The sequence below is a fragment of the Cebus imitator genome, unplaced genomic scaffold, assembly GCF_001604975.1.
Source record: "Cebus imitator isolate Cc_AM_T3 unplaced genomic scaffold, Cebus_imitator-1.0 Scaffold1053, whole genome shotgun sequence".
NCBI lineage: Eukaryota > Metazoa > Chordata > Mammalia > Primates > Cebidae > Cebus > Cebus imitator.
Genome location: NW_016108368.1, coordinates 25845 through 87451, shown reverse-complemented (window position 1 = coordinate 87451; position 61607 = coordinate 25845). Strand labels below are relative to the sequence as shown.

Genomic DNA, 61607 nt, shown 5'->3' with positions numbered 1-61607 from the left:
GAAAGAAAGGAAGAAAGAAAGAAGGAAAGAAAGAAAGCAGTTTCTCCCACAATGGGATATGGATCTGAATTTCAAATTAGTAACATGGTGCTCTTGTTAACAATGTAATTTCTGGTGGTAGTATTATGGAGATTCTAAATTGTTACACATTTTCCTCTTATCTGTATCTTTATTTTCATTTTCAGATGATAAGCATGGATTTCTTACACAGTAGAAATGCCCTTCAGGGAAGGATCTTCAAGGAGAACCCTCGATGACAGTTATCTCACTTATACACACCATTATCTCACTGGGACCAGAGTAAAACAACAGTTAAAGAACGCTTATTGAAAGACAAGCACCAGCATATCTCATTTAGTCCTTATAGCTTCCCTGTATATTAAGATAGTATCCCTACTTTATAAATAGAGACACTGGATCAGATGCTGTAATTCCAGCACTTTGGAAGGCTGAGGCGGGTGGATCACCTGAAGTCAAGAATTCAAGATCAGCCTGGCCAACACGATGAAACCCTGCCTGTGCTAAAAACACAAAAATTAGCAGGGCATGGTGGCGTGCCTGTAATTTCAGCTACTCAGGAGGCTGAGGCAGGAGAATCACTTGAACCCAGCAGGCAGAGGCTGCAGCGAGCCAACGTTATGCCACTGCACTCCAGTCTGGGCAACAGAGGGAGACTTTGTCTCAGTTAACCAAATGGAGATATTAGAAGCTTACAGAGGTTAAGTAACCTCCCCAAGGGCACTTAACTAGCATACAGTAGAACTAAGATTCTGATTATAGGTCCTGTAACTACAGAAACTGGGCTGTTAACTATTATGCTATACTGCTTCCAAAGCAAGAAATATCTGTTATCTTTTCTTTACAAAAACAACTTGGTTCTTCACCTTTCCTTTTTAATATCTGTGGGCCAATAACTACTCAGAAACAGATTTTATAAAATGACAGTTAAATCCACCATTCTTCACCCACTTGCTTTCACTAAACAAGGAAAAATACACTTGGTATACACAATCTGTTTTACTCCAAAAGTACTAAAATTTCAAACTGACCCAAGAAACAAAGGGTAAAATGTTAGGAAAAAACAACAAACAAAAACTAGAGTTCAAATTCTAAGCGCACTCTGCAAGTACAAAAGGTAGTAATACGAAAAACAAAACCTATATAACTCAATGAAGACAGAAAAATAAAAAATAAAAATAAATTTAAAAAAGAAAAAAGAAAAACAAAACCTGAGGTGTTATTTTAGAATTTAAAGTACCCGGCCAGGCACGGTGGCTCACGCCTGTAATCCCAACACTTTGGGAGGCTGAGGCAGAAGGATTGCTTGAGTTCAGGAATTCAAGACCAGTCTGGGCAACAAATTGAGACCCCAGTCTCAAAAAATATAAAAATTAGCCAGGTGTGCTGGCACATGCCTAAAGTCTCAGCTACTTGGGAGGATGAGGTGGAAGGATGGGTTGAACCTGGGAGGCAAAGATTGCAGTGAGCCAAGATTGTACCATGGCATTCCAGCCTGAGCAACAGAGCCAGATTAAAAAAAAAAAAAAAAACCACAAAAAAAAAAAAAAAAAAAAAAAAAAAAAAGAGAAGGTTTTATTTAGGTTATCGAAATAGGAAGTATGAAAAGACGAAATTACAACAAATATAGTTTTGCAGATATTAATTCGCTTTAAAACTGAGTCTTGAATCAGACCCCACTGAAAATGATTCAAAATGCTCCACCCTACCACACATGCTGGTCATATTTATACTCAGAGTAAATGAAGTGACATACAAAAATAACCTGATTGGCTGCACTTTGCAATTGCCTTATATGGTCATATTTTGGCAGCTCTCAGCCTCATTGGCTGGCCATTCAGCTTCTATGATTGACTGAGATTTGGCTACTTGTTCACTACTGTAATTTCAGTTTAGGTTACAGTTTGTTTACACATCAAGTTAGGGTTAGGTCTTTCTTCACTACATATGGTGAAACCTTTAGGTCAAACTTAAAATAGGTATGGAAGCAGCTTTAGGTGAAACTTAGTTCAAGATAACACGGCACTGGGCATTAACGAGGAAATTTTCAGAGCAAATAAAGGAGGACCCTTGTTTTATGGAGATAATAGACAAGGGAGTCATCTGTATCATTCAGGAATCCTGTAGGGGCAAGTGGAAATATAGAGATGGGTCATATCTTCCAATATGTAAACATGTTAGGGTGGTGTGGTCCTTTGTGGCTAGCCATTTCTGGAACGGAAAAGGGTGGTGATGGTGATGCAGGACAGGCAATCCCCAAAATTTGAGATTAGCCCAGGAGTTTCTTGATTTCACCCAGGGAGGAATTCAAAGGTAAACTGGTGGGGTTAAACAGCAACTTTTTTTGAAGTGTACAGCATCAACAGACCTAAGTGGGCCTTGCTCTGGCCCGCTCCCACCCTGTGGAGTGTACGTTTGCTTTCAATAAATCTACTTCTCCTTGCGCAGCAGGGCTAGGGTCCCCAGAATAGCAGCTCAGAGGCAGTTCTGCAGTCATGTTTATGCCCAGTACTAAGTATATGCAAAGTAAGGGGAAATTTATGCAGAGATTTCTTGAATGAGGATGATAACTTTCAGGTCATCAGGTTGTTGCCGTGGAAAGTGGCATCAGGGAGAATCAAGTCTCCTGGCCAGAAATACAAGCCATTATGGCCAGAGAAGCACTAAGCACACACAAATACACATATATGTGCACCCACAATCACAAAGACTTACATGCACAATACACACATATGTACAGGCACGCTAACTCATTACACATATGAACATGTATGCACACAACACACCTGTCCACATACACTTATGTACAGATACCCAAATGCACAGGTATTCAATCTGATCTCCCTGAAAAGGTTAAATCTCTCTTCTTACAGGGTTTTTAGTGTTGGGAACTTTTACTTGGTAGCACTTAGTGGTTGCTATTTGTGTAATTAGTTGTTGAATGCCTCTTCTACTACAACAGGGGTCAGCAAACCATAGCCAGCTTTGGCCTGAAGCCTGATTTTGTAAATAAAAGATTATTGGAGGAGATCAGGTGCCTACAGGGTCATATTGCTGGAGATGTGAGTAACCGATCAAGAACAACATGTTTTGGTTCATTTGGATGATGAACTTAACAGGGAGCTTCCCTATGCTCTCAAGACCTGCATTTTTAGCTATTTAAGACTTTTGGGGCGCCAGGAAGTGACATTTTCTTTGTTATAGGGAAATTTTTTTTTAAATGCATAAGGAGTTAATGTGAAATACGGTGTTCTCACCAAGTGACGGCCAAAGGATGTAGAAAGAGCCTCTGTGTAACTTTAGTGGTCAGTGGTTGAAGCATCCAGTTACCGCAATGCGTGCCGCCGCGGATCTCAGGATAATCTGCACGTGGGCAGGGAGCGCCACCTTCTCATGGTGGAGGGGACTGACTGTTCTGCCTTTCTTTTAATACATTAAAATTGTCATTTGAATTTTATGAGGTTTCTACATTTGTTGATCTGCAAGTTTCTTCACGTTTTATCGTTGCAAGATATCTGCATGCATACATTCTTTATATCTATATGGAGTTTCGTTCTTGTTGCCCAGGCTGGTGTGCAAAGTGCGATCTCAGCTCACCGCAAGCTGTGCCTCCTGGGTTCTGGTGATCCTCCTGCCTCAGCCTCCGAGTAGCTGGGATTACAGGCGTGTGCCACCATGCCTGGCTCATTTTGTATTTTTAGTACAGATGTGGTTTCTTCATGTTGGTCAGCTGGTCTTGAACTCCCAACCTCAGGTGATCCACTTGCCTTGGCCTCCCAAAGTGCTGGGATTACAGGCGTGAGCCGCTGTGCCCGGCCATAGATATCAATTTTTAGTCAATTCTTGGTGTGGTCAAAAGTGAAGGGATGGGCAAGATGAGGGGCCCAGCAGCCACGTGGGCCAAGTCAGAGGTAGGAGGAGGAGCTGGGATCTGTGACATGTAGGTGGCCTGGGGCAGGGAGTCTCAGCACAGCTACACATTTAAAACATACAAAAAACTGTTCTGAGGCCAAAGAACAGCATGTGTAGTTTGGTTTGCTGCCACCAAGGGACGAGAGAGCTTATGCATGGCCGCGCACGGTGAACGGCAGGCCCACACACAAGCTGAGCTCGCTGGAGTTGGGTGTATTCGTGTATTTTCCCTCATCCTTCCCAACATCCCAAAGATCAGTTATATAAAGAAAAAACCACTAATTTAAAATATTTCACTACAAAATATTACACTGAATCTATGACGTTATACTCTTCAATCACTGCAATTCCTCAAACAGCCAGCAGAGACACAAAGGTAAAGCTGGAAGGACCTTAGAGGGTGTCCAGGCTAGGTGCCTCCTTTTCCAGAGAAAGAAACTGCGTCGGGGAGAGGTAAAATAGCCTGCCCAAGCTGAAGACAGATACCATCTCTTGACTCCCAGGCTCGCTCCATTCTAGCCCCTTTGGGGCAGCGGTTGTGTCTGAGGGACCCCTTGGCATTGGGAAACTCCACAGAACAGCCACCTCAGACTTCAGTGACTGCCAGTGAAGTCTAGAACAAAAACATGGAATGAGCATTTTTCCCAGCACCCTTGTGATTAAGGAGAGACACAGGGGTTCTTCAGAGCTGTAGGGCAGCTTTAATGCCCCAGGGTCCATTCCAAGTGGCCCAGCAGGGATGCTGGACAGAGTCACCAGGGCAGGTGTGGCCTGGGCTCCGGAGCAGCTCATGGGCAGTGGAAGCACTAGCAGGATGCTACAGGGAACAACAGAGGGATCTGAGGAAGGTGTTTCCTCTTTCCCCAGATCACCAGTCTCTTGGTTCTCCATGAGTTAGTTCTACATTTCTTTGAGGGGGGTAAGAATACAGACACCTGGACTTTCCTCCCAGAAATTAAAAACTAGAAGGTCTGGGTGGGGCCCAGAAAGTTGTATTTTTACCACGTGTCCCTGGAGATGCTGAGGCAGCCATCTCGCTACTATCTGAGGACAAGTGATCAGGAAGCTCTGCACCGGATGACTCACAGAAAGCCCTACCACCATCCCAGTGCTGATCTCGTCTGGGAAGACTACTCGGTGAAGAGCTGTGATCCAACCTCCCTTGCTATAATTAACGGACCCTGTGATTAGAAGTTCTTCCTCAGCTTCAGGCTCCCCTACCTCCCACTTTCAGTGTCTTTTTTTCCCTGGTAATGGGAAGCCAGTCTCCCTGTGCAAACCCTCCAGAAACTGGAAGCCTATTACTAGGTCACCTGTCAGCCTCTCTGTCCCAGTTAAATAATCCCCATTCCTCTCACCACTTATCCATGCTCCTATTTTCCAACCCAACGGTCATTTCCCTGCTTTTCTCTAAATGCTCTCCAAGTTCTCTCCAGTCCCCCTGCGTTGTCTTTGTTCCTAATTCTTCCCTTGAACAGTTTGTGTCTTGTGAGATTAAAAAGAAATTCCTGCTCCAAAAGGATTCAAAGGCTATTTTGACAAGATTAATTTAAGAAACCTCCCTGCAGCATCACAGCAATCCGGGGAGGAGGGCAGGTTGCATCAGAAAGTCTAAGGAAGGTAGTAAATAAATACTTCATTGTCTACGTGGCAACACACCCCAAAAGTTTTCTGGATGCCCACACAGTGAGGAAGGTCTGAAGATCCGCCTGCTGGCTCACTGGAAAGCCAGGAAGGACGGCTTAGCTTTCCCTCCATTCACGTGGTAGAGATCAGGGCAGGCCGGGACTACCCGACAGACTGGGAAGTGGGAGAAAACAGAATCAAATGTGGGAACCAGAGAGCAAAGGGAAGTAGTGTAGGAGACGGGTGGGTCATCACTCACCCCTGCTGACAATGGCATCCATTTAAACCATAGGCAGAAATTCACTTTTGAGAAGGTTTTTAAGGACGTGAAAAAGCCTTCTCAAGGGGATGATATGAAAAATCAGCCAGGCAAGGTGGAAGGAGAAAGGAAGGAAGCGAGATCCAGAGTAGAACACAAAGCAAGACAAAGTTCAGCGGCTGCTGTGGACCTATGTTCTCCAAAGAACAGAAGGAAAGGGAGAAGACGGCAGAGGGAAGAGAAGGCAGTGGAAAAGGTGGAAATTGACTGAGAATCTGCCTTCCCAGCCTTGCGGGTCCAGAAAATACAGCACATACACACCATGAAATACTATGCAGCCGTAAAAAAGAATGAGTTCATGTCTTTTGCAGGGACATGGATGAAGCTGGAAACCATTATTCTCAGCAAACTAACACAGGAACAGAAAACCAAACACTGCATGTTCTCATTTGTAAGTGGGAGTTGCACAATGAGAACACATGGCCACAGGGAGGGGAACATCTCACACCGAGGCCTGTCCGGGGTAGGGGGAAAGGGGAGGGAGAGCATTAGGATAAATACCTAAAGATGTGGGGCTTAAAACCTAGATGACAGGTGGACACCTGCAGCAAACCACCATGGCACATGTATACTTGTGTAAAAATCCTGCATGTTCTGCACATGTACCCCAGAACTTAAAGTAAAATTTAAAAAAATATTTAAAAAAAGATCAGACTTGGCAACATGGCAAAACCCCGTCTCTAGGATATATACAAAATAATAATAATAATAATGAACTGGGAGTGGTAGCACACACCTGTACTTCTACCTACGTGGGAGGATCATGTGAGCCCAGGTGGTCAAGGCTGCAGTGAGCCATGACCATGCCACTGCGCCCCAGCCTGGAGAAAAGAGTAAGACCCTGTCTTCAGGGAAAAAGAAAAGACTGAACAGGAAGGTAGGAAAGGCAGGAGAGAGATTTGAAGATGCTCCACTGTTGCCTTTGAAGATGGAAGAGTGGCTATGAGCTAAGGAATGCAGGCAGCCTCTATAGAAGTTGGACAAAGCAAGGAAACAGATTCTCCCCCAGCATCTCCAAAGGAATGTAGCCCTGACAATATCCTGATTTTATCCTAGTAAGATGCATTTCAAACTCTGACCTCCAGAACTTAAAGATAATAAACTTGTGTTATATTAAGTGGCTAAGTGGGTGGTAATCGGCTACAGCAACCACAGAAAACTAAGAGGCACAGTCGTTTCCCATTACCCACAGTGTAGCTTTCTGCAGTTTCCGCTCCCTGAGTACATCCCTAAAATATCAGATGGAAAATTCCAGAAATAAAACATTCAGTTTTCATTTGCATGCCATTCCAAGGAGCGTGATGAAACCTTTCACCATCCCAACTGCCCCGCCTGGGGCCAGGAATCTCCCCGTGTGTAGCCTATCCACATTGTCTACGCTACCATTTCTGTCAGGCACTCAGTAGCTGGCTCAGCTATCAGACTATTGCAGTACATGCATGGGGGAGCAGCGGCAGCATCCCTGGACACTGGCCCCAATAGCATGGAACCCAGGACCAGATGCTGCCACAGTCAGCAAGCAGGTGTGGGAGGGCAGGAGGCGCTCAGTCACACTCTGTGGCTGCGCATGCCCAGCGCCTGCAAACCTGTGCTCTGGGCCAGGGCCAAGGAAAAGTGGACCCTAGGGTGGGATGGTGGGATGGTGGTACACTCCGAGATCCTCATGCCCTTGGGGAGCAGCCCCGCCAGAATCTGCCGTGGGCTCAGCCACAGCTGCCACCTGGAAATGGCGCAAGTCAGCATCAGTGGCTACCCCTGGCCCTGTCCTCCCCTACCAGCAGCAGGAAACCCAGGGCCAGATGTCACCATTGTGCCTAATTTAGGTGGTCGGCAGAACAGCTGCAAGGGGTTGGAAACAGGCGCTCAGCCTCATCCCTGGGGCTGCAGTGGGCCCAGAGTCAGCGACCCCATGCTCTGGGCTTGGGCAAAGGAAGCAGAGATCTTAGGATGGGGGGAGGTGCCTTGGGCGATGCCCAGGCTGTCTGAGACCAGCCCTGAAGCCTCCCGTGCATTCTGTTGCACCTGCCACTTATAGATGGCATGTGGCAACAGCGGTGGCAATCCCTGATCCTGCCCGCCTCCACCAGCAACACAGACCCAACGGCCAGCCCATGAGGCAGTGCCTAAATCAGGCCCTGCAGCAGGAGGAGGACTAGAACTGGTGCCAGCCCCATCCCAGTGGCTGCAGGGTACCTATCGCCCACAACCAGCGCCCTGGACCAGGGCCAAAAAGGAAGAGAAGGGCAGGAACTGGTGCTCAGCCCCACCCCCGAGGCTGCACAGCACTCAGTGCTCAGACCCCACACTCTGGGCGGGGGCAAGGAAGATGGACCCTAGGCGGTGCATTGGGCAATTCTTGGGCCGTCTAGGGCCAGCCTCTGCCTTGGGCTCAGCTGCAGCTGCCACCTGCACATGGCCATGCAGCAGCCACAGTGACAACCACTGATGCTGCCTGCCGGCTCCACCGCAGTGAGGATCCCAGGGCCAGAAGCCTCCACAGCTCCTCACAAAGGCAGTCCGCCCTGCTGCTGCAGGAAAGCAGGAACCGGCCAGTCGGCCTCTAGGATCCAGCAGCTGCACAGCACCTAGCGACTGCCACCCATCACTCTGTCCATAGGCCAAGAAAGAGGGGCCCTAGGCTGGGAGGGCAGTCTGCTCGACAGCCCTCGGGTCTTCTGGGACTAGCTCTGCCAGCCGACACCATGGGCTTAGCTGCAGCTGCGCCTTGCAGATGGTGCACATCAGCAGCGGTGGCAATCCTGGACATGCATGCAGCGGCCAGCAGCACAGAAGCAGGGCCAGACCACACTGTGGACCTAACAGAGACAGTGAAGCCCCAGCTGCAGGAGGGCGGGAAGTGGCACTCAGCCCCATTCCAGTGGCCACACAGTGTAGAGACCCACAGCCCAGCACTCAGGGAGCCACCAAAGAGGAGTGGATCCTAGGTTGGAAGGGGAGTATTCTACGACCCTCAGGCCTCAGTCAGGTCTGGGACCTGCACTGCCACCTTCTGCCATGGGCTCAACTGCAGCTGCCACCTGCACATGGTGCGGCAGAAGCAGTGGCAACCCCAGCTCTGCCTGCCATAACAAGCAGTAGGGGACCGAGGGCCCGAGGCTGCCTCAGAGGCTGCCATCTGGCCACCTCTGCACCCCTGTCCCTGCCCTGGTGGCAGCCAGCCACGCTCCTACCTCTCTGGCACTCTGCAGTCTCTGTCCCTGCCACCCACCGCAGTGATGCGAGGCGTGGTGCCACAGGCTCCAGCCTCCAGCATGTGGCAGATGGCTCTTCCTTCTCCTGGCGTGGAGCAGATGGGTAGGCAAAGCCAGAAAAGCCTAGAACAGGACACAGACAGTGGTAGTGTTAGACCCCCACCTTGTCATGCTGGCCACTGGGTGGCATGGGCCAGTTTCAGTGAAGGCACTCACACCCACCCTCCAAAGTCCACAGCATCTCTTTTTGGCCCAAACTGGCTAGGGAGTGGAGACTGGAGACACCATGGTGCCTGGGCTTTCCGCTCCATAGAAACCACTGGGACTACCCAGGCTGTGCTCGGGAAGCAGGAGCAGCAGAAACTCATACCCAGCCAGCCCTCCCCACCAATGTGCTGGTTCCCGTTCCTGAGACCTCCACCCACAGGGCCCTGTCACCTCATGGTGTCTGCTACTACATGCCTGGGCATCCTTGGCAGTCTCTGCAACACAGAATGTGAGGGCTCAGGCCTAGGAACCACGATGGGTCTGGGTGTTCCCTGCTGTGATCAGGATTTTCACAGAAACGTGTGCCCGCCATGCAGGAGGTGGCCCTTTAGAGTTTAGAGTCCGGGGAGAAGAGGACCGACCACTCCTCTCTCAGAGACCACCACTGTCACTGAAACCTCCATCACCTGCCACTGGCAGTGCAGCTTCTGACAGAGCCCCTAGCCCGCTGTCACCAGCAGTGTAGCCCCAGGATAGTGCCAACACCCCATTCCCCACCACCGGCAGTGTAGCCCCAGGATTGTGCCAACACCCCATCCCTCACCACCGGCAGGAGAGCCCCAGGATAGTGCCAACACATCATCCCCCACCACCAGCAGTGTAGCACGTGATGGCAGCCCCTAACCTGCTCCTGCCTTAGACGCTGCAGCACTCGATGGTACCCGCAAACCACCCCCCTGCCATGGGCAGCACAGCCCAGGATAGCGCCCCAACAGGCTCCCTGGGGTGGGCAGTGTAGCCACAGAGAGCGTCCCCAAGCAGACCCCCACCACAGGCAGTGATGCCCCCATAGGGCACCCAAACCACACCCCACTGCGGGCACTGCAATCCTGAATAGTAAGTGCCCTAACTCACTCCCCGTCGGGAACAGTGCGGCCCTGGATAGCGCCCCCAACCAACTCCCTACCTTGGGCAGTGCAGCCATGGAGAGCACTCCAAACTCCCTCTCCATCTTGGGAAATACTACCGTGGATAGCTCAGGTAGCCCGATAGCGCACCCAACCTGCCCCTGCCACAACCCACAGAGCCCGGAATAGCACACTCACCCGCTCTTTGCCAGGCAGCAGATCCCTGAGAGCACCTGACCCGCCGCCTCCCCACCACTCAGGCTGTGTGTATCCGGCCCCAAGAGTGCCCCCAACAACCCTCTACCCCTCTCCACAAGCAATCCAACCCTGTGTAGCTCTCCCAACAAGCCCCCCAACCTCTGTCTCAGTGCAGTCCCCATGGCGCCTTTAACACAACCCCTCCTCGCCACCAGCAGTGTAGCACCCTATAGTAACTCTAACCCATCCTCCACCACCAGCACTGCAGCCCCAGATAGTGCCCCTAACCAGCTCCCAGACACAGGCAATGATGTCCTGGATATCACACCCCCCGCCCACTGGGGGCAATGTAACACCTGATAGCACCCCCCAACCCATCCCTCACCGCTGGCAGTGTTGCACCCCACAGTGCCACCAACCCATCCCAGACAAGGGCATCGCAGCACCTGATAGGTCCTCCAACTCACCCCCCACCTAGGGCAGTACATCCCTGGATACCGCCCACAAAATGCCCCACTGCTGCTGGCAGTACAGCTTGGAACAGGACCCATCCCAGCCCCCAGCAATGGGCAGCACACCCCAGGAAAGGGCCCCCAACCCTCACCCCTACGCAGCCAGTGGTTCCTCAAATAAGCCCCCCAAGCAGCCCCCGCAACACCAGCAGTTACACCCAGGATAGTGCCCACTGCCCATGTCAGGGCACTCCCAAACCGTCCCCCATGCCTTAGGCTGTGCGGGCCAAGATGGTGAACCTATCCCGCCATCTTTTTACCTTTCCAGCTGCACTGTAGTCTCCATCACCACCACCAACCGCAACAGCGAGGCGAGCCGATAAGGCAGACTCCAGCCTTCAGCATGGGCGGCGGGCGGCTACTCCCCCTTCGCCTCTAAGCCAGCTCGGAGAGGGTGGGCCCACGTACTCAGAATGCCGAGTCTGAAATGGCAAGACTCCCGCTTGCCATCCTTTATATATGGCGTTCCTAGACTACGTGTTCTGATTGGATGAGAGCAAACTTCAAGGTCTACTCTAATTGGGCTTTATTTGCATGTTCTGATTGGCTAATCTAAGACTTGTTCTCATCCAACCCGAAGAGATTCTGGCCAGGCCGAGCTGCGGCCCCTTTAAGGGCGTGTGACGCTACCAGTGTGCGTGCCCCTACGGAAGCCGAGCCTGCGCTTCCTGCGAGGATCCGGCAGGAGCGGCTGCGGGACTTGAGGGAGTCAGCGGAGGCCGCGGGCCGGCCCTGTCCGGCCGGAGGGAAGTCAGCGGAGGCGGTGGCGCGGTCAGTCAGTTTCTTCGGAGAAGCCGTGGTGGGTTCCACGTGATGGTAGAGGACGAGGCAGGTCGCAGTAAGTGGCGGGACTTGTACCCCACCGGGAATCCCCCAGACCTCCCTGCTCCTTCTCCGCGGCTCCCTGCTTTGTCTGGGATGGGTTGGTGGCACTGTGCGGTGCAACACTGCCAGCGGTGAGGGATGGGTTGGGGGTGCTATCAGGTGTTACATTGCCCCCAGTGGGGGGGGGTGTGATATCCAGGACGTCATTGCCTGTGTCTGGGAGCTGGTTGGGGGCACTATCCAAGACTGCATTGCCCACATGGGGAGAGCGGGTTGGGGGCACTACCTGGGGCTGCAGTGCTGGTGGTGGAGGATGGATTAGGGTGACCATAGGGTGCTACACTGCTGGTGGGGAGGAGGGGTGGTGTTAAAGGCGCCATGGGGACTGCACTGAGACAGAGGTTGGGGGGCTTGTTGGGAGAGCTACACAGGGTCGGATTGCCTGTGGAGGCGGGTACAGGGTTGGTGGGGGCACTCTTGGGGCTCGATACACAGCCTGAGTCGGGGGAAGGCGGCGGGTCAGGTGCTCTCAGGGATCTGCCCTGCCCGGCAAAGAGCGGGTGAGTGTGCTATTCCGGGCTCTGTGGGTTGTGGCAGGGGCAGGTTGGGTGCGCTATCAGAGGCTACCCGAGCTAGCCATGGTGGTGCTTCACAAGGTGGAGAGGGAGTTTGGAGTGCTCTCCATGACAGCACTGCCCAAGGCAGGGAGTTGGTTGGGGGCGCTATCCAGGGCCGCACTGTTCCCGACGGGGAGTGAGTTAGGGCACTCACTATTCAGGATTGCAGTGCCTGCAGTGGGGGGTGGTTTGGGTGCCCTATGGGGGCATCACTGCCTGTGGTGGGGGTCTGCTTGGGGACGCTCTCTGTGGCTACACTACCCACCCCAGGAAGTCTGTTGGGGCGCTATCCCGGGCTGTGCTGCCCAAAGCAGGAGGATTGGTTTGCGGGTGCCATCGAGTGCTGCAGCGTCTAAGGCAGGAGCAGGTTAGGGGCTGCCATCACATGCTACACTGTCGGTGGTGGGGGATGGGGTGTTGGCACTATCCTGGGGCTGCCCTGCCAGTGGTGGGGGTGGGTGTTGGCACTATCCTGGGGCTGCCCTGCTGGTGATGGGGGTGGGGTGTTGGCACAATCCTGGGGCTACACTGCCTGTGGTGGGGAATGGGGTGTTGGCACTATCCTGGGGCTACACCGCCAGTGGCAGCGGGTTAGGAGCTTTGTCGGAAGCTGCACTGCCAGTGGCAGGCAATGGAGGTTTCACTGACAGTGGTGGTCTCTGAGAGAGGAGTGGTCGGTCCTCTTCTCCCCGGACTCTAAACTCTAAAGGGCCACCTCCTCCTGCGTGGCAGGCACACGTTTCTGTGAAAATCCTGATCACAGCAGGGCACCAGACCCATCGTGGTTCCTAGGCCTGAGCCCTCACATTCTGTGTTGCAGAGACTGCCAAGGATGCCCAGGCATGTAGTAGCAGACACCATGAGGTGACAGGGCCCTGTGGGTGGAGGTCTCAGGAATGGGAACCAGCACATTGGTGGGGAGGGCTGGCTGGGTATGAGTTTCTGCTGCTCCTGCTTCCCGAGCACAGCCTGGGTAGTCCCAGTGGTTTCTATGGAGCGGGAAGCCCAGGCACCATGGTGTCTCCAGTCTCCACTCCCTAGCCAGTTTGGGCCAAAAAGAGATGCTGTGGACTTTGGAGGGTGGGTGTGAGTGCCTTCACTGAAACTGGCCCATGCCACCCAGTGGCCAGCATGACAAGGTGGGGGTCTAACACTACCACTGTCTGTGTCCTGTTCTAGGCTTTTCTGGCTTTGCCTACCCATCTGCTCCACGCCAGGAGAAGGAAGAGCCATCTGCTGCATGGTGGAGGCTGGAGCCTGTGGCACCACGGCTCGCCTTGCTGCGGTGGGTGGCAGGGACAGAGACTGCAGAGTGCCAGAGAGGTAGGAGCGTGGCTGGCTGCCACCAGGGCAGGGACAGGGGTGCAGAGGTGGCCAGATGGCAGCCTCTGAGGCGGCCTTGGGCCCTCGGTCCCCTACTGCTTGTTATGGCAGGCAGAGCTGGGGTTGCCACTGCTTCTGCCGCGCCATGTGCAGGTGGCAGCTGCAGTTGAGCCCATGGCAGAGGATGGCAGTGCAGGTCCCAGACCTGACTGAGGCCTGAGGGTCGTAGAATACTCCCCTTCCAACCTAGGATCCGCTCCTCTTTGGCGGCTCCCTGAGTGCTGGGCTGTGGGTCTCTACACTGTGTGGCCACTGGAATGGGACTGAGTGCCACTTCCCACCCTCCTGCAACTGGGGCTTCACTGCCTCCGTTAGGGCCACAGTGTGGTCTGGCCCCTGCTTCTGTGCTGCTGGCCGCTGCATGCGTGTCCAGGATTGCCACCGCTGCTTACGTGCACCATCTGCAAGGGGCGGCTGAGCCCATGGCGTTGGCTGGCAGGCCTAGTCCCAGAAGACCCGAGGGCCGTCCAGCAGACTGACTTGTGCCATTTCCAGGTGTCAGCTGTGGCTGAGCCCACAGCAGATTCTGGCGGGGCTGCTCCCCGAGGGCATGAGCATCTCGGAGTGTACTGCCATCCCGCCATCCCACCCTAGGATCCACTTTTCCTTGGCCCTGGCCCAGAGCACAGGTTTGCAGGCGCTGGGCACTGTGCAGCCGCAGAGTTGTGACTGAGCGCCTCCTGCCCTCCTGCACCTGTGGGCTGACTGTGGCTGTATCTGGTCCTGGGTTCCATGCTACTGTGGTCAGTGTTCAGGGTTGCCGCTGCTGCTCCCCCATGCATGTACTGCAATAGTCTGATAGCTGAGCCAGCTACTGAGTGCCTGACAGAAATGGTAGCGTAGACAATGTGGATAGGCTACACACGGGGAGATTCCTGGCCCCAGGCGGGGCAGTTGGGATGGTGAAAGGTTTCATCACGCTCCTTGGAATGGCATGCAAATGAAAACTGAATGTTTTATTTCTGGAATTTTCCATCTGATATTTTAGGGATGTACTCAGGGAGCGGAAACTGCAGAAAGCTACACTGTGGGTAATGGGAAACGACTGTGCCTCTTAGTTTTCTGTGGTTGCTGTAGCCGATTACCACCCACTTAGCCACTTAATATAACACAAGTTTATTATCTTTAAGTTCTGGAGGTCAGAGTTTGAAATGCATCTTACTAGGATAAAATCAGGATATTGTCAGGGCTACATTCCTTTGGAGATGCTGGGGGAGAATCTGTTTCCTTGCTTTGTCCAACTTCTATAGAGGCTGCCTGCATTCCTTAGCTCATAGCCACTCTTCCATCTTCAAAGGCAACAGTGGAGCATCTTCAAATCTCTCTCCTGCCTTTCCTACCTTCCTGTTCAGTCTTTTCTTTTTCCCTGAAGACAGGGTCTTACTCTTTTCTCCAGGCTGGGGCGCAGTGGCATGGTCATGGCTCACTGCAGCCTTGACCACCTGGGCTCACATGATCCTCCCACGTAGGTAGAAGTACAGGTGTGTGCTACCACTCCCAGTTCATTATTATTATTATTATTTTGTATATATCCTAGAGACGGGGTTTTGCCATGTTGCCAAGTCTGATCTTTTTTTAAATATTTTTTAAAATTTTACTTTAAGTTCTGGGGTACATGTGCAGAACATGCAGGTTTTTTACACAAGTATACATGTGCCATGATGGTTTGCTGCAGGTGTCCACCTGTCATCTAGGTTTTAAGCCCCACATCTTTAGGTATTTATCCTAATGCTCTCCCTCCCCTTTCCCCTACCTCAGACAGGCCCCGGTGTGAGATGTTCCCCTCCCTGTGGCCATGTGTTCTCATTGTGCAACTCCCACTTACAAATGAGAACATGCAGTGTTTGGTTTTCTGTTCCTGTGTTAGTTTGCTGAGAATAATGGTTTCCAGCTTCATCCATGTCCCTGCAAAAGACATGAACTCATTCTTTTTTACGGCTGCATAGTATTTCATGGTGTGTATGTGCTGTATTTTCTGGACCCGCAAGGCTGGGAAGGCAGATTCTCAGTCAATTTCCACCTTTTCCACTGCCTTCTCTTCCCTCTGCCGTCTTCTCCCTTTCCTTCTGTTCTTTGGAGAACATAGGTCCGCAGCAGCCGCTGAACTTTGTCTTGCTTTGTGTTCTACTCTGGATCTCGCTTCCTTCCTTTCTCCTTCCACCTTGCCTGGCTGATTTTTCATATCATCCCCTTGAGAAGGTTTTTTGATGTCCTTAAAAATCTTCTCAAAAGTGAATTTCTGCCTATGGTTTAAATGGATGCCATTGTCAGCAGGGGTGAGTGATGACCCACCCGTCTCCTACACTACTTCCCTTTGCTCTCTGGTTCCCACATTTGATTCTGTTTTCTCCCACTTCCCAGTCTGTCGGGTAGTCCCGGCCTGCCCTGATCTCTACCACGTGAATGGAGGGAAAGCTAAGCCGTCCTTCCTGGCTTTCCAGTGAGCCAGCAGGCGGATCTTCAGACCTTCCTCACTGTGTGGGCATCCAGAAAACTTTTGGGGTGTGTTGCCACGTAGACAATGAAGTATTTATTTACTACCTTCCTTAGACTTTCTGATGCAACCTGCCCTCCTCCCCGGATTGCTGTGATGCTGCAGGGAGGTTTCTTAAATTAATCTTGTCAAAATAGCCTTTGAATCCTTTTGGAGCAGGAATTTCTTTTTAATCTCACAAGACACAAACTGTTCAAGGGAAGAATTAGGAACAAAGACAACGCAGGGGGACTGGAGAGAACTTGGAGAGCATTTAGAGAAAAGCAGGGAAATGACCGTTGGGTTGGAAAATAGGAGCATGGATAAGTGGTGAGAGGAATGGGGATTATTTAACTGGGACAGAGAGGCTGACAGGTGACCTAGTTATAGGCTTCCAGTTTCTGGAGGGTTTGCACAGGGAGACTGGCTTCCCATTACCAGGGAAAAAAAGACACTGAAAGTGGGAGGTAGGGGAGCCTGAAGCTGAGGAAGAACTTCTAATCACAGGGTCCGTTAATTATAGCAAGGGAGGTTGGATCACAGCTCTTCACCGAGTAGTCTTCCCAGACGAGATCAGCACTGGGATGGTGGTAGGGCTTTCTGTGAGTCATCCGGTGCAGAGCTTCCTGATCACTTGTCCTCAGATAGTAGCGAGATGGCTGCCTCAGCATCTCCAGGGACACGTGGTAAAAATACAACTTTCTGGGCCCCACCCAGACCTTCTAGTTTTTAATTTCTGGGAGGAAAGTCCAGGTGTCTGTATTCTTACCCCCCTCAAAGAAATGTAGAACTAACTCATGGAGAACCAAGAGACTGGTGATGTGGAGATAGAGGAAACGCCTTCCTCAGATCCCTCTGTTGTTCCCTGTAGCATCCTGCTAGTGCTTCCACTGCCCATGAGCTGCTCCGGAGCCCAGGCCACACCTGCCCTGGTGACTCTGTCCAGCATCCCTGCTGGGCCACTTGGAATGGACCCTGGGGCATTAAAGTTGCCCTACAGCTCTGAAGAACCCCTGTGTCTCTCCTTAATCACAAGGGTGCTGGGAAAAATGCTCATTCCATGTTTTTGTTCTAGACTTCACTGGCAGTCACTGAAGTCTTAGGTGGCTGTTCTATGGACTTTTCCAATGCCAAGGGGGTCCCTCAGACACAACCGCTGCCCCAAAGGGGCTAGAATGGAGCGAGCCTGGGAGTCAAGAGATGGTATCTGTTTTGAGCTTGGGCAGGCTATTTTACCTCTCCCCGTCGCAGTTTCTTTCTCTGGAAAAGGAGACACCTAGCCTGGACACCCTCTAAGGTCCTTCCAGCTTTACCTTTGTGTCTCTACTGGCTGTTTGAGGAATTGCAGTGCTTGAAGAATATAACGTCGTAGATTCAGTGTAATACTTTGTAGTGAAATATTTTAAATTCAGTGGTTTTTTTCTTTATATAACTGATCTTTGGGATGTTGGGAAGGAAGAGGGAAAATACACGAATACACCCAACTCCAGCGAGCTCAGCTTGTGTGTGGGCCAGCTGTTCACCATGCGCGGCCATGCACAGCTTTCTCGTCCCTTGGTGGCAGCAAACCAAACTACACATGCTGTTCTTTGGCCTCAGAACAGTTTTTTGTATGTTTCAAATGTGTAGCTTGGAATTAATGAATATTGTTCATGGGAATACTAGGAAGGTTTGTGGGCTGGAATCATTATTTCACACATTTACTTGCTTGTTTCCTGCTGAATTCAAGATCGCAGTGATACTTCAAAAAAAAAATAAAGTTCCAATGTCAATTATTAATTTTGCTTGTAAGCTTTTTGGACCAGCCACACCCTGACACTTAAAAAATAATAATGAATTGTTAGTATAAGAAAAATTGCTAGCTGCCTATCCCAACCCTCTATCTTAATACCTGAACCTAATTCGAGGCACATTGCTACCTATAGTGTAATAGTAGATTTTCCAGTCTCCTGTATGGCCAGGTAAGTTGTGGACAATTATAGAGATAAATTACTATAAGCTATCATTTAAGAAAGTCTTTTTTTTAAAAAGTAAGAAAAGGATTCCTTTTTCCTTTCTCCCTTTCTCCCTTCATTTCTCATTCCTTCCCTTATTTCTCACTCCCTTCTTCCCAGAATGCAGTTGTAATGGCTGGAGTTCCAGCAGCCAGTTTAGACCATAACATGGAAATCAAGCATCGAGGATGGCAAAGCAAAAAGCTAAAAGCCTGAGACACAGTGACCATGGGGCTGCCATCCCACCTCAGGACTATCTCCCTTCAGACATCTTTTATGTGAGAAAAAAAATAAAGCCACTATTATCTTTTGTTTTACTTATGCAGCTGAACCAAATTCTAATGAAACCATATAGGTTCATTCTGAGCAGATGGTGCTCAGAGCAAGATGGAACTCGGAGCAGATGGAGCTGGGAGCAGATGGAGCTGGGAGCAGATGGAGCTCGGAGCAGATGGAGCACTGAGCAGATGGAGCTCGGAGCAGGATGGAGCTCGGAGCAGGATGGAGCTCGGAGCATGATGGAGCTCTGAGCAGATGGAGCAGATGGAGCTTGGAGCAGGTGGAGCTCGGAGCAGATGGAGCACTGAGCAGATGGAGCTCGCAGCAAGATGGAACTCGGAGCAGGATGGAGCTCGGAGCAGGATGGAGCTCGGAGCAGTTGGAGCAGATGGAGCTCGGAGCAAGATGGAGCTCGGAGCAAGATGGAGCTCGGAGCAGTTGGAGCAGATGGAGCTCGGAGCAGTTGGAGCAGATGGAGCTCGGAGCAGATGGAGCACTGAGCAAGATGGAGCACTGAGCAAGATGGAGCTCGGAGCAGATGGAGCTTGGAGCAGATGGAGCTCGGAGCATATAGTACTCACAGCAAGATGGATGGAGCTTAGAGTGATTAGAGCTCAGAACAGATGGAGCTCACAGAAATTGCTTCCAAGCAGATGGTAATCAGAGCAATCTGGAGCTCCAAGTAGATGGTGCTCAGAGCAAGATGAACCTCAGAATGATCAGAACTCTGAGAAAAAATAAGGTCTGTGTAGAGGGTGCTTAAAGCAAGATACAGATCAGAGTGATTGCAGCTCTGAGCAAGATGGAGCTAGGAGGAGATAGAGCTTTGAGCAAGAAGTACCTCCAAGTAAGATGGAGTTTTCAGAAGTTGTTTCCTGGTGTAAGATGGAGCTCAGAGCAAGATGGAGCTTGGAGTAATTGGAGTTTGAAACCAGATGGAGCTCAGATCAGATAGACCTCTGAGCAACAAGGAGCTCCAAGCAAGATGGAGCTTGGAGCAGATGTTGCTGGTGTAAGATGGACCTCAGACCAGATGTTGCTGGTGGGCTGTCATAGGGAGGTTTGACCCCAGCAAATCAGGCAGAGGCGCCCCTTGCTCCCTGCAACATTGCCCGGGTCCTGGAGCCACAGTGAACATGAGCAGAGGGCATGAGCAAGAGGCAGGGGACCTGGCCTGGAACCCCAGCCCAAAGCCAGGGAAGCCGCCTACCCCTGTGTGGGTGCGGACACTGGGGACTCTGGCTTCCAGCGGTTCAGCCACCTGATCAGGTTTATGCTCTGTGAGGGGTAGGGGGGTTGGAGTGTTGGGAGGACTAGCCCACCTGTAGGACTGGAGCTGCGGTAGATAGGTGCTCTCCTTCCCAGTTTCTCCTGGGAAGACATTCAAGAACTGTTTCATTTCAAGGGGAGTTTGGAAAACATAGCTCACCTTCTGCTGTGTATTAGCCAAGAACAAGGTGTGAAGTGACTTCCCGATTATTGGAGATCCCTTTGTCCCTTCTTGAGATTAGATGTCTTCAGTGAGGTTTTGCCTGGATGACCTCAGCACAGCTGGTACTACACCTGAGCCAACTGTTTCCTAGTTTCCTGGTTGCTGCCTTAAGCTTCTTGCCCATAGGGTACCTTCCTATCCTTTCCATAAGCTAAATTATCATCGCATGAAGTGTTTCAACTCCTACCGCTCGGGGCACGCTGCTTTTTATTTGGTGGGTCCATCCAATCCCTGTTTTTCTCCAACCAGATCCTTGGCTGTTTCCGTAGTCCTTGGGTAAATGCTTGGGAGAATCATTTAAAGATTTGTATTCTACCGTGGTGGCCCTAGTTCCTCAGGGGGCAGTAAGATGGCTTTTTAGGACTGGTCTAATCAGATCCTCATTTCTTGACCCTTCCTAGGTTTTGAAACATGAATCCTTCACTACTCCTGGCTGCCCTTTGCCTGGGAATTGCCTCAGCTGCTCTAACACGTGATCACATTTTAGCTGCACAATAGAACAGAAGGCAAAGCACAAGAGATTATATGGCATTGGTGGCACCTGAAACTGTCCAGGGGAACCCCAGAGCGATGGACCTTGCTATTGGGATCATATGGCCAGAGAGTAGCTTCTAGAGGCCAGCTCTTACCAATAACCTAATGGCATGATGTGGGCATACACGACTGTTGTGTCTCAGCTTGGAGAATAGCTCCCAGAGGTGTCAAGCCTTCCCTTGCCATGGTTTCTCTTTCATCTCTGTCTGAAGATTCACTTGGGGAGCACAGGTTGGCTTTTAGATAGAAATAAAGAGCATCAGTTACATGTTTGCCTCTAGAATGAAGAAAAATGGAGGACAGCAGTGAGGGAGAAGAACATGAAGATGACGGAGCAGCACAACCAGGAATACAGGCAGGGGGAACAGCTTCACAATGGCCATGAATGCCTTTGGAGACATGGTGAGTGTGTTGTGGATGGCTGAACTCTGTGCTTTCCCTCCTCAGTTCTTTACCAAATGAATCTCTTGCTTTTTAACATTTTATTTATTTTTCCTTGAAGGGCAATGAAGAATTCAGGCAGGTGATGAATGGGTTTCAATATCAGAAGCACAGGAAGAGGAATGTGTTCCAGGAAACTCTGCTTCTTGAGGTCCCCACATCTGTGGACTGGAGAGAAAGGCTACGTGACTCCTGTGAAGAATCAGGTGAGACAGTGTCAGGTTCAGACCTCATCACCTCACCCCAGGAAAGCCAAGAAGTGATTGACATTTGTGCTGTGGCAGAGTGTTAGCAACATGCAGTTCACATTTTTAAGGGGTATTCAGATATATGAGCTGTTGTTAAAAGTTGTGCTCTGCGTGTGTGTGCACGCACGCCTGTGAGCTTTTTAATTCTCTTTTCAGGGTCATTGTGGTTCTTGTTGGGCTTTTAGTACAAGGGCAGATCTTCCAGAAAACTGGCAAACTGATCTCACTGAGTGAGCAGAATCTGGTAGACTGCTCTGGGCCTCAAGTCAATCAGGGCTGCGATGCTAGCTTAATGGATCATTCCTTCCAGTATGTTCAGCACAACAGAGGCCTGGACTCTGAGGCATCCTATCCATATGAGAGCTCCTTTTCTTGTTGCCATTCCTGCTTTGTTTTACTGGGACACTTTCAGAGGTAACAGATGCTTTTCAGAATTCACATTTTAGATGGGGGAATCTATCTCTGCAAACTGTCAGTATTGTCGTTATAGCCTTTGCACAGTTCTGTGAGTACATGGTTAACACAGCTGTTTTTGCTTCTATGTAACATGGAGAATATACAAACCATTCTACATATACAAAACACATTTCTCCATTGTGAAAAATGTCTTATGAAAAGTAAACCTAGGGGTCTCATTGAAGCGACCGGAGCTAATTTTCATTTTCAAATTAACTATTAATAGTAACATTTCACTTCCTTGGATGATTTATAACAGTGTTGACTGAGAAATTCTGTGCTGCAAACTGCTGAGTGTTGTGGTTCTGACTCATGTTCCCCAGGAGAAGGATGGCGGTAATCATGTCTCTTCCGTGTTTACCTTTGTTAAAACCTGTAGGTACAATCTGAAGTATTCTGTTGCTAATGACACTGGCTTTGTGGACATCCCTTCATGGGAGGAGAACCTGACAAAGGCAGTGGCAACTGTGGGGCCCATCTCTGTTGCTGTTCATGCAAGCCATGTCTCCTTCCAGTTCTATAGAAAAGGTGAGCATCTTTCTTCATAGAAATTATTGCAGAAAAAGAGTAAGCCACCATGACGTCCCAGCATGATGGGCTCTATACTGGCAGTATTCATACCCGATGCTTCCACTTGATATTACACTGAGCATATCTCCATGAAAATAAGTACTACATAACTTTATACATAGCTATATTATTTATAGTATAGTTTAATTTACTTAAATATTATCTAATTGTTAGATTCATAGAATTCTTCCAAAGATCCTTAATTCTGTGATTAAATCTGAAAAAAGCCTTTTTATTCAAGGATTTTGGTGTTCTGTGCTTTTAAGACTGATATTCTAGAGTAGAATTACAAAAATAGTGGTCTTTTATGCCTGTAGGAAAGTTTTTTTATGAAAGATCATGCTAATTTCTATTTCTGCTAGTTGAGGATGAGAGCCTAAATCCCTAGCCTTGATAATAATAGATCTTGTTAAGCCCGATCTGGATTGCATGTCATTTTAATGATTTTAGAGATGCCTCCCTCCCTGTGGGTGACAGGGTGGGTTACTGTCAGGTGTCCTTGGGAGCTTCTCACCAAGTCTTCATTTTTTTCTCTCATGCATTTATTTTGAGTGACTCTGGATCATGCTATGCTGGTGGCTGGCTATGGCTATTAAGGGGCAGAGTCGGATAACAACGAACATTGGCTGGTGAGGAACAGGTATAAATTGCCAGAAAAATACTTGGAGCTGAAATTCAAAAAGGAATCCTTTTTTGCAATTAGTATTTAGATACCACAAGCCCTTATGCACATTTTGAAATCCCAGAAGTTTTTATCCCCCTTAGGTAGAACATAGGATATTAATGATTGATTATAACATCTAGATACTATCATGAGCATGCTGGGGATATTAATATGGTATTTGTCCTACTGCATGTCCAAATTTTGAACATTTTCTTAATTCTGAAGCATATCTAGCTGGAAAGACATCCTATCCTTTTTGTTTCTGATTTTACACTTCTGTGAAAGGTCACAGTTTCGGCTCTGGGGTGGAAGTGATATGCAGGTTTAGACTCAAGAATTTATAAGGGACGAACAGGAAAATCAACATCTCCTGATTCTTTATGTTAAGCCCGTGGCTCTGGCACAGCGTTTAAGTTAATAACCCAATGTGCTTTACCCTTCCTCTGAAATGGAAAACCTGCTCTCCTTTCAGCTGGGGTAAACGCTGGGGCATGGATGGCTGCATGAAGATGGCCAAAGACTGGAGGAACAACTGTGGAATCGCCACAGCAGCCAGCTACCCCACTGTGTGAGCTGATGGGTGGTGATGAGGGGACTTGACTGCGGATGGCACATCCGGAGGAGGAATTTATCTTCTGTCTACCAGCCCCTACTGTGTGGGATGCACACTTCAGTCATTGAAGATCTAAGTGTGATTTGACTTCTGTGATATTTTCACAGTGGTAAATGTTACCTCTATTTTAATTACTGTTATAAACATGTTTGTATTATTGATTCACTTACTTTGGATTTAATTTTAAAAGGACATATACATTTTTACCTGTTTAAATAAAATGTAACTTCAAATGTACTTTTTTTTTTTTTTTTTTTGGAGTGTGGGACCCCGGCCAGCCTTGGAGGGGACAAGGCACAACTTCTCTTTAAATTATTTTATTCAAGAAGTGGGGGAGGACAGACAAGGGGACTGAGCTGAGCCCTGAGTCCCTGAACCTCCCAGCTCAGCCCCCACAGCAGGACTGGACTCAGTCAGAGGGTAGAGGCTCCAGTCCCACCCAGACACGGCTGGGGACAGACAGGACCCAGGAACACCCACTCACTGTCCTCCGGGAGGCGGTGGCCGCAGCACACAGGGCCCAGCCCTGGGTGGGGCTATTTGGGGGTGCTGCCGCCCTTCTTGGGAGTGGTGGGTTTCTTGCCCTGCCAGAGGTGTCCCTGGATGGTGAAGGCATCAACGCTCATGGACATGATCTTGGCGGGGATCTGGATGAAGAGCTTGCGGTCCGAGTTATACTTGTAGATGCCTTCCACCATGGCGGGTGTGACGGTCCGGGGCCCGTAGCCCGCCAGCCGCGACAGCTCCTCCGTCTCCCCTGAGTGTGTGGAGCGCCCTGAACTGGCAGCTCAAGTCGCGAAAGAGGATCAGGAAGTGGTTGGCCTTGCTTTTCTCAATTTCCTCCAGAATGCGGTTCTTCTGCGGTTCGTTCACCTTGCCCGCCAGGCAGCAGTGTGACAGAGCGTTGTGGATGATGAATGTGTTGGACTTGGCACTAGGCTCCTTGTACAGCCGTGGACCTGTGTGCTCGGGCACCGACGCTGCTCGGAGGAGGCATTGCTGCCATTCTCCCAGTCCCGTTCACGGCTCCCAGGCAGGCAGCTTGGGGACATGAGGCCCGACGGGGAGGGAGCCCGAGACGTGGGCCTCTTCATCCCGAGGTTATTGGGGGCCTCATTGGCCACAGTGGACAGTGACAGGGTGGACTGGGAATAGATATTGCTCAGCCGAGAGCCCAGCAGGCTGCGTGCCGGGCTTCGCGCTAGGGCCGAGTCGTCACAGCAACCTGAGCTACGCCGCGGCGCCTTCAGCCCGCCCCGACCCGGGCCCCCGACCCCGCAGCCCCGGGGCAGCCACAGCACCTTATCAAGGTCGTCCATCAGCTTCAGCTGGGCTCAGCGCTCGTACTCCAGCCACGTGAAGTCCCCCCGCCGGAGGCCCACCTCCTCCTCGGCTGGGGCCCGGGCAGCAGGCGCCGGGGTGGCCGTGGGGGCTGCAGGGACTGTGGACAGGGCTGGGGCTGGGCCAGGGGCCTCCTCATGGGCCAGCCTCGCGGCCTCCTCCCTCCGCGGTTCCTTCTCCGCCTCCTGCCACTGCTTGCGCTGCCGCGCCTCCTCTGCTCGCCGCTGCTGCCGCTCCAGCAGGATGGCCCGCTTTTGGGCCCTCTCATCCTCAGGCTTGTCTTCATCCTTGTAGAAGAACCCCAGCCCCGCTCGGGGCTACCCCTCTGAAGACACTTTCTCTTCCAAGGAATCCTCAGCACCGGGGGACTCCCGTCTCCGTCTTCCTCGGCGGCGGGATCTGCCCAGCGGGATCTCGATGAGGCCGGGAGGGCGGCTGGCTCCTCGGGGGGTGTCCCCTCTGCCAGGAGGTTGGAGGAGCGCGTCTGCACAGGCACCTGGCTCGGGGAGAACTTGAGCAGGTGGGGGAGGCTGTCTATGTCGCGGGGTAGTGTAAGCACCCTGGTCAGGGGCGCCAGCCGCAGCTCCGCTGGCCGGGTGTGTTTCAGGCTTCAGGGTGACGGGCTGGGCCCGGGCCCAGGGCTGCACCGGGTGGCCGGGACCCACTGGGCGGGGCTGGGGGACAAGACTTTGGACCCCGTCGTCGTGGGGCCAGGGATGATCCTTGCAGCAGGGTGGGCGGCAGGTCCAGGGGCCTCTGGCAGGGCCAGCAGCCGCTGCTGCTGGTCCATGAGCCTCTGCATGTACCGCTGCAGAGAGCTCAAAGCGGCACTCAGCTTGCTGACCGCTTGATTGTATTCCCCCAACCCCTCGGGGGGCAGCGGACCCAGGTCTGGCGAGAAGGTCACTACCTTGGGCCGTAAAGTTGGCTCACCCTGGCCCTCACCCACTGGCCGCTCCCCACCAGGGACTGGGCCAGGGTCGGCCTCGGCCTCCGCCTCCCCAGAAGCCTCCCTTGGCTGCACCTGCAGGAAGGCGCTTTTGCCCAGCCGCTGGCAGTGCTTTGCAAAGATGGCCTCAATGCCTCTGCGTTTCTCCTCCAGCCGGGCGCCAAGCTCACTCATCTCTGAACTCAGGGCCTCTGGCGGGGCTGGAGTAGACGTGGGGGACCCTGCTCCAGCTTCAGCCTCTGCCTTCACCAGCTGTTTCTTGCGTTCCGCAAAGCTGGTCATTTTCACCTCGGAGTTGGTGGCCGCGGGGGAAGAAGCCGCTGCCTTTGGGGACCCCTCGGATGGGGCCGGCGGTTTCGATGCCTCCCCCCCCGCCAAGATGGTTTTGAGAGGGTCTCGGGGTGTAGCACGTACACCAGTGCTTTGGTGGGCTTGTCGGACAGTAGTTTGGAGGTCCCCTCAGGCAGGCACGGGGAGGCCAGAGATGGCTTGGAGGGCCCCTCAGGGGAGTGGAGGTAGAAGCTGCCATCAGCCGCCCCATCTGGGAGCAGCCGGGGCTTGGCACTGTGGATGATCTGCAGAGCCTCCTCGATGGTGGGCAGGTCGCCAGGCTCTGGGGGGTGCTGGGCAGGGGTCCTGGCCGGCGCAGGATGTGGGGGGTCCCAGGCTGTCCGAGCTCACAGAGCGGAGGAGCACAGGGTCTCCCATGACGACATCCACATCGCTGAGCTGCCGGTTCCAGGCCTTGCCCAGGGCCTCCATATGGGACATGGATGGGGAAGACTTCAGGGAGCCTGTGGATCCTCGGAGTGGGGACTGAGGCCGCCAGGTGACAGGAGTGGGAGGTGGATGTGGAAGACAGGAGAACTGCTGCCAATGCTGTTGGGGGCGGGGGCCTCCGTGCCCTGGGGGAGGCGGCGTGACTATCCAGCAAGTCCTTCACTTGCAGGAAGTCAGGCTTGAGCACCTCAAAACACATGAACAACTCAGCCAGCAGCACCACCAAGTTGACCTTGAGCAGCGGGAGGACGTAGAGCAAGTCCTCGAGGGACAGGAGGCAGCCACGGGGAAGGCGGGAGGCACAAAGTCCTGCACCAGCTGGAGGTTGTACAGGCTGTCCACCACAGATATGGGGTCCTTCAGGCACACCTCCTCAAGTCGAAGCAGCTGGGGACAATAGCAGTGGCTGGTGCTGGCCAGTGCAGCCCCACTGGCCAGGTCCTGGAGGCTGGTCACCGTTGGGAAGCAGGGGACACGCCGTGCCACCACCCGGTCCTTGCGGTATCGGATCTAGGGCTGCGCGGGGGCCGCCCAGTCTGCAGGGGCTGCTGGAGAGGCTCTCTGGGCCGCTTCCTGCTCTGTCTTCTCCTGCAGCTGCCAGACGGTCATGTCCACCCAGAAAAGCAGCTTGTGCTCCAAGCTGGTGAGGGCCAAGGGACCTGGCAGGGCCTTTGTCCACTCAAAGGCAAAGGCAGCCATGATGACATCAATGACAGCTAGATGGGCTCCCATGAGAATGGGCTGGTGCCTCAGGTCAGCCTTGCACACCTGCTGCTCCGGCAATGCAGGCACCATGACCCTCCGCGCCAGCAGGGCCAGCAGTGCAGAGGGGTTGGGGGGTGTTTCAAACTGTGGCAGTGCCTGGCGCCAGGCCCTGCAGCAGAGATGGGCTGAGAGCAACAGCCGTGTCACTGGGGGCTTCAAGTGCTCCTGCGCATACTGGTCAGTATAGAAGGGCTTCCACAGCTCCGGGGGTACGTGCTCTGCGCCCCCCGAACGCCGCCCGCAGCACCCACGCCTGGCTGGCCCCGGCCTTGGCCCGCGAGAACTCGCACTGGTCCAGCAACTCAATCTCAAGGCACCGAGAAGGTCCTCCGCAGCGGCCCGGGTGGGCACCGCCGCCTCCACCATGGCAGCGCCAAGGCTGCAGGCGCCGGGTCCGCTCGGGCTGGGCTGCGCCGTGCTCGCGCTCTGGGGTTTCTTTCTGTTTTTGATGCACTGACTTTTTGTGTTGCTGTATTTCTCTGTTTTCACACTGCTAATAAAGACATACCCAAGACTGGCCAATTTACAAAAGAAAGAGGTTTGACGGACTCACAGTTCCACGTGGCAGGGGAGGCCTCACAATCATGGTGGAAAGTGAAAGGCATGTCTCACATGGCAGCAGAAAGAAGAAAATGACAGCCAAGGGCAAGGGGTTTCCCCTTAAAAAACCATCAGATCTTGTGAGAGGTATTCACTGTCATGAGAACAGGAGAAAGACCTGCCCCCATGATTCAATTACCACCCATCAGGTGCCTTCCACAATATGTGGGAATTGTGGGAGCTAAAATTCAAGATGAGATTTGGGTGGGACACAGCCAAAATGTATCAGTAATCAAGCATGAAGCTGGGCTCTAAGCCATACCTGCTGTGCCACTGGTTCACTAACAGGAAAAGTGGGTGGCCTTCTGACTCTTCTAGTAACAAATGTGCAGATCTCATGTCAGCTCCCCAGTGGCTGTGTCTGACCCAACCCTTGATTGAAGCAAAATATGACAAACGATCTATAAGGACAAAAGAAAATTATTTTAATAAAGAAAAAAATTACATTTTTCTTTAAAGTGATCAGACATATGGGCAATTTCAATACTGAAAAAGAGCCTTAGAGATCATGTTTATCTCACCCAAGGTGGTTGCAGCCCAGTCAGGTTACAGGACAAAGGTATCAGGGCCAGTTTCTGGCGCATCTTCCCCCACTGCTGGTGAGGGCCCCATGGCTACTTTGCAGTTGAGGTGAGACAATGCATTGCCAAGGCTGTTTGTCTTTGGGTCCTCAAGGGATGTGGGATAAACTCCACGGTGTGAGGCTGGGCTTCAGGAATGGTGTGCTGGCCTTGGAAGGTGGAAGACAGAGGACCCAAAGTGAGAGTCTGTGGCTACATTTACACCAACCTACCTGTAAGCACCTGAATTGGTTTTAAAAGCTGAAAAACTTCCCACATGTATTGGCTAAAAGAACACAGTTTCATCACCTGTTTTTTCAAAAGTCTCATGTTCCCAGTGAAAAAAATATAAAGGATAGTTACAAGCGTTTAGTGAATAGACTCCATAATCTTCCAGGAAGAAAACTAGGTGGACAGTGGGGTCTCATCCCACAAAGCCTCCAGCAGGCTCCATTTAAGTTCATCTGAATTGAATCATGTGCTATCCTGGACTCTTACGTGCCCTTCTCTAGTGGTTGCTAAAAGTAATTTATTTACTTATTTATTTACACGTAGTCTCTCTGTTGCCCAGGCTGGAGTGCAATGGTGTGATCTCAGCTCACTGCAACCTCTGCCTCCTGGGTTCAAGCAATTCTCCTGTCTCAGTTCCCCAAGCAGCTGGGATTACAGGCACCCACCACCATGCGTGGCTAATTTCTGTATTTTTAGTAGAGACAGGGTTTTACCATGCTGGCCAGGCTCGTGTTGAACTCTCAACCTCAGGCGATCCGCCCACCTCAGCCTCCCAAAGTGCTGGAATTACAGGCATGAGCCACCACACCCAGCCAAACTTCATCTTTTTGACATAAAATCACAAAAGTGGCAACTGTTAAATTATTTGGATTTTATAATAAAAGTAGTCCATTGTAGCAAGAAGATTTGGAAGATTCCCAAGGTAAATCCCTTAACTGTACAGGTTGGGTCCTAGATTTGAAACAGAATTTATGAAGGACCCAACATATACAGGCCATCGCCACGGTGGAAGAGACAGGCCTGACCTCAAGGAGCTGGAGCTGTTAGGGGGAAGGAGGTGATGAGGGAGGACTTCCGGGAGGAAGGGAAAGCTGACATCAACCAGAGCAGCCAATCACTAAGGGAAGATAAAGAGGTGAGCATCTTAGCAGAGACTGGCACATCTGCAACCCTGAGAAAAGATTCTGTAGTGAAAGACCCTGCGGAGTGATTAGGTCCAGGTGTTGGGTGATGATGCTTGCTGAGTGAAGTGTTTGAACATAGGGGGGCCACTGGAGAGTGCAGACCACACCGTTCTGGTTCTTGGTTACTGCAAAACAAACCACCCAGAAACTCAGTGACTTGGTAGAAACATCTTTCACATTTTCCACCTGGACTTGGCTGTGTGGTTTCATGGGAAGACAGCTGTAGGGCTTGACGAGGCTAGACATGCGCAAAGGCTCACTCACATGGCTGGCTGCAGCTTCTGGTGTTGGCTGGGTGTTTAGCTTGGGCTGCTGACCAGGGCACCTGCCTGGGGCCTCTCCACAGCTTGGGCTTCTCACAGCATAATACTGAACCCTATATATACTACGTTTTCCTATATATACAAGCCTATGATAGTTTAATTTATAAATTAGGCACAGCAAGAGATTAACAACTAATAATAAAGTAGAATAATTATAATAACATGACAGTAGAACTGCTCTTGCAATTTGGGGTCATTATTTAGTAAAATAAGGGTTACTTGAATACAAGCACTGCCACAGCCTGACAGGTGATCTGATAACTAAAATGCCAAGTAAGTGACTCACTGGCAGACAGTGTATACACGGTGGATACACTAGACTCAGAGATGATTCAGCAAACCACATGGAGAGCAGGAGGGCATGCGACTTCATCACACTACGCAGAATTGTGTGCAATTTAAAATGTAGAAATTGCTTATTTCTGGATCCATTTAATAACTTTAAAGTGCAGTTGACCATGGCTAATAGAAATTGCATAAAGTGAAAATGCAGATAAGGGGGGACTACTGTACAAACTTAATTTTTACTTACATAATGTTCAACTGGGAAAGATGCGGAAAAGGAGAATTTTGCTGCATATATTCATTCAGGCACACTGACTTCTTTATCTCGTACTTTGCTTCAGTAAAGCACAGCACCAAGTTTGTCCTAGAAATCATATCCATTTTGTTGTTGTGATAGGACCCTGGTAGTTAAGTTAGGGAAGTCTCTTATTTTTCAGACTGGGATGTGATATACATCATGGACATCCACAACCTGGTAGCTAGTCACAAAGACCCACTTGGACGAAAAGGAGATTGGGAAATTTGGACTAGTTATGTGCCTGCAATAAAGTGAAATTGGTACTGGTGAACAGACTACCAGCCTGTGTGATGTGTGAGAACTATCTAATAGGGTATGACTTCATTCAGGCCTATCCATAGGACTCTGAAAAGAAACAAAAACGCCTCTGAAGGTTGCCTTTTGGACACAATTCTTCCTGCATTCATCTTCATATGGTTTCTCTCCTAAGTGAATTCTCTGATTCACTGTGAGGGTTTATTTCTGGGACTGCCTTCTTACATTCACTACCCTCAATTGGTTTCTTGTGTATCTCTGATGTCAAAAGGGGTAATCTTTTTGTCGAAAGGATTTCCCAGTTATTACATCAATAGGGATTCCCCTCTCCCTGAATTTTCTGGTATACGCTTAGGGTTGACTTCTTATGTAATTTCCCATATTCATTGCATTCATAAGATTTCTGCCTACTGTGAGTTCTTTGATGTATTCTGAGGTTTGATTTCTGGCCAAAAGTTTTTCCACATTTACTACACTGAAAGGGTTTCTCCCCTGTGTGAATTCTCTGATGATCACTAAGGATTGCTTTCCGGACAAACTTTTTCCCACATTCATTACATTTAAATGGTTTCTCCCCAGTGTGAATTCTTTGATGCACTCTGAGGGTTGATGTCCGGGCAAAAGTTTTCCCACATTCGTTACATTTGAATGGCTTCTCTCCTGTGTGAGTCTTCTGATGTTGAATGAGATGGTCTTTTCGCCAGAAGGATTTTTCACATTCGTTACATTGGTAAGTTTTCTCCCCAGTGTGAGTTCTCTGATGTATTCTGAGGTTTGACTTCTGGCCAAATGTTTTTCCACATTCATTGCACTGAAAGGATTTCTCCCCTGTGTGAGTTCTGTGATGATCTCTGAGAGTAGACTTCTGAACAAAAGTTTTCCCACATTCACTACATTTATAGGGTTTCTCTCCTGTGTGAATTCTTTGATGTCCCCTGAGGGTTGACTTCTGGACAAATGTTTTTCCACATTCATTACATTTATAGGGTTTTTCTGCTGTGTGAATTCTCTGATGAGTACTGAGGTGTGACTTCTGGGAGAAAGTTTTTCTGCATTCACTACATTCAAATGGTTTCTCTCCTGTGTGAGTTCTCTGATGTTGAATGAGATGTCCTTTCTGACAGAAGGATTTCCCACATTCATTACATTTATAGGGTTTTATCTTCAAGTGACTTCTCTGGTGAACTCTGTGAACTGATATCTGGTAGGATTTCTTATTTTCATGATATTCAGAGGATTTAACCCAACTCTCTGTTCTGTCACTACATACCACTGGATTCTCTTCTGTGACAGTTGTCTGAGGTTCAGTGAGGTGTGGCTTTGTGTTGAAATTATTTCCACTTGAATTTAATTCATAATATTTCACACCCATGTTACATTTATTATATTCCTCCACAGTTGACTTCTCAAAGGATTTCCCGTATTGATTAAGATGAGGATGTTTCTCCCCTGTGCCAGTTCTCCTGTGGTCAAAGAGAGTTGTCTTATCACATTTTTTCCTAAATTCATCATCTTTACAGGATTTTTCTCCTGTGTGAGGATTCTTATGTTTAACACAGCAAGCCTTATCATTAAAGGCTTTTCCAATTTTATTACATTCAAAAGCTTGCTCCAAAGTTTGAAACTTTGAATGCTTGGGAAGATTTTCATTATAACTGAGAGCTTTCATATTTTTATTATGTTCATAAAATTTCTCCCCAGTCTGAGTTTTCTCAAAGTTAATTTTGAAAGGTGAATTCTCACATAGATTACAGCAATCTACTTTCTTTGTTGAACAGTTTCTATTATTAATGATAAATTCAGAAATACTTTGCAAATTCACTCCCCATGAGTCACATTTGCAGGACATTTTTGTTGAAGCAACAGCAGCTACATGCAGAGTAAATGGTTTCCCTAAAACTTTCTCTTCCTCTCTAGTCAATGTTTTATTATTGATACATATTACTTGCTGCAAGTGTTTGTCTTTGATGTTCTTGTCCTGCTTGATCAGGTCATCACCTCTGTAATCTTCTAAAACAGAAATATTGAAAACATCTTATGACTCTTACATCTTTTATGGGTAGGGCTTATCAACATTCAGCCTATGTTGCACTTAATTATTTGATTTCTTAAGATTAAATAATTCATATATATGTGTGTATTAATATATATCTCAGAACACCCCCCTTTAAAAGTAATATTGGTATAGTGCAAATGGAAAAGGAAACTGGTAACAAATACACATTTTGCATGTGATTAATAAGATTTTCCTAACTGGGTTGATAGAAGAAAGAAAAGAAAAACTTAGAGTTTTATAGGGGTGGTTATTTTAGGGAGTAGGAAAAATAGATAATGGGATAAATACAACAAAAACCCTAAATGTAAGTAGTATAACAAGGAAAATCAGGAGATAACAGAATTTTTGGAATAGGCCCAACACGGAACGGGTTTAGAAGGAGAAAGTAAATTACACTCCAGGTCTTGACATTATCTAGATTATAATGGTTAGAATAGTTTATTGTCTACATTCTTACAATTTGATATCCCTCATCAGTTCTTCAACATCAAGTTAAATTTATAACATAACCAACTCCTTTATGACTACATAAAAAATGGTTACATCTCTAACCCCTCTTATGATTGTGATTCATAGAAATACAAGCAAATATAAAATTGTTGAAAATAAAATCCATTCTTGCAGCTAACTTCGATGCCCTGCTCCACTCTGGCTGTCATGCTGTTGATTTATTCCATCAGAACTAAGCAATAAGTGAACCTGATCATTCCATCCTAAGTTTCTACATATCAATCTGACATGAGGGGTACAATTTTAAATAGGGTATTACAGAATGTTTTACTGTGAAAATGATGGTTAAGAAAGGTCTGGATACTTTATGCATTCTAAATGCCTATCCTTGACAGGTCATACTGCAAATATCATCTGCCACTTCTTGCTTATCTCTTACACTTTATCAAGCATGAAACAATATCTACTTGCATAAAACTTTCACGAGCAACTTAATAGTAGTAAGTGAACACTCGTGGAATTAGAAACCATGTCATGAAACACAAATGGCTCTGAAAAAAATCCCTGATTATCTATGCTTGGTTACAAACTCTATATGTTTAGAATTCACCACTCTCCTAATACTTATGTTGTCATTTCCTTGATTTTCTTTATAGTTTTATAACCAATACATGAATTCCTAAAAATGTAGTTGAATTTTGCCTGCTTCTGACACCTTTACATAAATATAACCATATATACATATTTTTTGTTTTCTTTTGCTTAATATTGTTTATAATCAGTGTACAAGATTTTATGTGGCTGTATAATTTTTTCCTTAAGGAATACAACTATTTCTCCATTCTACTGTTGATGAGCACAATTTCTACCAAACATAAACAATACTACCATTAATATTCTTTTATGTATTCCAGAGAACACAATGATATCTTTTTGTCGGTCATATGATTAGAAAAGGTATTGCTTGGCTACAGCATATGCAAAAGTTTACCTTGATTAGAAAACATCTTCGTGGGATGCAAAGGCATAAGAATGATATAATGGACTTTGGGGACTCAGGGTGGTAAAAGGATGGGAAGAAGGAGAGGGATAAACGACCACAAACTGGGTTCAGTGTATACTGCTTGGGTGATGGGTGCACCAAAGTCTCACAAATCACCACTAAAGAACTTACTCATGTAACCAAATACCACCTGTTCATCAAAATCCTATGGGAATTAAAAACGAATCCTCCTGATATCACAATGGTTTTACCAGTTTATATTTCCAGTCAGTGGTTAAGGGTCTCTAACATTCCATATCCTCACCAAGACTTGGCATTGCCATATTTGTTAATCTCACTTCATATCTGTTATTTCACCTCATATCTCACTTCATATATTATTTTGTGCTCCATGTAAATTAATGAGATTGAACACATTTTCAAAGATTTACTGGCCACAGTAAAAGTTCCTGTTCAATATTTTTGCCCATTTTTCAATTGGGTTGCCTACCTTTAACCATAATGACTTGCAGAAATTCTTTATATCCCTTTTTTCAGGAAGCATATCTTTTCTAAAGTATTCGCACTATATACATATTATGCTACTCAATGGCTTGTCTTTTCACCCTTTGAATACTATCTTTTATTAACAAATTTCTTACTTTTAATGGAATCAATTTTATTAATCATTTTCTTTTAACTGCTGCTTTTTGTGCCTTTAGGCTTTCTAAGAAAAGTCTTGGAATATTCAGGTGTTCACCCCCTAAAGTGACCTGGAGTCTAACCACTCCTGCAGAATTCTGTTCACTACTGCTCAGTAACTCACTTGGGTGACTCTTGTTTGAGAATTCCTCCTCTGACAACCAAGGCTCTGCTCCTCGCTCCAACTTGAAGATCACCTCTGGTTTGAAAAGGCAGTACCCTGTAAATAAAGAATAATCAAGGACTTAGGCCAGATATATAAAATTTTAGTCTCCAAAAGTAGGAAAAAATACAGCTTTGGAAGCAGTATCCTGAAAGTGCATTATCGTTGGGAGCTGACAATACATTTTTTCTAGTCCTTGACAGGGCTTAATTACTTCAGACTCTTGAATGAAAAGCCTAAATAACATTAAAATTTAAGTAAATTGTTCACATGTACTGGCACTTAAAAAAGAAATATTTTCCATATGGAGTTACAAGGGTAGGTTATGTTTACATGCTCACCCACTGAGACGAGGTGGCTGTAATTCTCCAGCATCACATCTCTGTACAGATTCCTCTCAACAGGGGCCATTTGCTGCCACTCCTCCTGGGTGAATTCTATAGTCACATCCTTGAATGACACTGATTCCTGTAACAGTACATTTCTATTCAATCTGAAGCATTCAGAATTAGATGATGTAGAAATCACCCATGAAATCAATTTTTATCAAGTTCAACTCTAAAAAGCTTAAACAAATATAAAGGATGCCTACTTTGAATTTAATCTTATCTTGTACTTTGAAAGTATTAAACTAGTAAAAGTTTTTATAGGCCAGGTGCAGTGGCTCATGCCTGTAATCCCAGCACTTTGGGAGGCCAAGGTGGGAGGATTGCTTGAGCCTAGGAGTTTAAAACCAGATTGGGCAACACAGCAAGGCCTTGTCTCTAAAAAAATTTAAAAAATTAGCCAGATATGGTGGTGTGTGGTTCTAGTCCCAGCTACTTGGAAGGCTGAGGCAGGGGGATTGCTTCAGCCCAGGAGGATGAGGCTGCAGTGGACCATGATCACACCACTGTATACCACCCTTGGTGACAGAGCAATACCTTGTCTCAAAGAAAATGTTTATAAATGATCTATATATATTCATGAGTTATATACATAGATGATAAATAGACACATTAGTAAAACTTTTTTTTAATTCTTATTTTTGTAACCAAAAAATGCAAATAAACTTCCTACAATTTTTATTCCAACCCAATAGACTACCCTGGGCATACATCGGGGCAGGGATCAGCAAATCATGGCCTTTGTGCCAAATCTGGCTTGCCAGTTTTTTGTTAATGTGTGGTCTATGTCGCCTAGGCTAATCTTGAACTCCTGGCTTCAAGTGATCCTCCCATGTTGGCCTCCAAAAGCTCTCGGATTATAGGTGTGAGTCACTGCATGTGGCCACTTGCCACTTTATTTAAATAAAGTGAACTGGCACATAGGCACACCCAATCATGCTGCATTGTTTATGGATGCTTTTGTGCTGAAATAACACTGAGAAGTTCCATCAGAGACCTTATGATTGTCAAAACTGAAAATATTTATTACTTGCCCTTTACAGAAAAAATTTACCAACCTCTGGACTAAATAATCAAATTAAAGATAAAGAAAGTATACTACAACAACAAAGAAAACATATTTTATATACATAGGGATTATGCATATTGAAAATAAAAGGATGGAAAAAGACATACAATATAATCAAAACCAAAAGATAGCTGATATGATTGCATTTAATATCATATACAGATTTTAAGGCAAGAAAGAGGTATAAAAAATCAGTAACAATTTGTAATGATAAAATGGTCCTTTCAACAGAAGATACAACAAACCCAAATTGGTATGCACCTGGCAAACATAGCTTCCCAATGTAATCATTTCTCATTGTTCACAGATTACGTATTTGTAAATTTACATACTAAAATTATTTGCAATCTCAAAATCAACACTTGCCGTTATTTTCCAGTCACTTTTGGACATACGCAGGAAGGTAAAAAGTTTGAATTGCCTGACCTACATGTTCCCAGATGAGGCTGAACACGGTGATAGGCTTTTTTGTTTCAGCTCTGATACTGTAAATAAGTGTTCATTTCTCAATCTACATAGCACCATATTTACTGCATTTTTGTGTTTTTCTTGATGATTTCACTTTTTAAATGACCCATATGTATAGCATTTACATGCTTGCTGTCTACTGTGCCTATGTGCAAGAAGCTTGTGATATGTCTCATGGAGAAAATATCTATGTTAGATAAGGATCATTCAGGCAGTAGTTATGGTGTTGTTGGCCATTAGTTCAATCTTTGTGAATCAACAATATTAAATAATGTGTCTTTATGCATAAAGATACATAAAAACAAGATTATGTACTGACTGGTTGACAAAAATGTGACCCGAGGTTTAACCCTGTATTTCTCCGCTGAACAATGGTTCAGTATTTATTAGTTCAGTGTTTGTAGTGACTTTTGGGAACATTACTACTGAGAATAATGAGAACTGACTGTATATAAACAGAAGTTGACAGAAATGAGATATCAATCTACAATTATAATTAGTGATTTTAATGTAACTCTCCCAGTAACTCATAGAAAAGCGGATTAAGAAAAACCAACAGGGATATAGAACAGGAGTCAGTGAACTATAGCACAAAGGTCGAACCCAGCTCACCACTACTGTTTTTTTTTTTAATAAAATTTTCATGGAACATAGCCACATTCGATTTTTTTTTTTGAGATGAAGTTTTGCTTTCGTTGCCCAGACTGGAGTGCAATGGCATGATCTCAGCTCACTGCAACCTTTGTCTCTCAGGTTCCAGTGATTCTCCTGCCTCAGCCTCCTGAATAGCTGGGATTACTGGCATGCGCCACCATGTCTGGCTAATTTTGTATTTTTAGTAGAGATAGGGTTTCTCCATGTTGGTCAGGCTGGTCTTGAACTCCCGACCTCAGGGGATCCGCCTGCCTCGGCCTTCCAAAGTGCTGGGATTACAGGCGTGAGCCACTGTGCCCGGTCTTCATTTGTTTATGTATTATCTATGGCTGCTTAACGCTACAGCTGCAGAGATTGGTAGTTGCAACAGAGACTGTATCTCTCACAAAGCCTACTATCTGACATTTACAGAGAAAGTTTTCTGGCCACTGATATAGAGGACTGAAGATATAATTAACCAACCTGACTGACATATATAGAATAACCTCTGCATAATGTAACTCTCTGGTGTCCTTTGCACATTAAAAAAAAAAGGCAGTCTATCTCACTAAATTGCAAAAAGTTAAAATCATACAGTGTAGCTTTAGATCTCAGCTCAGAGATGTAGAGAGCCGATAAAAGCAATGCTAACATCCTTACGAGAACGATGCGGGGTAAACAGAAAATTAATATCCTTTTTTTGAACTATTAGGAGAGAGACAGGTACCTGCCAGGAGAATCAGAATGTTCTCATTTGCTTACTGGAGCAGATGCTACTGAACTCCATCTAAGACAATTAGGAAGAAAATTACTAGAAAAATTTAACAACCTGCTAAAGGCAAGTGTATACTAGTGTGAGTATGTGAAGTCCCCAGGAGCTATACACATAGGAGGATTTTCACCTTGCTACAGGATCAAAGGGAAAGTCAAAAGAGAAATTAGGCTGGGCACGGTGGCTCACACCTATAATCCCAGCACTCTGGGAGGTTGAGGCATGCAGATCACTTGAGGTCAGGCGTTCAAGACCAGCCTAGCCAACATGGTGAAACCCTGTCTCTACTAAAAATACAAAAATTAGCCAGGCGAGGTGGTGCATGGTGGTAATCCCAGCTACTTGCATGGCTGAGGCAGGAGAATCACTTGAACCCAGGAGGCAGAGGTTGCAGTGAGCTGAGATGGTGCCACTGCACTCCAGCCTGGGTAACAAAGCAAGACTCAGTCTCAAAACAAAACCCCAAAAACACAGAAATTAGAACATACATTGAGATTACTCACAATGAATAGACAAAATACCAAAATGCATGGGATGCAGATAAAGCAGTGCTAAGCATGAAATTTATAGCTGTAATACCTATATTAAAAACAATCCCAAATCAATATCCTAATTGTACACTTGAAGGAACTAAATGAGGTAGGGAATTTACTACTGACCTCACAGAAATGAAAAAGACAGTAAAAGAACACAATGAACTGTATAGTAACAAATTACATAACCTAGGTTAAATGGACAAATTCCTAGAAACACACAAACCACCAAAATGGACTCAAAGAAAAACAGAACATCCAAACAGACTCATGTAAGAAGACTGAATCAGTAATCCAAATCCTCCCACGAAAGAAAGGCTCAAGACCAACTGGTTGGTCTTTAAATTTGGTGAATTCTACTCATACTATAAGTTACCTTGAACCAATGCCAGATAAAGAAATCACCCCAAAACTATCATCAATATCCCTTCTGAATATGTGTTCTCAACAATATACTAGCAAACCAAATTTTGCAACAAATAAAAAGGACTAGACACCATGACCAAGTATAAGTTTCCAGGAATGCAAGGTGGCTCACCATAAGAAAATAAATCAGTGTAATATATCACAATAATAAAATGAAGAAAACAAATCACATGATCATCTCAACTGATGCAGAAAAAGCATTTGACAAAAACATCCTTTCATGATAAAAACATTTAACATAGTAGGAATAGAAGAGAACTGCCGCAACACAACAAAAAGCATTTCTGAAAAACCACAGCTCACATAACACACTAGGCTAAAAAACAGGAAGATTTCTTCCAAATATCAGGAATAAGATGGGGATGCCTCCACTTTCATCATTTCTTTTTTCTTTCTTTTTTTGAGATGGAGTCTCACTCCAGACTGGAGTGCAGTGTCACCAGGCTGGAGTGCAGTGGTACAATCTTAGCTCACTGTAACCTCTGCCTCCTGGGTTTAAGCAGTTCTCTTGCCTCAGCCTCCCTAATATTAGGCTGGGACTACAGGCGTGCACCACCACACCCAGCTAATTTTTGTATTTTTAGTAGAGAAGGGATTTCACCATGTTGGATGTTGGTCAGGATGGTAACCTCGTGATCTGCCTGCCTTGGCCTCCCAAAGTGCTGGGATCACAGGCGTGAGCCCCTGTACCTGGCCTGCTTTCATCATTTCTATTCATTACACTAGAAGTTCTAGCTAGAGCAAATAGGTAAGACAAAGAAAAAAATGTATCCAAATTAGAAAGAAAAAAGTAAAACTATCTCTACTTATAGACCATGAGATTTAACATATGGAAGACTAAGGAAGAGACAAAAACTGCTAGAGCCAATAAATATATTCAGCAAAACTGTAGGATACAAGATGAACACACAAGAATTATTTAACTCTCTGAGTACTGGCAATGAATAATAAAAAAGAAAACAATTTCATTTACAACAGAGCAAAAAATAATGAAATAGGAATATATTTAACCAAGAAGGTACATGACTTATATGTGAACACTAGAAAACACTGCTAAAAGAAATTCAGAAGACATAAATAAGTGGAAAGACACCCTGTGTTCATGGATTGGAAGATTTAATATTAAGATGATAATACTCCCAAAAGTGATCTACAGATTCAGTGAATCTATATCAAAATCCCAATGGCCTTTCTGCAGAAATGCTGAACCTACAATTTATATGAAATTGCAGAGGAACCTGAATAGTCAAAACAATCCAGAAGAAAAAGAAAAAAATTGGAGGGATTACATTTCCTGATTTTAAAACTTATTATAAAGCAACAGTAATCAAGACAGTGTGATACTGGCATACATACAGACATACTGATCCACAGAATAGCACTGAGAGCCCAGAAATAAACCCATACATTGACCATTTATTGGAAAAAAAAAGTTTTCAACAAACTTTTTGTTCCTAATAAATGGTCAATGTAATTATTCCTAATAAATGGGATAACTGAATCTCATCAAAAGAATGACGTTGGACTTTTACCTCATACCAATTTTAAAATTGCCTCACAATAGCCAGGCATGGTAGCTCATACCTGTAATCCCAGCACTTTGGGAGGCCGAGATGGGCGGATCACCTGAGGTCAGGAGCCTGGCCAACATGGTGACACCCCGTCTCTACTAAAAAATTAGCCAGGTGTGGTGGTGAGTAATAGTACTCCCAGCTACTCGGGAGGCTGAGGCAGGAGAACTGCTTGAACCTGTGAGGGCAGAGGTTGCAGTGAGCCCAGTCTGTGCCACTGCACTCTAGCCTGGGTGCATTCAGTCTCAAAAAAAAAAGAGAAAGAAATAGTCACAAAGATCACATATTATATGACTTCACCTATTAGAAATGTCCAGAATAGCCAAATGTATAGAAACAGAACACAAATTAGTTGTTGTTTAGGGCTGAGATCGTGTATGTCAGGATAGGGGATGATAGCTAAATGATATGGAATTTCTTTTTGAAGTGATGAAAACACTCTAAAATTGATTGTGGCAATCAATTTTATACCAAAAACCACAAAACTGTATACTTTAAAAGTGTGAATTATATGATATATGAATTGTATCTTCATAAAGCTGTTACCAAAAAAAAAGGACACTAGAATAAATAGGATAATTTGGATTTTCTATATCCTATTAAAGAAACTGAATTCATGAGTAAAAACCAGGCACAAGAAAAACTCCAAGGCTGGCCGGGCGCAGTGGCTCAAGCCTGTAATCCCAGCACTTTGGGAGGCAGAGGCGGGTGGATCACGACATCAAGAGATCAAGACCATCCTGGTCAACATGGTGAAACCCCGTCTCTATTAAAACTACAAAAAATCAGCTGGGCATGGTGGCACGTGCCTGTAGTCCCAGCTACTCAGGAGGCTGAGGCAGGAGAATTGCCTGAACCCAGGAGGCGGAGGTTGTGGTGAGCCGAGATTGCGCCATTGCACTCCAGCCTGNAAAAAAAAAAAAAAAAAAAAAAAAAAAAAAGAAAAACTCCAAGGCTATACTACCTCACAGGTATATTTTTCCAAACATTTAAGGAATAAATAACAGCAATCTTAAACTCATTCAGAGAACAGAAAGTGAATACCTGTTTCCAAACTAATTTTTTGAGAATATAATGTTGATGCCAAAACCTGATGTTACATGACGGCAAAACTGCAAGCCAGTATCTCTCCATTAACGTAGATACAAAAATATTAGCTGTCTTTACTGCAAAAAAAATTTTGCACATTTAAAATCCAAAAAAATCCACAGATAAGCTATTAGAATGAATAAACTTTGTAAAATGCCTAGGTATAGATGAATACTAAAAAATTCATTGTATTTTAATAAACTAACAAAGTGGAAAATGACATTTAAAAAGTAGTTATTTGTGCTATTATCAAAATACATCAAATACCTAAGAATAAATCTAATAAAAGATGTGAAAGACTTCACCTCTACTCTGAAAAACTCTCCATCAGGATTTTCTATGAAAACTGATAAAATTTCCATGAACATAAAAAGGACCTAAAACAGTAAATAAATTCACTATGAATTCCTGACTTACTATAAAGGAACAGTAATGATGACAATGAAGTACTTGCAAAAAGATCAAATAACTGGACCAAAGCAAGAAAACACGGCCTACATTAGACCTGCATACAGGTCACTTGACTGACAAAAGACACAACTGCAGTTCAGTTGACAGAGGACGGTCTTCCTGACAAATGGTGCTTCAGCAACTGGATATCCATATGGAAATATGAACCGTGACACTCACCTTATACCAAACACAAAATCTTACTCTATGTGCATCAAGCTAAAATAAACAAGGATGTAGTAACAATAAAGGAGAATATCTGTATGATCTTTGAGTAGGGAAAGAGCTTTCAAATAGAACTGCCATTAAAGAAAAGACAATTCTGACCTTTATTAAAGGTAAAAACTTTGTTATCAAAGATATTGTTTAAAAAATGAATAGGCAAGCCACAGAATCCAAGAACATTAGTAATGCATGCATGGCAAAAAAAACATGTTCTGATAATATTGAAATAATTTCTACTTAAAAGCAAATAACCCAATTAAAACAGTTGAATAGGTACTTTACATAATACATAAAAGGAAAGGATGTCAAATTGGCCAAAACACAAACAATGGTGCCCAACATTAGTATTTATCATAGAAAAGCAAGTTATAAATTCTGATGAGATACCACACTATGTAGCCACCAGAATAGCTAAAAACAAAAAGATTGACAGTAACACGTGTTGGTCAGAACCTGGTACAGCTAGAATGCTAGTGGGAATGTACACTGATTCAACCATTTAGGCAAGCTACTCATAGTATGTATTAAAGCTGAACATATGTTTCTTCTATGAAGCGGCAATTCCATTTCTAGGTAAATCCCAAAAGCAATGAGGACATACCAAAAGACACAAAAGAATATTCACAGCAGCCTTACTCCTGATAGTCTGAAACAGGAAAAACAAATGAAAAAAAATGCACTAAGAGGAGAATGTGGAAATAAATTATGGTCTATTCAAATAATGAAATACAGCCCAGCGGTAACGGAAATATTAAGGTATACAGCAAAACTGATGAATCTAAAAAATGTTATGTAAAGCCAGACCTCCCACTCCCTTGAAAACTGAAAAAGGGTACACTTTGTATGATTTCACTGGTACGGTATTAAAAAATGAATTTATCTTTTTTCTTAACATGTGAGGTCAGAATAGTGGTTGTCCTTATGTCCTTATAGCATCCTTATACAGTGGTGCTATCTTAATCTGGGTGCTAAATTGCATGAATATACACATGTAAAAATCCATCCAGTTACACACTTAAGAGTGCACTTTACTAGTATTACAACTGTATCTCAGTTAAAGAACTAAGTTTTAAAAAGGAAAGAAGAGGCATACGAGAGAAAGAAAAATCTAACAAAATATATATAGTTGGTAATCTGGGAAGGTGGGAACCTTCCACATATATATTTATATATTATTTCTTTGTATCTTTCTATATTTGAACAAATTCTGAATTCCTTACAGGAGAAAGAAATTTGAACATAGACTCCTACAGAGGAAAAATGATGTAAGGACAGACATCTAAACCACAGAATAAGGCCCTTCCCTCACAACTCTCAGAAAGAACCAAATCTGTTGACACCTTATTTTTTCTTTTTTTTTTTTTTTTTTTTTAATGAGACAGAGTCTCACGCTGTCACCCAGGCTGGAGTGCAGTAGCGTGATATCGGCTCACTGAAATCTCCACCTCCCAGGTTCAAGCGATTCTCCTGCCTCAGTCTCCCAAGCAGCTGGGATTACTGGGGCCTACCATGATGCCCGGGTATGCCCGTTTTGTTTTTTTTTTTTTTTTGTGCGAGCAACATGGTTGTTTATTCATCCGGGTACAGGCGGGCTGAGTCCAAAAAGAGAGTCAGTAGAGGGCAGTGGGACAGGAGTTGGTTTTGTAGGTTTGGGGTAGGCAATGGAAAGTTACAGAAGTTACAGTTCAGGGCAGTTTTTGCAAGTTGGGAGGGGTCACAGGGTCTGGAGTCATGAGGTTGACCAAGGTCAGTTATAAAGTCCAACTGCCTTATCAGTTGAGATGGGAATTAGGCACCGCAAGGGTTGATCTTTCTTCTTCTTTTTGTGGTTTTCCAGTTACTTCAGACTTTCTAGTTCCAGGAACTCATCTGGAGTGTACGTGCAGGTCATGGACTACAGTCCATGGTGCAGTGTCTCTCTTTTAGTACAGACGGGGTTTCACCCTGTTGGCCAGGCTGGTCTCGAACTCCTGACCTTAAGTGATCCACCCGCCTTGGCCTTCCAAAGTGTTGGGATTACAGGCATGAGCCACCATGCCTGGCCCCTGTTGACATCTTGATCTCAGACTTCTGGGTTTCAGAATGGTGGGAAAATAAATTGCTCTTTAATCTACCCAGTCTGTGGTTCTTTATTACGGCAGCCCTAGCAAACTAATACCCCTCGTCTGGCTCAAACCTTTATCTCCATCCCCTCTCTTATTATTCCCTAAGACGAAGTTCAAACTGCAATGGGCAAAGATTCTTACTGGAGCTTGCATGCCTTGTTTAGCCCTCTCTCAAAATGCAGTAACCTCCTATACTGCAACAACAAAAACCTCACCCATTTTTCAGGACAAAATCCTTTTAAACACTCCACCTCTGGTCAGTGGAGCCTACACCACCAATCTGTCCTTTCTTTGACAATCTGTCTACCTGAAACTCTGCTTCCACTACCTGAAAAACTGTACTAATCAAAGCCTGAGTTTGGCACTAAGCCCTCTAATTCCACTGAGGAAAAAGCAGAAGCAACATACTGCATTTATTTCAGGGCTGTTATTAGAAAGATTTGCACTGACACTTACATGAAGACCAACAAAGACATTTCCCCTGACTTTGATAACTCTAGATTCCATGAGGAATCAGTCCAGTTTAAGCTTCTCATCAATGCAAATCTGGAAACAAATATTGTCTGTCTGACTCTCTGCCATGGCTATCAGAAATAATGAAAACGGCAGTTCCATTTTGGAAAATCTGTAACATCAGGCGGCCTGCACCTTTCCACATGCCAATTCTGCTGTGCTATTGCTCTGCTTTTCTATATATTCCTTGGATGATTTTAATCTATTTCTACATTTCCACATTATTATGTGGACCCTTAAACACCTATAAAATCCATGATGAAAAAGGTGTCAGTAAATAACTCACCTGAGATATGTTCATGTTCTGCTGCTCCTCGAAGAGTGTGGAGAAGCGGAGAGGACAACCTGAGGGTGAGGAAGGGGTCATGAGATCTGGGCAGCCTCTGTCTCACCTGCCTACCAATGTCATCACACCAGCTGGGGAAACGGCCTCTCTACAAAAAATGTTCCTTTGACCCTTAAGAAGGGATAGGAAGCATTAGAGAGAAAACACCCCCTAAATATGTGCATCTGTAACATGATCATGTGGATGAAACCTTGCTGGGTTGTTTTTTTTTTTTTTTTNTTTTTGAGACAGGATCTGGCTCTGTTGCCCAGGCTGGAGTGAAGTGGCGCAATCTCAGCTCACTGCAACCTCCACCTCCCAGGTTCAAGCAATTTTCCCACCTCAGCTTCCTGAGTAGCTGGGACCACAGGCACCTGCCACCATGCCTGGGTAATTTTTGTATTTTTTTGTAGAGACGAGGTTTCGCCCTGTTGCCCAGGCTGGTCTCAAACTCCTGACCTCATGCAGTCTGCCTACCTTGGCCTCCCAAAATGCTAGGATTGGAGGGGTGAGCCGCTTGCTGTTTTTCATCAGGTGACTGTAGATTGTTTTCATATTGATTTATTTAAAATGTATGTCTTTTTTGAATAATTAACAAAAAACTAAAACAGGATTAACATTCGTTCTCTGTTAATATTTACACCAACAGAAAACACAAAACTGAAAAAAAAATGAGATGCTGAAAAACAGACTATTTTAAAATCTTTTTGTTCTAACTTACAGTTTCTCAAAAAGAATTTTGGTAAGATACTTGTGGGGACTCACCTGTGACAGAGTGAACAGCACTGTGCTTTGCTTCAAGCTCTGTCCTTTGTGACCACGGACAAAACCATTCATCCTAGTTTCACTACTTTTTTAAGGTTTTAAAAGAATCAGAAACAGAAAGCCTTTCCTGTATTATCATTTTGTGATTCCACAGGTTCAGGATAGAGGCAACCTTAGTAAATCTCTAGATGCTACATGTATGTGACGGATGTTGTGTGACAGTGATTCAGAATCTGGAAAGAGTGAGTCAAGAATGAAAAAAATGGGGGCTCTGTGAGGAGAATTAGAGACAGAATTAGAGACAGTCCTGGCTGGTTATGCCTTCCTTGGAGACCACGCAGAAAAGCCCTCCAGTAGTAATGTGGCTTTTCCTGTGCAGTCTGACAGTCACCCATGCCTCTCCACCCCAGCTCACCACCTTCGGCAAGTTGGCCCACAGCGTTCAGTGTCACACAATCTGTGATGGCTTCTGGATGCGGCGACATCACCAAGTCTGGCGCTCTCTAGGCAAAGGTTTGAAGAACTGCTGCTGGTGTGGCAAATCAAGATCTGCTCCTTTCTGGGTTCTTCTGCATCTGTTCAGAAGCCCTGGTGAGGAGGTCTCTGTCAGAGGGCAGTTCTTTGGCTGGACTCCTGTTCCTCGGGCCTCCTCCTTCCTGCAACACAAAGAGCTGCTTTGCTCCAGAGAAGCTGGGGCTGAGGCCTGGGTAACAAATTCATTTTAGTTGAAACTTTCATGGAAAGCAGTGTTCTCCACCTCAGTACGACTGACATTTTGGGCTGGACAATTCTCTGACATAAGGAGTGGTCCTATGCATTGTAGGATGTTCAGGAGCATTTCTAAACATGCACTAGACACTAGGACACCCCTTCACCCTGTTGTGACAATCAAAAATGTCTGCAGGTCTGGTGTGGTGGCTTATGCCTGTAATCCCAGCACTTTGGGAGGCCAAGGCGGGTGGATCACCTGAGGTCAAGAGTTCAAGACCAGCCTGGTCAACATGGTAAAACCCCATCTCTACTAAAAATACAAAAAATTAGCCAGGTGTGGCAGTGCATGCTCAGGAGTTACTCAGGAGGCTGCGGCAGGAGAATTGCTTAAATCTGGGTGGCAGAGGTTGCAGTGAGCGGAGATCATGCCACTGCACTGCAGCCTCGGCAACAGAGGTGGCAGGAGCTTCAGTCTAACCGAAAGGCTCTGGAGACATCCCAGAAATCCCACAACAAATACACTTGCCACATAGTAAGATTCTGTCCACGTTGACTTCACAATCATGGTCCTGAGGTTTTGGGGACAAGTCATTCACCTAGTGCTGTGAAGGGTGTAATGCTGGGTTAGGTAGGTAGGCCATTACAAACAGCCTGATTTGGGGAGTAAAGCATATCTGTATCGGCATCCTCGCTCCCTCATCGTTTGTGAGCTTGGTGCTATCATTTCACCTCTCCTTCTTCATTTTTAAAGATACACTTATAAACAGGGTGGTTGTGAGAATTAAACGAAATGCTACATGAAAAGAACAAAGTGTCTTCCAAATACGATGGGAATCTACCTTTACATGCTGCTTAGTAGCTAGCACTTAGCTAAATGCTTTACAGGTGATGCCTTATCTCTGCACATCACAAAGCAGTTTTTACTAATATCCTCATTTTCAAACGCTCAAGTGACAGAGCCAAAATTCACCAGGTCCTTCTAGCTCTTAGGCTCGGGCTTTCAACACAGACCCACGGGCCGTACGCGCTTTGTGGCAGGTTCATGGCCAACACAATAAACGCGCGTTCCCCTACTGCCGCCAGCACCGCGTTTCCTGACGCCTGGCTGCACTCTGGCACCCACACCTCGGCCGCACCGAGCATCCTCCCACGAGGACTCAGCCCCTCCTACACCCCCGGAGCCCGCCCCCGCCGGCCCTTCTCAGGCTGAGGTCCGGGCCCAGGCCGGGCACTGGGAGCGGAGGGCCTGCTTTTGGGGGAGTTCCCGGGACGTGGCGTTCGCACCCCCTGCAGCCCATCCCTCCCCGCAGGTCCGCAAACCGCGCGGAGCCCCGACGCTCTCACCTGAGCTGCGAACCCTCCGCACTGGCAAACACCGACGGGATAGCTGGCACGGGGGGGCGGGGAAGGACTGACTGCGCATGCGTAGACGAAACCGCCGCGTATCCGTTCCCAGCATGCTGCGCGGTAACCCGTAACTCGCAAGGCTGCGTTTCTGATAGGTCGGGCGCCCGCTCGCGGTGTTTTTTTTGTTTCCCCATCAAGATAACATGATGTAATAACATGGACTGTCCTGGTAACCAGAGCCCGGGTTCTGTCAGAGCCCCCAGAGGTTGTAGGTTAGACTTGATGACATAACAGCAAATGCAGCGTGTGGGTGCAGAAAACAGGAGCCGTGGAAGACGTTTGAAAACAATTGGAAAAATGTGTATACGGACTGGAAATTAGAATTATGAAGGAAAGTAACTGTGGCCGCATTGAGGGGTTATCTTGCTTATTCATAAAGAGATGTATATTTAAGTGTTTAGGGTCGTTTATGTTTGTAAGTTTTTGGGTTTTTTTTTTTTTTTTCAATGAGACTGAGTCTCGCTCTGTCGTCCCAGGCTGGAGTGCAGTGGCGCGGTCTCAGCTCATTGCAACCTCCGCCTCCTGGGTTCAAGCAGTTCTGCCTCAGCCTCCCGAGTAGCTGGGACCACAGGCGCGCGCCACCATGCCCAGCTAATTTTTGTATTTTTAGTAGAGACGGGGTTTCACCGTGTTGTCCAGGCTGGTCTGGAACTCCTGAGGCCTCAAGTGATCCGCCCGCCTCTGCCTCCCAAAGTACTGGGTTTACAGGCGTGAGTTACCACACCTGGCCCATTTGTCAGTTCTTTTTAAAAATAATTAAAAATGGCAAGTATGGCAAAATGTTAAGAATATCTACTTCTATAACATGGTTGTGCTTATTGACTGTGTTGGAAAATTTTGTAGTATAAAGTTTATAAAGGGAAAACTTTGGATTGTCATGTTACAAGTGTGCCTTTCAACTTACAGCTGCCACAAAAATATATAAACAGCTCTGTGAATAATGCGGTAAAATGTAACAAATACTAGAAAATGGAATCCATTATTAACATAAAAGAATAATATTTGTGAAAAGAATAATATTTGTGATCCTCAGAGTTTATCTCTGGGGAAAAGAAAAAGCAAGTAACCTGTTCAGTATTACATAATACCTGAAGTATACACAATTTTGAGTAAGAAAACCATTATCCACAAATTATGCATCTTCTAGAAATGAGCTTGCTTAAACCTCATGTGGTATACTTCTGAAATCAGGAACCAAATTAGGAAGCTCGCAGCACCGTTATCTTATGACTCTTTTTAGTAACACACACTTGCACACACATGGTTGATACTTTCTAACAGGTTATCTTATATGGCAGTAAGAAGTTTTGATTAGCAAGAAAAAAGGGATTAATGGTAGAAGTAAACTAGTGCACTATATATGAATCAAGATATAAAACTTTACTGTTGACACTGAAAAACAAATAGATACTGGAGGAAAAGACTAACATTTGTTTTTAAAAATTCTAATCATTCTAGGTTTTCTAAGTGTATATATTTTTCTTTTTTTTGACATTTATACGTTTGTTTTCCTAAAGGAACTATTCCAACTTTCATTTTAATAACTTATGGTAATGATCAGAAAAGAATCGAAAATGTGTAGCAACGTCTCTATATTTACTATTATTTACTATATATACTATCATTAAATATTTAAAAATTTATCCGGGTGCAGTAAAAGTGCAACTGCAAGAAAAAGAAGGTAGTATGTATCAACTGACTTTGAAAGCAGTGGAAAGAGAACCTTCAGTAACCTCATTAGAACCATGAGAGGCACTGCAACAAAGTAAGGACATATCCATGGCACTAACATTACAATCAATAATTTTCACGAGGATTCATTCACTAAGCAATTAAAAAAATATCTAAATTTAACAAATTTAAATTATAAATTTCTTAATTTTTTAAGAAAAGTGTTTTAAAAAGATAAACCCTTCCATTCCTTTCCAAGGAGAGGCTCACCCTTCACTTCTCTCGGAAGGCTGAGACCTTGCCTGGTGCCAGCAGAGCGGCTCTCCACAACTTCCAAGTTTGGCGCTGTGTGTGTGGGTGCAGCAACTAATAAATGTTTGCAGTGAGGTGTTTTTTTGAGACAGGGTCTCACTATGTATGAGGTTGGAGTACAGTGGTGTGATGATGGCTCATTGCAGCTTGGACTTCCTGGGCTCAAGTGATCCTCCCACCTCAGCCTCCCAGGTAGCTAAGTTTTGGCCTTTCTTCTTTCCTTCCTTTTCTCCTTCCCTTCCTTCTCTTTCTCTTCCTTTTTTCTTTCCTTTTTTTTTTCTTTTCTTGTGCCATGTTGCCCAGGCTGGTCTCAAACTCCTGGGCTCAGGTGATCTACCCACCTTGGCCTCCCAAAGTGCTGGGACTACAGGCACAGGCCACCATGACTGGCCTGCAGTGAGATATTTTGAGACAATAAAACATCATGTTTCTCTTAAAGTATCACTCACTAACTTAGTAGTGTTTATTTATTCACCTGTGGAAGGGCAGCTGGTGGTTTCCAATTTTTGACAATTTTGACTAATAACCCTGTAACATAAGATTCACACACAGGTTTTTATATAAAAATAAAATTTCAATTCATTAAAAAAAAATCTTTCTTCTTTGTGTTGCCTGATATGTCTATTCTTTTTCAGATATACTGTTTGAATTACTCTAGTTTTATAGAAAGCCTTGAAATCTCATAAATTCTCCAATTTTGTTTTTCTTTTTAAGAATTGTTTTGGCTATTCTAGTTTCTTGGCCTTTCCATGGATATTTTAGAATCAGCCTGTTGACAGCTACAAAAAGATTGCTGAGATTTGGGAGAGCTGGCTATATTCCTATTTACCAGTTGTTCACTGGTGGTAAATAGGAATAAGATGACTTTTGTATATTGACCTTATATCCTCAAAGCTTAATAAACTTGCTTATTAATTAAATAAGGATTTTTTGGCACATTGTTTGGAATGTTCTACATGTATAATCATTTTGTCTGCAAATAGTGGCCACTTGTTTCTTCTTTTTAGACTGTATGACTTTTCTTTCTTTCTGTTCCTTTATTTTACTGGTCAAGACTTGTAGGATGATGTTGAACAGAAGTACTGAGAGAGCATTGCTATCTTAATCTGTTTTGGGCTGCTATAATGGAATATCTCAGGCTGGCTTTCTTTTTTTAGCAAGTACAGAAGTTTATTTTTCATGCTTCTGGAGCCTGAGAAGTTCTGGATAAGGCCCTGGCATGTTTGGTGTCTGATAAGGTTCTGGACCCTGCTTCCAAGATGGCATCTTGAATGCTACATCTTTGGGGGATGGGGTGGGGTGAGGAACAGAATGCTCTTCCTCACATGGCAGAAGAGAGAAAAGGGCGGGAGAGTGCCAAACTTGCCTTTTTATAATAGTACCAGTCCTGCCCATGAAGGTGATACCCTCGTGGCCTAATCACCCCTAGAAGTTGAAAATACACAGCAATCTCTCTTAAAATTGTTACAATAGCAATTAAATTTTCATATTAATTATGGAGAAAAACAAACATTAAAACCAAAGCAATTGCCTTACTCAGCTCATCATTAAATGTGATGTTAGCTATGAGTTTTTGTAAATACCCTACGTTAGAAGTTTCTCCTATTAATTAGCTAAGAGATTTTACAACAAATATATGTTGAATTGTGTCAAATACCTGTCTTGTACCTGTTGATATGATCGAATGGCTATTTTTATTTAGTCTGTTAATATTGTGAATTACATTCATTGATTAAAAAATTTTTCCTCGTTGTGGTAAAATACACAAAACATAAAACTTATAATTTTAATCATTTTTGAGTGTACAATTTAGTGGTAAAAAGCCTATTCACATTCTTGTGTGACCATTAACACTATCTGTCCCCAGAACCTTTCATCATTCCAAACTGAAACTTCATACCCATTGAACAGCTCCCCATTCCTGCTGCCCCTAACTCTTCTGTAAACACTAGTCTACTTACTTTCACTATGAATTGTAGGGACCTCATTTAAGAGTTATCATAAAATATTTGTCATTTTGTGTCTAGTTTATTTCACTTAGCAAATGTCCTCAAGGTTTATACATGTTGTAATAATATATGTCGGAATTTCATTATGTTTTAAGGCTGAATAATATTCCATTATATGTATACATCGTATTTTGTTTATCCATCTGTCAGTGAACATTTGGGTCATTTCCATCTTTTGGTTATTATTACTAATGTTATTATGGACATTGTAAAAATATTTGTTTGAGTCCCTGTGTATTAATCTGTTTTCATACTGCTATAAAGAAATACCCAAGACTGGGTAATTTGTAAAACAAAGAGGTTTATTTGGCTCACAGTTCCATATGGCTAGGGAGGCCTCAGGAAACTTACAGTCATGGCGGAAGGTGAAGGGGAAGCAAGGACATGGCAGCAGGAGAGAGAAAAGCACAGGAAAAACTATCATTTATAAAACCATCAGAGCTCCTGAGAATACTCACTATCACAAGAACAGCATGTGGGAAACCTCCCCCATAATTCAGTTACTTGCCACCAGGTATCTCCCTCAATACCTGGGGATTACAATTCAAGATGAGATTTGGGTGGGGACACAAAGCTTAACCATATCATGCTGCTTTCAGTTATTTTGGGTATATACCTAGAAGTGGCATTGCTGGATCATGTGGTAATTCTATTACTTTTCTGAGAAAACACTATGCTGTTTATCACAATGGCTATACCATTTTACCTTCCCACCAGCCATGCAAAACAGTTTCAATTTCTATACATCTTCATCAGCTTACTTTCTGTTTATAATTAATTTTTATAATAGCTTTTCTAATGGGTATAAAGTGTTATCTTGTGGCTTTGATTTGCATTTTCTTAATGATTAGTGATGTTTTAAAATATACTGTATTAATGGAAAAATTGAGATATAGTAAGGCCAATAGATTAGGATACAACAGCCACTGAAAAGATAATTTATTACTAAGAAAAAGGAATATACTGCACTGTGGGGTGCACACAGGGAAGCACCAGGATCAGACAAGAGGCAGAGGGAGAGAAGGGAACTATGGGCACAAGACTTTACTGTGGTTCATTTGGGAGGGAATGGGTAAGACAGGTAATCAGGCTTAGGATTGGCTAGTTTGAATCATTTCAGCAGGCTTTGGGGCAGAGGGACTTCCCCTAGTTTTCTGGTGCACAGCCCTGAGGTGTTTTGTGTAGGGAAAGTGGCTCAGAGTGTGACAGCCTGATAAAGGAGGTGTTTGGAGCATGAGTTCTAGACTTGTCTATTTGTATTTGAAAAGTGCCCTCATTGTCAAATTGATTACTATTTCAAGAAATTTTCCAGCCCTACGGGGGCAGTCCCCCCAAGGTCAGCCAGGCTCCTGATGTCGAATCATCAGAATACAGAAAATAAAAGGCCTGATTAGTACAGATGCTGAGCAGCTTTTCAGTGCTTATTGACTATTTGTCTTTGGAGTAATGTCTATTCAAGTCCTCTACCCACTTTTGAATTAGGCTGTTTTTGTTTTTATTGTTGAGTTGTTGGAGTTCTTTGTATAGGCTGGATATTACCCCTTATGTCATATATGATTTGCAAATATTTTTTTCTCATTGTCTTTTCACACACTTGGTAATGTCTTTTAATGCAACAGAAGTTTCAAGGTCCAATTTATTAATCTTTTTATTCTGTTGCCTGTGCTTCTGGTGTCATGTGTAAGAAATCACTGCCAAATCCTATGTCAAGAAGCTTTTCCTTTATGTTTTCTTCTAAGTGTTTTCTAGGTTTAGGTCTTACAAATTTAGGCCTTTGATCCCTTTTGAGTTACTTTTTGTATGTTGTGTAAAGGAAGTGCCCAAATTCATTCTTTTGTATGTGGTTATCCAGTTTTCCTAACCACATTTATTGAACATAGATTTTCAAATATTGAACTAGATTGCATCTTTGGGATGTACCCCATGTGGCTGTGATGTATTAGATTTGCTAATATATCATTTCCTATATTTATGGCGTCTATTTTAATGAGGGATATTATTCTATAGATTTCTATGGATGTTCTTCACTAATTTGGTTATAGGGTGATGATGGACTCAGTAAATGAACAGGAAGTGTTTGCTCTCTAATGTTTTCTGAAAGAGATTGCGTAGAACTGGTATTATTTCCTCATTAAATGTCTAGCATAATTCACCAGTGGAACCACCTGGGTCTGGAGTTTTCTTTTTATAAGTGTTTTAAACTACAAATTCGATTTCATTAATAGATATAGGAATATTTGTGTTATTCATTTTCTTCAATGTGTTTTGGTTAATTGGTTCATTTTTCCTAAGTGATTAAATTTAGAAGTATGAAGTTGTTCCTAGTATTTCCTTATTATTCTCTTAGTATCTGTACTAAGAGATACTTTCATTCTTTGTATTGTTAATTTGTGGCATCTCGCTTTTTATCTTGGTCAGTCTTGCTAGAGGTAGGCTAGTAAATTTTTTCAAGGAATTAGCTTTTTTTTGTTGATTTCTCTATTCTTCTGTTTTCAATTTCATTATTTATAGTCTAATTTTAATTATTTCCTCCTTTCTACTTCCTTTGAATTTAAGTTGGTTTCTTTCTCTAGTTTTATAAGGTGGAAGCTTCAGTTACTTGTTTGGGATCCTTCTTTTCTAAAATAAGCAAGTATTGCTCAGACAGCCCTGTAAGTACTGTTTAACTCTATTTCAGAAATTTTATGTACTACTTTCATTTTAAAAATTTCATTTAGGCTTCCTTCTTGACTCATGGGCTTTTCAAAGTGTAATGTTTAAATTAAAGCTACTTGGTGATTTCCCACACCGGGGCCTGGGGGGGTGGGAGGGATTGGGGAGAGATAGCATTAGGAGAAATACCTAATGTAGATGAGGGGTGATGGATGCAGCAAACCACCACCACAGCATGTGCATACCTATTGCAACAAACCTGTACAATCTGCATATGTACTCCAGAACTTAAAGTATAATAAATAAACTTTAAAAAATTGGTGATTTCTCATACATTTTTGAAAATTAATTTTGAGATGAATTACTTTATGACATCAGAAAGTAATTTTGAGTGCTTTATATGATTTTTAAATTCTTTTAAATTTGTGTAAGTTTGTTTTATGGCTCAGAGTATGACCTATTATGAAGAATGTTCCATGCGTACTTGAAAATACTGTACTTCTGTTGGCGAATAGAGTACTTTAATTTAAATTGGTATAGTATAGTGCACATTATCTATATCTTTACTGATTTTCTGCATATTATTCTTTTTTAAAAATTTTCTTTTTTTGGGGGGAAAGTGCTTCTTATATAAGGGCAGCTGCAAAATACAGAGACCTCTGCAACAATTATTTGTTTTTTCTTAAAGTGAGAGAATGAGAGGGATCCAAGGAATCAAAGCAGTAGATGGACAAACCAGGACCCACCCCTGAGTCATTTTCAGGAAACAGAGCAACAAAACAGAAAGGTAAAATTTCCAATCAAGGAATTCTTCCAACAACTTAACTTTAGTTAGTCTCAGGGATTCCCAAGCCCTCTCCTTCAGTGGAAAAGTATGACTTATTACTGCAAACCCATTACTCCACTACAATAAACACCTTACAAAAGAGTTTTGAATCACATCTGTCTACATGAAAACTCAGGGGTGGAATGAGGCAAATACCCACAAAAACAAACACAAAAACCTGACAACAAAATGCCCCAAATGAAAACAAAGGTTTTTCAGAAAGTGCCTGTACTGGAAAGGCTAGATCATAAAGCATTAAATACTACAGTGTATCCAAGACCCAGTTTGTGTTAATATACGGGATAAGCAGGTAGTTTTAACCTCTATGGCTAACCCCATTTTTCTATTTATGTAGACAGAGCTATTGACAACTACCAATATGCTGCTTTGTCCTTTAAGATCTATCTGTCACACAAGGCTTAAACCACTAAACCAAGATTTTCTACTAACCACCTATTGTTCTTAGCAGGTACTGAGAAAGGAATAGTCTCCAACTGTAATTGTAGATTTGTCTGTTTCTCCTTTCAAATCTATCCATTTGTGGCACATTGTATTTACACATTTAGGATTGTAATGTCTTCTTGGAAAATTAACTCATCATTATATAATGTGCCTCTTTATCCCTGATAATATTCCTTTTCCTGAAATTGACTTTGAAATTAATGCATTTGTTCTAACTTTACTGCGTGTTACACGCTATAGTTTTATTCATACTTTTACCTTTAACATAGCTATGCCTTTATATATCAATTGAGTTTTGTGTAGACAGCATTGGGTCTTGCTTAAAAAAAAAATCCAATATGACAGTATCTGTCTTTAACTGATGTGTTTAGAACATACACATTTATATTGATAATTAATATGCTTGGCGTAAAACGTGCAGTCTTACTAGATATTTCCTACTTATTCCTTTTATTTTTCCATCACTGTTTTTAACTAAGGAATTTTTATTATCCCATTTTATCTTATTATTTGTATCTTTTAAAAAGTTTAGTGGTTTTCCTAATGTTTATAATGTACATTTAAAAATAATATGAGTCCAGAGAAAAGGCCATTTAAAAATAAATAAACCCTTAAAAATATGAGTTTACCTTTGAATATTATATTTCCTCATGTGAATCCCTTATAAAGAGATTCCCCAGTATCCTTTAAAAATAAAGAATAATATCTGACAGACAAAAACTAAATGAATTACTACCAGCAAACCTATCCCCAATTTTTTGGGGACATTCAAAGCTTCAGAGCTCAAAAGTAATCAGAACTCAGAAATTAGCATAATTAGTTCAAAGCTTGATTTAAATGTTTGAAGAACAGCAGAAACAAAATCATATAATCATAGAATCATATATCAAATATAATATTATAGTCCCTATGAGGTAATAACTCATCAGCTGCAACCACCTCAGACTGAAATTTTCTGTACTCAGTTTGTATTAGTACAATGCCTTCATTCTTAATGCTTCTCAGGTCATCACAGGTTTTAGAAATTAATGTTGTGACTGTTGTAAAACCAATAAAAAAGCTTGTAACTTAATAATGTGGGTTTTCTAAGCCATGTCTGAATGTTCCTGCCTCAAGTTGCTTCCATGACAGTCGCTTGCTCCTGCTTCTGAGGCATGAAGAAAGGAGTGGGCGTGGGAGGCTTTTTTATATGTATAGACATACACACACTATTACTGCACTGGAGGTAGCAGAGGTGGGGGGAGCGGGCTGCACCCTTTTAGATTGTGCTTCAGGAATCTCACCAGGTGCTTACAGAGATTGTTGGAATTTTAAGAAAGTTTCCATTGGCTGCAGCTGCTACTGCCAAACTCTACTGAGAACAACTCTCCTATTCAAAAGTTCCGTGGTGTTTTGTCCTGTATAGCTTTTTGTATTCTATTATTTGGGGCTAAATGTTTGTGTTGTATGCAGTGTAACATGCAGATGTATATTGTAGTTTTTGAAAGTGATCATTACTGTGGAATGCTAAAAAACATTAGTTCCTCCTGTCATTTAAGCACCTATCTTTATATGTTTTACTGGGTATAGGGCTGTGGTTCGACAGTTTGTTCTGTAACACTGTAAAAATGTCATTCCATTTTCTTGCTTGTTTGGTTTCTGATGAAAAGTCTATTATAATTCTTATTCTCTGCAGTTAATACTGTGTTTTAGTTTTTTTTCTCAAAGTTTTCTTTGTCTTTGTTTTGAATATGATATTGTTCAGGCTGTATTTTCTCCTTCTGAGATTCCAAATAAATGTATAGACTGTTTGATATTGTCCCAAAGCTTTTGAATGCTTTTTTCTTTTATTATTTTTCCTCAAGTTTAATGATATTTCCTTGCTTTGTTGAGCTTACTCTTAGGCCCACCTACAGCATTCTTTAACTCTGTTATTATTTCTTTTATGCTATTGAAGTAGGAATTCAGCAGGACTCATTTCCAACACAATAGGTCACATGACTCTGCTAAGTCAGGAGACAGTAAAAGAAACCAGCCCAAACCAGCTAGAACCAAAATGCTGATGTAAGCAACCTCTGGTTACCTTCACTGCTCATTATACACTAATTATAATTCATTAGCATGCTAATAAAATAAACAAAAATGCTAAAAAACACTCCAACAAGTGCGATGACCATTTATAAATGCATGGTCATGCCTGGAAGCAATGCCTGTATGGTCTGGATGGAGAGAAAACTCCAGTACCAGGAGCTCCCTGCCCCTTTCTCAGAAAACTCATGAATAATGCATGCCTTATTTAGCATATAATCAAGAAATAACCATAAAAATACCCAACCAATAGCCCTTGGGTCTACTCTACCTATGGAGTAGTGACTCCTTTATCCTTTTACTTTTTAATAAACTTGCTTTCACTTTACTGTATACTGTTGGCTTGCTCTTAAATTCTTTCCTGTGTGAAGCCATGTACCCTCTTGGCCTCCCAGGCTGAGCCCCAACTTTGGAGTTTGCCCTGAGACACTGTGGTTATTCCCAGTATGCCACATGTCCACTAGTGATAACTTGTGTTTAGGGTGAGTGCTAAGTTTCCAGAAATTTCTTCTCAATTTTGGCTTTACTGCTGAATTCTACTAAACACTTCAGGAAGAATTAACAAGTCTTCTCAAACTATTCCTAGACATTGAAGAAAAATTTAATTCTTCCTAACTCATTTTATAAGGCCAACACTGACCTGACACCAAAACTGAGGGAATGTCTTCTCTTTCCGGGTCCATGAAGGGGCATGGTTTTAAGGGCAAGAATTTCCCAGCACCATGCCCCACTCCCATCTCTCTCCATCTGGGAGATTTAATGGTTCATGTTTGAATTTCATCAGCCTGGGAAGAAATTAAGAGTCAATTACTCCAGTGGAAGTTCTAAGGAACTCCTTTCATTGGCCTGGGGTCTTAGAGAATGTGTGGGTTCCTCCCAGGTTAAAAGTCCTTCTTCCACACTCCTTTGGACTCCATGTTTGGATCCCCTTCCACGAATACTCCCTTCATGGAAGTCATCTTTCTCTCTCCTGGATTTTCCCTCTGGGGTCCCCTTCCACACTCTCTCTGGAAGCCAGTCTTCCCCTCCTAAACTCCATCTCTCTCTATTCCCTTCCACTCAGTGTCGACGCTGCTTTCCTTTCCTGGATTCCATCTTTCTGGATTCTCTCACTCAGTGTGAGAGTTAGCTGTTTCTTTCTCTCTCCTTTTCCTATTTATCTGTTTAATAAATCACTTTCTACAAACACTTTTGAGTCTGGCATTTACTGCGCACTGTGCTGTGGTCCCCTCTCTCATTCTTGATAGGGCAGGAGACCAAGAACCTGGAGAAACATCCTCTCAGGGGAGCTGAGGGCACCCAGAACCCATGAACCCCAATGTTACAAAACCAAAGACACAACACAAAGAAATCTACAAGCCAACATCCCTGATGAACCCAGATACAAAAATCCTCAGGAAAATACCTCCAAATCAAATGTAACAATACCTCCAGAAGATAATTAACCATAAGCCAGTTAAATTTATTTAAAGATGGTTCAGTATTTGCAAATCAATGTGATACATCAAGAGAATAAAGGGGAAAAACATGATCATCTCCTCAGATGCAAAAAAAGAACCACACATTTTATACAATTCAACATCCTTTTGTGATAAAAATTCTTAACAAATTAGGTATAGAAGAAACATCCCTCAAACATCCCTTTGGTTTGTTACTCAGGGTAACAGATATTATATATACTGGAGCAAGGCCTTAGAAGGAAGATAAGACATCTCTACAGATTGGCTGCCCAGGTAAGTAGATTATAAAATGCATACCTGCATGAAGAATTTTAGGGGGTGCTACTGGAATTATTATTAAGGAAGCAGGATTACACAGTGGGAGAATTAAGGCTGCCACACTTCAAGACTCCACAGACCAAAGTCAAGGAGATCTCTGGGGCTGGTATAGCCCTTCATTGTTACCATGTGATGAGGCAAGAAGCCAAAGACTTTACACTTCCTTGTTGATGATTTCCCCGATGTGGGCTGCCCCAAGAAGGAGTCATAATCACTGGCATGGCAACTCAGACAATTATGAAGTCTTACAGCTTCTGCTGTAAGGGTTCTGCTATCTTACTTTCAATAGCTAGGGGAATACATACTTTAGCCCAAAGAGGGAATATGGATGTCACACATGACAGCAGCAGATATAGACTTTAACAACAGGAAATAGTAGAAAATGCAATTCCAGCAAATGCAAACAGCATTAATATACATTTCATACATGTAGCAAAATGGAGATTAGTTTCTGGTTTGCCTGTAGCTTAGAAAACAGCAAAGAAAACAAAAGATTAGAAAAGTGATTTTAGCCACATTGAGACCCTTGAATATTATTTTTAGGTCTTTGAATCTTATTTTGAAGACACTTTATTAGTATAACATTTACAGGGTTATTTACAGAGAACTTGATGAATGGGAACTAGAATGAGTACTTGAAATGGACACAAAGTGCACATAGTATTAAAGTATTCCAGGTGAGAGGTAAGAAGACTACTTTGTGTATTATCAGTAGACATGAATGGAAAGTAGCTGATTCCAAAGAAAATTCATAAATAATCCCAGCAAAAATTCATAAGAGGTAACTAAATACTAAGCATTTTACATGAGTCATTTTACTTGCACTTCATAATAATGCAAAATAAAAATATTGTTATTATTGTTCACATTTTACAGAAGAGAATTCTGAAAAACAGACTTTAAGTAACACAAACTAAGATCACAAAACTCAGAAGTGGTTGTACCTGCACTGAAACATAAGCCGTTTGACTCAGAGTTAGGGTGCTTAGCTAGTGAGTGTGTGTGTGTGTGTATGTGTGTGTTGATGAATTCTCAGACTTGGTAACTGATAGAATAATAATAATAAGGGAAAAATAAAGATGTTTTCTTAGGTTCCATGCTAGAATGGCAAATGATATTGTTAACAAAATTAAAATTTTAAGAATAAGACAAGGTTTAAGAATAAAAGTATGAGTT

The 61607-nt window shown here is 44.6% G+C and overlaps 1 protein-coding gene, 1 long non-coding RNA gene and 1 pseudogene across 4 annotated transcripts; 1 reads left to right on the top strand and 2 right to left on the bottom strand.

The window, feature by feature from the left end:
- The first annotated feature begins 22468 nt into the window (after window positions 1-22468).
- On the top strand, window positions 22469-35729 carry LOC108298715. Its single transcript, XR_001822667.2, has 3 exons — window positions 22469-22864; window positions 23361-23652; window positions 35719-35729. It is a non-coding gene; the product is annotated as an uncharacterized LOC108298715 (long non-coding RNA).
- On the bottom strand, window positions 23803-27717 carry LOC108298712 (annotated as a pseudogene).
- Window positions 30413-48647, bottom strand: ZNF510 (zinc finger protein 510). Of its 3 annotated transcripts, none has more exons than XM_017521309.2 (6): window positions 48592-48647; window positions 46952-47192; window positions 45733-45791; window positions 35548-35674; window positions 35168-35263; window positions 30413-32863 (listed from the first exon to the last, which is right to left on the bottom strand). In XM_017521309.2, the coding sequence occupies exons 2-6, from the start codon at window positions 47019-47021 to the stop codon at window positions 31164-31166; spliced, it is 2052 nt and encodes a 683-aa protein (XP_017376798.1). In that variant the 5' UTR covers window positions 47022-47192; window positions 48592-48647; the 3' UTR covers window positions 30413-31163. The 3 variants fall into 3 exon arrangements, with proteins under 3 accessions (XP_017376798.1, XP_017376799.1, XP_017376800.1); XM_017521310.2 differs by having other exon boundaries at window positions 46955-47192; window positions 48592-48645; XM_017521311.2 differs by having other exon boundaries at window positions 46994-47192; window positions 48592-48645.
- Window positions 48648-61607: the final 12960 nt, after the last annotated feature.

What these genes read in the sequence shown, in the direction of transcription:
- ZNF510 (XM_017521309.2), bottom strand. Translation starts at nt 47,021, where the DNA reads ATGTCGCCGCATCCAGAAGCCATCACAGATTGTGTGACACTGAACGCT. An exon ending in CAGCCACCTCGTCTCAGTGG is followed by an intron (nt 35,264 to 35,547) that starts GTGAGCATGTAA and finishes CTTTATTTACAG; the next exon opens with GGTACTGCCTTTTCAAACCA. An exon ending in CTCAAACAAGAGTCACCCAA is followed by an intron (nt 32,864 to 35,167) that starts GTGAGTTACTGA and finishes TTTCTGTTTTAG; the next exon opens with AAGATTACAGAGGTGATGAC.